Raw genomic sequence first — 68,885 nt, 5'->3', positions numbered from 1 at the left:
GAGAGGATCAAGGGCATCTCAGCCAGTTTGCAGACGACGCCAAGCTGGGTGGGAGCGTTGATCTGCTGGAGGGTAGGAAGTCTCTACAGAGAGATCTGGCCAGGCTGGATCATGGGCTGAGGTCAGTTGTATGAGGTTCAACAAGGTGAAGTGTCCCGTCCTGCACTTGGGCCACAACAACCCCACGGAAGGCTACAGGCCGGGGGCAGAGTGGCTGGAAAGCTGCCCAGCAGAAAAGGAGCTGAGGGTGCTGCTTGGCAGTGGCTGAACGTGAGCCAGCGTGTGCCCAGGTGGCCAAGAAGGCCAATGGCATCCCGTCCTGGGATATGCTTTAGTGGTGGCCTTGGCAGTGTTAGCGGCCTCAGGTTATTGGGGGGACTCTGTGATCTTAAAGGTCTTTCCCAATGGAAACAGTTCTGTGATTCTAAACCTCCTCTGTGATTCTAAACCTGTGATTCTAAATGCTCTCGAAACACTTTTATTCCTTGATCTTAAGCTGTGTGTTTGAATTGAGGAGATTTTGTACAGAAAGGTTGGACCAGAAGATAAATGCAGGCAATTTAGCTTCAATGGCACTTGTTTCATCTGCTTTTCTGCTTCCTTTCCCCATGGGGGGCAGATTTGGGAGTATTTGTCTTGTGCTTTTGAGTTCTGGCCCAGACTTGCTCATGGATGTGCTGTAAAACCTTAGCTACCCCTTTCTACTGACAAAATCTTGCAGGCTGGTGGGAATTGCTAGAGACAAGGCTTATAAAGCAGTCCCCAGTATGATTAGCCCAGTGTCCCTGCTTAAATCCAGGCCTGCTTGTATTAAAAAGGAGCAAACTCTTCTAACCACCCCGCCTTTTATTTGTAGCTCTTGGGGCAAGTCCTGTGTGCCATTCCAACTCTTTCTTATCAAATGTGTGAAGTGATGTTGCTGCTGTAGCAGCAGCCTGAGTTCCGTGGGAACAACTCCAAAGCACTGTCCTGGGTCCCACTGCAGTGGGCAAGGTCAGAGACTTGCCTCTGCTGCCATGGGCATCCTGCCATGGGGAGAGCAGCTGCTGGGGCTTCCCCCATTCTGCTGACAGCAGTCTGCCTCCAACATGTGGACTGTATGGCCATGATTTTGACAGAATGTGCAAAATGCATCATTTGAACATTTTTTATGTTGCTCTAACATGACCTGACTCGAGCAGTTTGGTAGGCAGGACGCCCTGTGGGCAGGGCCATGGCAGGGATGGGTGGCTGTCACTTGCACTGGCAGTGTTATTTTTCCATGCAGGCTCCTGATGCTGCGGGGCAACGCACCAGCAGCTGTGTGGGGCCCAGCGACCAGCAGCACACCGAGGAGACCCTCATCTGCACAGAGCCCATCGCCCCTTTGCTCCCCCCATGGCGGCACAAGACAATTCCGCCCCAGGTGAAGGGCTGCAGCAGACTGGAGACTCCTTCAGCCAGGACTCGTTGCAATCTCCTTCCTGCAGCTGTGCCCGGAGGATGTTGGCCTGCAGCGGCGGTGCCGATGGCCAGGAATGCTGCTCGGCTCAGGGAGGCGGAGTGGGTACAAAAGCTGCACTCAAAGCGCTGATCGCGAGACCCCAGAGCCGCTGGCAAGTGCAGCAGCTCTTCTTCATTCCGTGCAAGTGAGAGCCCAGCCTTAGAGCCTGTCCCGGGGGACAGGGAAACGCTCTGTGTATAGTTTTGAATGTTCAGGGACAGCCAAGATGAGAATTGTTTTGAGGCAGGTGATGTTAATGTTGGGTTTGGGTGTGTCTGCAGGAAAGAAAGCAGGAATGAACCCCTGCCACAAGGAAGGAGAACATTTGCATGGCCAATTTACACCCTACAGATACACGGATCATATCGGCCCGCTGAATACTGGGAGCATCTATTGCAGGGGGCAAAGCTTCCTTTAATAGATGGGAAAGATGAGATTTGAACAAATAATTTTGCTGATGCAGAAAAAGGGATGAGACCCACTGATCCCTTGCCTCAGGGTTAGTTCTGCCAAATCCTGGGCACGGCCCCTTTGGAATGATTCCTTAATTGCTGATATGCAGCTGGAATGCTGAATGCATCTGGGGAGAAGAATTGCTGAGTATGTAAGGTGGCATTTTTGCTGGATTAATTCTGGACTAGGAGTGTGTAGGTACAAAAATACTGTTAGCGAGGATTTTCTTGCTATTTTCTAAGTCTGTGAGAGACTTTTCTCTCTCACAGAAGAGGTAGCAGGGAATGTAAACACCCAAGACACCTGCAACCTTGAAAAGTCTTGTTTATGGTATAGTAGAAAAATATTTTGACAATGGATGTTTTAGGATTTTAGCCAATCACCCCCAAGGGGTGGCTGGTCCTTTGTCCAATTAGACTATGAAGAAAAAAGTCTATAAAAGACTTTGTAAAATAATTCAATGAATCAATCTTGCTGCACAATTCCTGCCTGCTGGATCTTCTCTCCTCCGCCTCCCTATGGCTGTGGGACACAGTGATATACCGTAGGAACCAGGCCTGCGGTAATAGGAGTGAGCTATCTCATTAAAGCTTATCTTTCTCTCTTTTACTATTGACTGTAATGTTCTACAGGGGGAAAAAAATCCTGATTTCAGAAAGTTATTCTTTTTTTTTTACCGCTTGGCTGCCACATGATTTTATCATCGGTGGAGGACTGTAGAGAATGATTAGTTCTCTGAGTTTTAGGAGCTCTGTTGGAGAGCATTTCAGAATGACCTGCCCAGTGGTTTTTCCATTAGGAAGATTTTCAATTGTTAGGATTAGCCAAGATCAGAAATATTTTGAGGCAGGTCATGTTTATGTTGGGTTTGGGTGTCTCTGCAGGAAGGAAAGCAGGGAATAAACCCCTAGAAAAATGAAGTAGAGCAAAAGTGGATTGTTTGGATAGGCCAGTTTGTTCCCTACAGATATGGGCTGCTTGAATACTGGGGATATCTAATGGAGAGTGCAAAGCTTCTTCAACTTCTAACATGGGGTACCACTGTTCATGTGCCAGCCCTTCGTTTGTTGTGAACAGAAAAAATCAAATCCAAAAAGTGCAAAACCCAGCCCAGATCTGAGTGGGAGTTACAAAAATAAATGCCTTGAGAAGTAGCTTTGGAAAGTGCCTTTCCTCCTAGACAGTGTCAAACCCACAGGCCTAGCCTGCTGGGGCTTAGGGCTGGCTGCCCTTGGGAAGGGAAGGGGATGGTGTTGGGATGGGGGTTTTGCGGCCATGGAAACGAGAGAACCACGGGCGAGCGTGTCACAAAGGGGCAGCCCCGCGCTGAGGTTGTGAAGGTCGCGGGTGTCACAGGCACAGCGGCAGGAGACGCGTCCGGCTCTGCCTCTCTGCGCCGACTGCTGGCGATTGGAGTCCCCCGACCTTGTTCTAAGGCTGGGTACCAAGCTCCCGTCGCTGTCTACGCCGAGAGCGTTCCCAAATTCAAACCCAGATACTTCTGCGAGGCAGAAGCACGGGTTCGAACATGGACTTCACTGGAAAAGGAAAGACCGCTGAAGAAAAAGGTGAGGATAGAATGGAGATGAAAGGCCTCGGCCAAATGGAAAAAAATCCCAGCAGATTTCAGGGAAGACTGGTCGATGGTGGTCAGTGCGGGCTCTGTGTCAGAGTAGGTGGCTGACAGGTACAGATGATCCTGCAAGGATGCCCAAGGCATCACAACATTCTGTCCTTGGTTTACTCTGCTTTCTCCTTTTTCTCAGTAGCCAAATCACTCATACTGCCAGTAAGGACAGGGACTGTGGCCACAGCAGACCACAAAGTGGACATGGTCATAAGATGCAAGGCCTGTTTCTATCTTAGCCATCAATGTCAGGTCTCACTAAAAATAAATTTCCCCTTCTTCGTCTGCTGGCTGATCAGCTCAAACCCTGAGGATGTTATAACGGTGCTATTAAAACACCAGCAAGGCCTGCCTGCTTGCTGAGAGGTCTTGCTGGTTTGCAGGAACAGCAGTCAGGACTGTGTGGGTCTGTACTTGGTATGCACAGAAGCCCAGTCTCAAGAAGGAATGGGTTTTTTCCCCTCTTATCATTGCAGCCTTCCACCTTGCCCTTCAGGCTTGCCAGGTCCATACTGTTAAGAACAATCACAGTGATGCTAGTTTCATGAAAGATAAAAACAAAGCAAACTTCTCAATACTTAAAAAATCCTTGGATGACTTACCCATTCAATGAGTAGATAGCAGAGGCTGGAGTTCGACTAACTCACTTCTTCCCTTGTACCTGATCTACAGCTTCTTCTGGAGACAAAACCTCAAGGAAGAAGTGGATGGAGACCATGCCTAAGGAGGGCCCTGTGTGGCCTCCCCACCCTGGTGCCCTCCCGCCTCTGCCTGGCTGCAAGGATGCTGTGCAGACCCCCAGGCTTGGCAGTGCAGGTCTCCGCTCGCAGCCTGCTCAGGGGGCCTTGGCCCAGGAGCCCCGGCAGGGGCAGCTGAGCAGCGCTGCCCCCGGGGTCACTGCCAGGGAGGACACGGTGAAGGCTGAGCATGGCTCAGCCTCACAAAGAGGTAAGGAGGGAGCTGGGCCGCTCTCTGGCGGGAGGAAGGCTCTTGTGCCAGCCTAGAGAGCCTGGGCACATTGCCAGGGAACAGTTCTGCCCTGCATGTGCCCCCTGCAATGAGCTGTGCAGCTCCCAGTGCCCCGTGTAGCTGTAGGGCTGCTCAGCTGTGGGGCCAGGAGAGGAGCAGGAGGGTGCGTGTGCAGCTGAGCCATTCCTGGAAAGCACAGGGCTCTGGGCTCCCTGCTGTCCCAGGGCAGCCCGGAGGCCAGGCTGTTCCTGTGCTGGCTCTCTGGAAGTGGGTCAGGGTGTCTCCCTGGTCTGCCTCAAGTGGCTGCTGGCAGGAGCGTGTTTCCCTGTGCAGCTCTTTAGAAGTTTCCAGGTGGTCTGTCCCATTAAATACGTAGCTTCAGATGCTTTAGGTTTGCATTGCGGCCTCTCTTATATTTTGTGTCTCCACTTTGCAGGCATGACTGGTACAGTCTTATCAAGAAGTTTTCCTTGGACATTTCCTATGTTCCCTAACCGTCAAAGCCCTTGCCTCCTGTCCAGAAGAGCTCTCTTTCCTCAAGCTCAGGAAGAGGGTTCTGCCTGTCTGAAGAATGTTTGAAGATTTGGATTTTTACATTAGGCTTTGTAGTTACAGATGTACATATGTTCTGACATGTAGATGTAGGTTTGAATAAATGTGTTGTAATTTTATATTTTAAAATTTGAAAATAGATTTTCAACTGTATATCTTTTATTTTGAGGGGTTTTTTTTCAGTTTTAAATAAAATAATTTTTAAAAAAAACAAGCCGAGAATGTGAGACCTGCTGGCCTAGAGGTTGTCAGAGTGCAGCTGACTCAACAAGCCATTGTCTCACGGTATTCTTTCCTCACAGGGCCTCTCCTCTTCCTCTTTTGCCATGTTTTCTTCATGTCATTTGTGCTGCTGTTTGTTAGTTAGCATTCCAATGGGGCCACCTATTACCATGTTTGGGGGACAATGGACCCAGAAGATCCTGTGTAGTCTACAGTTTTCTGCCTCAATGTATTCTGTGCTCACAAAAGGCCTGAGCAAAGCAACAAAGAGAATGTGCCCAAATCCCAAAGCTTTGCTCCTTTGCAATCTCAGACAGATCTGGCTCAGAGGTGTCTTCAATCACAATTCCATAGGTAAGAAGAGGACGTGTATTTCACTGGCAAAAGAGGCACTGCTTTGGAAAAGGCATCTGTATGTATATTTACCCAGGACAGCAGTCCAACAGCGTTGTTTGCGACTTGTTTGCAGAAGGATGAGCGAACTGTGAGGTTATTGAACAGGTGACAAGGGTTCCTCAAATCTGTACTGCAGCCTGGGTGCCATTCAGCCCAGAGTTATGGGATAATGGCGTAGTACGTCCCACACACATTCTGCCTCCAAGAAAAGCTTGGCTTGGCTTAATCGAGTGAAATAAATAGAAGAGCAATGAAATGGACATTTAAACTCGGCACTTTAGAGTGATTCTCCTGCTTTCCAATGTCAGCCCTGTAGCTCATGCTCCCAAGGCTTGTTATGAACGAGTGTTTGAGATTGCTTAAAAATTCACTGTCAAGGTTATCAGTAAAACCAGATTGAATATGTCCTAGGTTACAGTGTAAGATGCAACCAACAGTATGTATTCTATTGTCACCTTCACAAGCTGTTAAAAGAGATGGGGCTGTGTTTGTTATCTCCTACCATGACTCATCCTTGCTAAATCCCTCTGGAGGCTATCTCTGTTTAATGGGCAAGCAATGACCCACTGCATGACTCATAGAATTACATCAGCCCCTTGGGAGATGCTCCACCCAGGGGGAGGAGCCAAGCATTCCCACCTGGATATAATCAGGTAGGATTGAAGCACAAGCAGCTCTTCCCTCCTGGGTTCCCAGAGGATAAGAGTTACTACTGGACCTTCAGCCGAAGACCAGACCCTTCAACAGGATCACTGCTTCAATAGGACCACTTCATCTGGGCTGCTACCACCACCCTGATTAACAGGGTGTCAGGTTGTATCCTGACTCTGTCAGTGTTCTTGTACTATTGCAATTATTTTCATTTTCCTATTAAATTACAGTTCTGTCTTGTGATTTCTCACTGGTTTGCTTTCAAACTAGTGCAGAATATGAAGTAACAGCTCAACAAAATTTGTTGGCAACATTCACACTATTACTTACTAGTCCTTTAAGGCACAACAAGGGAAAAAAGCAACACACAAAATGCAGTCAATCAAACCAGACATGAACTGAGAACTCTGTGTGTGTGTGTGTTGTGTGTGTGTGTATGTTTAGACGGGTTTTGACAAAGGGAGAGAAAGGACAAGGATGAAAAGGAATGTGGCCTAAAAGCTTAACAGCACTCAAGCTTAACAGTAGTTAAACTGGAGCCGTGAGGAGTGGGGGGATTGGCCCAGGATCCATTGTTGATCAACGATCCTGTGAGTACAGGAAACTTGAGCTCGCTGGCTCTGAGAGGCCCCACTGGAGGTTGCCAGTGGCAGCTGCTGTGGTCCAGGAGAGCTTCGAGGGCTTCCTTTTGGGCCGCTGTTGATGGGCCACAAGACAGTGGGCTTCAGTCATAAAATGCTTCCTCATGGCCGCACTTTGGGTCAGCAGCCTGTCTTTGGAAGTGCGAGAAGAAGGATGTTATGGCATTCAGGCAAGAAAAGTAGTTTCCAAGACTGTTCATAGAAAACCCCAGGATCTGGTTAGACAGCACAAGTTCTGGGAGCACTCAGTGTTTTGGGCAAGCTCAAGAGGAGCTTAGTCCAGGGGCTGTTCATCAAGGCTGAGGCCTAACAAGCATTTCTGAGATCACAGTGTGGCCTGATAAGGCCAGGGAAGATTCACCACCCCAGTGTGAAGCATGAAGTTTTGATGTAAAAAGCCATGGCCCAGTGGAACCCCGGGGCAGTTTCCTCAGGCCTGCGGGAGAATCCTACTGCAGATCCTTGTGCCACTGATTCCATCTCTCCCCACTTTTCTCAGTTCTTAGTGGCAAGGTCACTTAGGTTAGACACACAGCTCACAAGAAGTGCTCCTGTGTTTCTCTATACAATGAATTAAAGTGAGACTACACATCCCAAATCTGCGTTTTCTTTCTGGCAATCTGACTGATTGCAGGAATTTCTGGAGCAGGAAGTTTGCTTCCTCAAATATTTACTGTGCATGGTAATGAGCACAGAGAAAAGATTTAATGTTAAAAGCTTTGCCCAGGCAATGCTCCTTTGACAAGTTCTCTCCTTAGCTCTCCTTGGGAAGATCTGAAAGGTTCAATGACCCCAGCAAAAGCTCCTGCAATGGTTGTCCGCCAGCAGAGCAGGGCTGTCAGCTGTGAACCAAGTGTTGCCACAGGCAGCAGCTTAGCCAGGGCAGCAAATCAGGAGCTAGGAAGGAGCTGATCTGAAGGCCAAACCTCCTTAGCTCCTTCCAAGAGCACTGCAACAATTCCTCATTCCAAGGAGGTGCAGTGCTGGACACCAGAGCTCTGTGTGAGGACTGGACACAAGTTTGCTCCCACGGAGTGCCGTGATGGTTTCTGCAGGAGCTGTGGGCTCCTGTGCCTGCCGGACACCATGAGGAGAGAAGGAGCCAAGTACACTGACACACCTTTGCCTTGAGCATAGCCCGGCCTTGACCAAACACACTGAAAGGTTCCCCCTTGGCCCATGTCTCGAAACGCCAGGTCAGCTGTTTGATGACTCCAGTTGGTTTGGTGTAAAAAAATTTCCCTCAGAAATACTAGTGTCTTGGGGTGACTTTATGATGTGTATTCCTTATCGCTGCCCTATGCCCAGAAATTAATTTTGTGCCTTTTTATGCCTTTAAACTGAGCCTGAGAAGGGGAAGGAAAAACTGAGCAAAACTTTTTCAAAGCAGTTTGCAGCTTGTTCAAGGTCACACAGAGATAGCGACTTTTTTTCCAGCTGTGGCAGGGGAGGGAGGAGGCACCCGGCTCGCGGCTGCCCGGTCAGTTTTTGGCCAGTTGTTCAGTTTCTTTTTCTCCAGAGAGAGACTGAGAGTTGAACATTTTTTCCTTCCCTGGCATTTCAGATTTTCTCTCTTTTCTACTGGACTGCTTCAATATCAGTGCACGTCGAGAGGACTTTCCATCGAGCACAGAGGGCCTGGCCCTGGGCCAAGTCCCAGCTCCGAGGAGACCAAAGGGAGAGCTCTTAACACTTTCCCAGGTTTTTTCTCCACAGCGAGAGATTTTTATTATTTAGCATTATTTTCCTTTTCCCGTGTGTTTGTTAAAGAAATAGTTTTTATCTCTTTCCCTTTCCTTTGAGGAAAATTTATTTTTTCCTGAAGCTGGTGGGGGAGGGGTGGTGACCTGCCTTCTCTCAGGGGATATATTTCAAAATTTGGCCAAACCGGTACAACTAGGTTTGTCTTCCTCCGTGCCTTCCTCTCAGCAGCCTTGGGGTTGTTCCTATGTGAAGCCATCTGTCTCAGTTTGAGAAAACTTAGGGCAGTCTGGAATAAGTTGTCTCCTCTAAACTGTTCCAACAATCCCTTTCCAGCAATAGGAAATGAATACTAATAGATGAAAGTGGAAAAAACCCAACACTTTATTAACAAACAGAATGCCCACAAGGCAAGGAAAAATAAGTAAGTAACTTGTAGATATCAAACTGTCAGACCTCACCGTCCTCCCACTGGAACAAAGACCCAAAATGCCAGAGGAAAACCCGCCCATGACACGCGTTACAAGATGGCGCCGGCTTCTCTCTCGGGAAAAACAGGAGCTATCACGGAGTAGTTCTAGCAGCAGATGAAAGCTCGGTGGCTCGCCCAGCGTCGACTTCCCCCCCACGGCAGAGCTCCGCAGAACGGTCATGGCAGGTGAAGTGGCTGGGCTGGTGCCCCTCGGTGTCTTTTCTCCCCAGCGTGGCTCAGCTCACAGACTCTTGGGCTGGGAGCGGGGCCACTCCACTTCTGCAGGCACGATGTCCCCGGTCTTGGACAAACAGTTTTCTCCTAGGAGAGCCCTGCATACTGTTCCACACATCTTTCATAAAGGCCCAAACCAACTCCAGACACTGTACCTACAGCAGGTTTCCATAAAGGACTGCAGAAGTCCAGGACAGCTGCAAGTGAGTGTTGGAAGGGTTTTATCCTGGTCCTGACAACAGAAATCTTAATAATCTGAAGGAATTTCATTCAGATGTAGTATAGGATCGGAGTTTTTTCTATGGATATGTTTCACGATGACTAACAAGCCGGTACAAGGCTGCCATGTGAAAGCATGAGCATGTCCTCCAAAGTGACCAGATTAATTGTCCATTTTATTATTCTTCTGGTTTTTTCCCCTCTAATAAGCCAAGGCAAGCTTTTCCTGGAGACAGAACATGTGTGGGATGAACTGTGGTCCCTCGCAGGGTCACAGGGCTGGCAGTGACAAAGCAGGCAATCTGCTTCATTGGGAACCACTACAGAGCTACATCCCAGTGTGGGTTTCAGTAGCAGGGTATTATTAAGAGCTCCTTTCCTGCATGAGATACAAAAAGAAGGTCCCTGATGATCATCTTGCAGCCATGCAGTAAAGAAGTGATCCTGCTGCCCTAATTAAGCTTTGGCTGTGGCAATTACACTCTTCCCACTCACCTTTTCACACAGACACTTCAGGTTTTGCCCCACACTCCTGCAATACTGGCAGTCGCTGTTTCCTATTGACTGTTCTTCCCCAGAGAGTGACAGTATAGCTGCAGCTTGGAAACAAAATGCCCTGAGATCTGGGTATCTTGAAGGAGCATGAAATGCTAATTAAATGTTAATCTTGGTACCCAGATCTGCACTTACCAGTATTCTGAGGCACCAGCAGGAGGATCATGCGTCATTCCCGTTTGTTGGTGTTCCTGTTTCTGATGTGCAAGAGCAATGACTTAGCGGAGAGACAAAAATGCCCCTATTCAAACAGTGGGTGTGCAAGTAGACATGAAGTTTCACTGTCTTTTCTAGGATATTTTAGAAAGATCTAAGAGAATATTGCAGGAGGGAGCAGGTGCCTAATTTTGTCTCCAGAGGAATCCCCAAAGGACACATCACTCTGCTGGTGATGGCAGGAAACCCCATAAGCTCACAGACTAGTTTTCCCTGACACATACCAGCCTTCCCAGGCTTTACTAGGCTGGGATTTAAACCATAGCAAAGCAAACACACGCAGCCAAGTGACACAGAGTTTTTCCTCCAGAAATTGGAAGGAAAACCTGAGGAATTGGCAGCTAGCCCCTCAGAAACATGAGGAGCAAAAGCCAGTCTTCTACCTGAGAGCTGCCTGGGCAGGGGCAATTCTTCCGATTGCATCAGCGTGGCCGTGGCTAGAAAGGGCAGCGAGGAGAGGAATTCAGCGTCTCCTGGCAGCCCCTGAAATCCCAGCTCTCACTTGCGTGCACCGGGGATTCTGCTTCAGACTCTGAACTTGCGCAGCCGCTCCTTGGGCGCTGTTTGCCCCCAGGCACAGCCGTGGGTGCTGCAGCAGCTGTCCCGCACACAGGGCTCTGGAGCCTCCCCGAGGCCGCCAAGGACTGGAGGAGGCCACGTGCCCGGGATCTGGTGCAGCACCGTGGGGCTGTGGGGGATGCTTTGGTCTCTTTGGGGCGGGGGGTGGGGAGCAGGGCAAATGGAATCAAGATGAGACAGGGATCAACCAGCGCCACGCCAGGCAGCGATTTTTCCTACCGGGGCTCCTCTGAGTTTAGCGAGCTAATGAGGCCTGTGGAGCAAACGAGACCCGGAAGCGAGGAGGGAAGGGCTGGCTGGGAAGGAGTCAGATAAAGCCCTTGCAGGCATTTCTCTTTCTCAGGGGCTCCTGGGGAGACAAAGGAGACAAGAAGGATGTCCCATCTCGTGACACTCCCTTTTTTCCTTCAGGAGCTGTACCGCAGTCACTGCATACGAGAGTTTCCATCGTGATCCCTTTGATGCCAGGGAGCACAAAGAACTTGGAACCTTGCCGGAGTCCAGCCCTGCCTGCCTATCTTGGAGCAGAGGGGAAAGATGAAGAAGTATTTGGGCGGGGCTTGAGCCGAAATGGCATTTTGCCGCTTCTGATTTCCTCCAAGCTTTTGCAGCGGGGCGACCACTGCGTCCCTGCAAACCGCTCCCCTTTCCAAAGCACACGCGGGCCTGGCTGGCAGCTCCGGCCTCTCGAAGGGGCTGCTGCCGTTGGCAACAGGAGCTGTTGTTGAAATTTTCGCGTTGCTTAACCCCCCCTGCCAAAGGCCACCGAGTGGCTGAGGAAGGACCCAAAAAGATTACCCTGGAGGAAGGGGACCAAAAGCTTGGAAAAGGATGAAAGAAAGGCTCCGATGACAACGACAAGAACAAGATTTATTTTTGACAGCAAATTAACACCCGCCGCCCTCCAGCCCTCCCAGATTCGCAGGCCGAGCGGTGCTGCTTCCGTGCCTGAGGTGCTGGCACCCTGGGGAGAGAAACCAGAAAGCCGCGGTCAGCCGGACAGGGCTCCTGTCCCCCCTGTCCCAGCACGGCCTGTGCCCGGGCCAGGCTGCTGGCGGTGCCAATTCTCCGTTTCTAGAGGAGAGCAGCATGGCAGGCCACGTTCCACCTCCTCCACTTAAACACGGCAGAGCAGTCTCCTCAGCAGCTGCAAGAGCGGGATGCTCGTGTGCCCGCTGCTGTCTGCCGGAAGCCCTTCTGCCACCCGTTGCTGTGAAGCCGGGTACCCACCTCTGGAGACCTGCTGCCAGGAGAGGAGCCGATCCCGCACGAGGTCCTCGTCCGTCTTGAAGGCGATGGCCCCGCAGACCGCGGCCCCCCGGGGTAGCGCCGGCACCGGACGCACTCCACACACAGGGGGCCAGCGCTTCCCCATGCGGTCCAGGCACCCGGTGCAATCTTCCTGGAAAAAGCAAAGAACGATTGCATGAAAGTCAATTCAAAACAAGACCTGGAAGCAAGAAAAAGCGTCAAAGGTTATCACCGTTTCACGGGCCTGGGGAGGGTCTGAGCACTCCATGCAAGCATTAAGGCTCTCCCACGGCTGGGGAAAAACCCCACCTTTCCCACGCGTAAGCCCACCCCTTCCTCAAGGGCCCGCAAAGCAGACCAGCAGGGGCACGCCTTCGGAACCCGCCCCCCTCTGCTGCCCCCCGTCCCTACGGACGGATGCTTTTGCCAGGCTGGCTCCCCCCGCCCCAGCCCGGGCCAGGCTGGGTGGCAGAAGCTGTCAGCAAGGCCGGGCGCTGGCTCCCCCTGCACAGCATCCGTGCCCTGTCCCGCCAAAAAGCAACTTGGCGGCCGGCGGAAAAATTAATATTCCCCGGTGCCGCCAAGCGGGGAAGCTCCGGCGCCTGGCCCGGCCGAGCCCTGCCACGCCTGGAACCACGAGCATCCCCCCATCCCTCCGCCGGCTGTGGACTCATCTTGATTCCGTCGGGGCGCAGAGCGTGTCCTCCAGGAAGGGGCCGCAACCAAAGCCAACCGGCTTTGCCCCGCCAGCGGCCAGCTCGAGGACGGTGTTGTCCAGCTCCAGGTCGTGCTCCAGAAGAACACCCCGGCGGTGCCTCGGCTTGCGGGGACATCACGATGCCATTGAGCTGCAGGGGGATGTTTCCCCTTTTCCGGTCCGTGGCAACTTCACCGCACTGCCACGACTTCTCCAATAGGATGGGGAGCACTGAGCCGCTTCCTCCACAAGGCGCCGAGGACCAGCGGAAGCATCTCCTCGGCTGCGCTCTCTCCTCCGTGCCACGGCCGCAGGGAAACGCTCTGCCGTTTTCTTCGAGCGCCCCGAGACGCGTGCAGCTGGTGCTTGCTGGGCTCCTGGATCCTACTGTGCAGAGGGATGGATCTCTGCTCTCTCCTGGGCCAGGTGACGGTCCTGCAGCCAAGAATGCTCAAACAGGTCTTCCAAGGACGGCCTGTGCGCGGGGTCCATGGATAAACACCACCGGATGAGGTGCTGGCACTCTGGGGAGAGAAACGGGAAAACGCTGCTCAGCGGGACAAGGCTCCTGCCCCTGCTCTCCCAGATTCCACGGTGCCCAGGCCACACTAGGAGCACTCGGAAGCTGCACCCCAACCTTCCCGTCGATCCTCCCTTTCGGACGAGAGCAGCCCAGAGGCACACGTGCCACCTCCTCCAGCTAACCCCAGCAGATCAGCCTCCTCCCTAGCTGCAAGAGCAGGACGCCTGCGTGCCACCTGCCCTCTGCCAACCACGTCCTTCCCCCCCTCCCCCCGTGCCGTGAAGGCGCATCCCCACCTTGAGACACCCGGGGCGGGAAGAAGAGCTGGCCCCGGATGATGTCCTCATCCGTGTTGAAAGGAAGGTGCCCACAGACCAGCTCATAGAGCAGGATGCCCAGGGACCAGATGGTGGCTGGCTGGCCATGGTAGCAGCCAAAGAGGATCCACTCCGGCGGGCTGTACTCCGGCGTGCCTACGGGACACGGGCGCAGCTCATCAGGCCCTGATGAGTGCTGCTCCCTCCCAGCCAGCTCCCGTTCCACAACAGGCAGCCCTCGCCCCGCCGGAAAGCAACTTGGCTGCAGCCGGCTGCAGAAGGATTTCCCCTCGCTCCCTCCCTCTTCCCCCTCTGCCAGCAAAGGGGGGAATCTCTGCTGCCCGGCTGGGCCCCGCCTTCGGGCTCACCTGACATTCGGGTGTAGAAGGTGTCCTGGAGGACCGTGCCGCACCCGAAGTCGATGAGCTTTGCCTCGCCGGTGGCCAGGTCGACGAGGACGTTCTCGGCCTTGATGTCGCGGTGCAGGACGCCGCGGCTGGTGCAGTGCCGCACGGCCTCCAGCACCTGGCGGAACAGCCCCCGCGCCACGGGCTCCGTCAGGAACCCCCGCTCCTCCAGGAAGTACCAGAGGTCCTGACAGCGCTCTGGACGCTCCATGACCAGCGCGAAGCCGTCGGGCAGCTCGAACCAGTCCAGGAGCCGCACCACGCCGCGGAAGCCAGGGCGCGACACCATCCAGAGCAGCGCCAGCTCCAGGGGCACAAGGGCGCCGTTGTGCTGCGGGGGGGACCGCGATGCCGTCAGCGGGGCCGATGCTGCGCCGAGCCTTCGGCACCCCGGCCCGGCCCCACCGCCGCTCGCCATTGCCCGGCCCGGGACGCTCCGCGGCCCCCGCTCACTGCACGCTCGCTCCCCTCGCAGCGTCCCGGCTCCCACCCTCCCGGGCCTCGCCCTAGCCCCGCCCGCCACGCCCTGCCGGCTTTCACTCACCAGCCGCGCCCACTCCGGGATGCGATCGCGGGACACTCGCTTGATGGCCACCTGCAAGTCAAGGCGAGCGGCGGGCTGAGCTCGTCGCCCGTCGCCCGTCGCCCGTCGCCCGCCGCCCGCCGCCCCCCTCCGACCCGGCCCCACTCTTACCGGGGCGCCGTCGGCGAGCCGGGTCCCGGAGTAAACGCTGCCGCAGCCGCCGCTCCCCAGCAGCGGGCCCTGCCGGTAGAGCTGCTCCAGGGGAGGCTTCTCCGCCCGTGCGGGCGGCACCGCGCTCTCGGCATTCTGCCCGGGGCCCCCGGGCGCTGCTGCTTCCCGAGCCGCCCCGGGGCCGGCGGCCGAGCTGACGAGCGGCGGAGTTCGGAGCGGGGAAGCTGCCGGCGATGCTGCGGACGACGCTGCCGGGGACGGGGCGGGAGCCGGGCGGCAGCGGGGCGGCTCCGGGCGGAAGCGCCGGAGGGGCCTCGTTCGGGGCCGGGGCCGGGCCAGGGCCCGCGCCAGGCGGAGCCAAAAGAGCGTGCTGCTCCGCCAGCACCAGAGCGAGCGGCACTTCCAGCGGCGCCGCTGCCAGTACGGAGAGAGCCCGGCGGAGGCGGCACCGCGGCGGGCCGGGCAGGGGCGGGCAGGGGGCGGCCCCGCCGAGGGGCGGCAGCGGGGCGGCTCCGGGCGGAGCCGCGGGAGGGGCCTCGGCCGGGGCCGGGCCAGGGCCCGCGCCAGGCGGAGCCAAAAGAGCGTGCTGCTCCGCCAGCACCAGAGCCGCTGCCAGGACGGAGAGAGCCCGGCGGAGGCGGCACCGCGGCGGGCACGGGGCGGCCCCGCAGAGGGGCGGCCCGCGGGACGCGGCATGAGCCGCGCTGGGAGAGGCGGAGACAGGGACGGGACGGGACGGGACGGGACGGGAGTGAGTGGAGTGTGAGAGGGAGAAGGGGACGGAGAGCGAGCGGAAATCCGAGTGGAAAACCGATCGAGAGAGGCGCTGCTGCTGCTGCTGCTGCCGCTGCTGCTGCTGCTGCTGCCGCTGCTGCTGCCGCTGCTGCTGCCGCTGAGCCGCCGGAGCGCGCGGCCGTTCCGTTCGTCCGTTCCCTGCGCGAGCCCACCGGAGGAGCCGGCGCGCGCCCCGCGGAAGGGAAGAAGCAAACAAAGAAATAAATGCCCGTGAAAGAAATAACCTAATAAATCAATACAGAAATAAAGAAAAGTGTGGGCTTGTAGCTTTCTTCTTCCTTGGGTGAGATGAAGCATTTCACCGGGAAGAGTTCCCTGTCCTGATGGTTGTGCGAGAGTGGACAGGAGTGGAGCCTTTAATTTTCAGGTAGAAAAGATAAATCGTGTCAGTAATGTCATCTCTTTTCATCCTCTGTTGAGACAGTTGCAGGCTGCCAAAAGACAGAGTCTGCAATGTGGAACTTGGTCCCAAGCTTCTTTTTCTGCCAGAGGATGAGGAGGGGAAGTATCCCAGAATCACGGAGTCACGGCATGGTTTGGCTTGGACGGGACCTGAAAGATCACGTCGTTGCAAGCCCCCCTGCTGTGGCTAGGGACCCCTGGCACTGGACCAAGGGCTTGTCTAGAGCTCCATCCAGCCTGGCCTTGAACACTGCCAGGGAGGGGGTAGCCACACCTTCTCCGGGCAACCTGTGCCACGAGAGTCATTTTTCTGAATACCTCATCTAAACCTACTCTCTTTCCGTTTGGATCCATTCTCCCTTGTCCTGTCCTTGCCTGCCCTTGTCCAAAGTCCCTCTCCAGCTTTCTTGTAGGTTGCCGTCAGGTCCTGGAAGGCCACGGTTCCGTCGAGCCTAAGCCTAAGTGTCTTTTGCCGGCTGAAGAAGCCCAGCTGTCTCAGCCTTTCCTTGCAGGAGAGGTGCTCCAGCGCTCGCTAAATCTCGGTGTCCCCCGTCCGCACGTGCTCCAGCCCGTCCGTGTCCTTGCCGTCCGTGCTGGGGAGCCCGGCAGAGCCGGATGCAGCGCTGCAGGTGCAGTGTCGCCGGCGTGGAGGAGACACGGCCCTGCCAGCGGCTCCGGGAGCCAGCAGTTGGCGACTGGCCGCCCGCTTGCCAGAGAGCCGGGGCCTTTGTGCCTCCCCTGCTCCCCGCGCCTTTCCCCGCCGCTCCCTCGCTCCCTCGCTCGGGGGAAATCCACCCTCTGCCGCCCCGCCCCGCTGCCCCGGGGGCTCCCCGGCGCCATCTTGAGGGCCCCAGGCCTCGGCCTCACCAGGCTCACCCGAAGGCCGTGGGGACACAAACACACGCACAGAAAGTGCCCTAGGGTTCCAAGGTCAAGCTTTTGCCTACGGCATCAGTTTGCTTTCAGACTGTGGACGAGATTATAAAATCACCAGGAGGAAAGAGCATGAAAAAGTTCTGCTTGGGCAGTACCTCAAGGCTTTGAGGGAGAGGGTTTGTGGTGCTTCCTCGCTCACAGGGAGCTGCAGGAAGTAAAACTAGAAATAAACTAGTAATAAACTAGTAAAAATAGTCATAACCCCGTATTAATTGGAAGGAAAACCTGAGGAATTGGCAGCTAGCCCCTCAGAAACATGAGGAGCAAAAGCCAGTCTTCTACCTGAGAGCTGCCTGGGCAGGGGCAATTCTTCCGATTGCATCAGCGTGGCCGTGGCTAGAAAGGGCAGCGAGGAGAGGAATTCAGCATCTCCTGGCAGCCCCTGAAATCCCAGCTCTCACTTGCGTGCACCGGGGATTCTGCTTCAGACTCTGAACTTGCGCAGCCGCTCCTTGGGCGCTGTTTGCCCCCAGGCACAGCGGTGGGTGCTGCAGCAGCTGTCCCGCACACAGGGCTCTGGAGCCTCCCCGAGGCCGCCAAGGACTGGAGGAGGCCACGTGCCCGGGATCTGGTGCAGCACCGTGGGGCTGTGGGGGATGCTTTGGTCTCTTTGGGGCAGGGGGTGGGGAGCGCCCACTCCGGGATGCGATCGCGGGACACTCGCTTGATGGCCACCTGCAAGTGGGGAGAGAAACCGGAAACAACGCCCATATTTAATGTGACTCCTCCTGGGAAATCATAGAATCACAGAATGATTTATATTGGAAAGATCCTGAGAGATTTTCTACTTCCAAAGCCCTGGCTGTGGGCAGGGACATCTTCCACTAGACGAGGTTGCTCAGGGCTCAATCCAACCTGGCCTTGAATGCTTCCAGGCTTGGGGCATCCACAGCTTCTCTGGGTAACTTGTTCCCTGTACCTCAGCAGCCTCCCAGTAAAGAATTTCTTCCTAGAAACTTGCAAAAGAGAGTAGAACTATTTCTGTAAATACAACAGCAACAAAAGGAGGGCTGAGGAGAATCTCTGCCTTTTACTGGATGTGGGGGGAAACATAGAACAAAGCATGAAGAAAAGCCTGAAGTACTTAATGTACTCTTCCTTCCCTGGGTGAAGACTGTCAGGATGGGCGAGCCCAGGGAGTGGTGGAATTAAATGGAATTAAATGCAGTTGGTGGCTGGTCCCAAGTGGTGTTCCCCAGGGCTCAGCACTGGGGCCAGTCGTGTTTCATATCTTTATTAATGATCTGGAGGAGAGGATCAAGGGCATCTCAGCCAGTTTGCAGACGACGCCAAGCTGGGTGGGAGCGTTGATCTGCTGGAGGGTAGGAAGTCTCTACAGAGAGATCTGGCCAGGCTGGATCATGGGCTGAGGTCAGTTGTATGAGGTTCAACAAGGTGAAGTGTCCCGTCCTGCACTTGGGCCACAACAACCCCACGGAAGGCTACAGGCCGGGGGCAGAGTGGCTGGAAAGCTGCCCAGCAGAAAAGGAGCTGAGGGTGCTGCTTGGCAGTGGCTGAACGTGAGCCAGCGTGTGCCCAGGTGGCCAAGAAGGCCAATGGCATCCCGTCCTGGGATATGCTTTAGTGGTGGCCTTGGCAGTGTTAGCGGCCTCAGGTTATTGGGGGGACTCTGTGATCTTAAAGGTCTTTCCCAATGGAAACAGTTCTGTGATTCTAAACCTCCTCTGTGATTCTAAACCTGTGATTCTAAATGCTCTCGAAACACTTTTATTCCTTGATCTTAAGCTGTGTGTTTGAATTGAGGAGATTTTGTACAGAAAGGTTGGACCAGAAGATAAATGCAGGCAATTTAGCTTCAATGGCACTTGTTTCATCTGCTTTTCTGCTTCCTTTCCCCATGGGGGGCAGATTTGGGAGTATTTGTCTTGTGCTTTTGAGTTCTGGCCCAGACTTGCTCATGGATGTGCTGTAAAACCTTAGCTACCCCTTTCTACTGACAAAATCTTGCAGGCTGGTGGGAATTGCTAGAGACAAGGCTTATAAAGCAGTCCCCAGTATGATTAGCCCAGTGTCCCTGCTTAAATCCAGGCCTGCTTGTATTAAAAAGGAGCAAACTCTTCTAACCACCCCGCCTTTTATTTGTAGCTCTTGGGGCAAGTCCTGTGTGCCATTCCAACTCTTTCTTATCAAATGTGTGAAGTGATGTTGCTGCTGTAGCAGCAGCCTGAGTTCCGTGGGAACAACTCCAAAGCACTGTCCTGGGTCCCACTGCAGTGGGCAAGGTCAGAGACTTGCCTCTGCTGCCATGGGCATCCTGCCATGGGGAGAGCAGCTGCTGGGGCTTCCCCCATTCTGCTGACAGCAGTCTGCCTCCAACATGTGGACTGTATGGCCATGATTTTGACAGAATGTGCAAAATGCATCATTTGAACATTTTTTATGTTGCTCTAACATGACCTGACTCGAGCAGTTTGGTAGGCAGGACGCCCTGTGGGCAGGGCCATGGCAGGGATGGGTGGCTGTCACTTGCACTGGCAGTGTTATTTTTCCATGCAGGCTCCTGATGCTGCGGGGCAACGCACCAGCAGCTGTGTGGGGCCCAGCGACCAGCAGCACACCGAGGAGACCCTCATCTGCACAGAGCCCATCGCCCCTTTGCTCCCCCCATGGCGGCACAAGACAATTCCGCCCCAGATGAAGGGCTGCAGCAGACTGGAGACTCCTTCAGCCAGGACTCGTTGCAATCTCCTTCCTGCAGCTGTGCCCGGAGGATGCTGGCCTGCAGCGGCGGTGCCGATGGCCAGGAATGCTGCTCGGCTCAGGGAGGCGGAGTGGGTACAAAAGCTGCGCTCAAAGCGCTGATCGCGAGACCCCAGAGCCGCTGGCAAGTGCAGCAGCTCTTCTTCATTCCGTGCAAGTGAGAGCCCAGCCTTAGAGCCTGTCCCGGGGGACAGGGAAACGCTCTGTGTATAGTTTTGAATGTTCAGGGACAGCCAAGATGAGAATTGTTTTGAGGCAGGTGATGTTAATGTTGGGTTTGGGTGTGTCTGCAGGAAAGAAAGCAGGAATGAACCCCTGCCACAAGGAAGGAGAACATTTGCATGGCCAATTTACACCCTACAGATACACGGATCATATCAGCCCGCTGAATACTGGGAGCATCTATTGCAGGGGGCAAAGCTTCCTTTAATAGATGGGAAAGATGAGATTTGAACAAATAATTTTGCTGATGCAGAAAAAGGGATGAGACCCACTGATCCCTTGCCTCAGGGTTAGTTCTGCCAAATCCTGGGCACGGCCCCTTTGGAATGATTCCTTAATTGCTGATATGCAGCTGGAATGCTGAATGCATCTGGGGAGAAGAATTGCTGAGTATGTAAGGTGGCATTTTTGCTGGATTAATTCTGGACTAGGAGTGTGTAGGTACAAAAATACTGTTAGCGAGGATTTTCTTGCTATTTTCTAAGTCTGTGAGAGACTTTTCTCTCTCACAGAAGAGGTAGCAGGGAATGTAAACACCCAAGACACCTGCAACCTTGAAAAGTCTTGTTTATGGTATAGTAGAAAAATATTTTGACAATGGATGTTTTAGGATTTTAGCCAATCACCCCCAAGGGGTGGCTGGTCCTTTGTCCAATTAGACTATGAAGAAAAAAGTCTATAAAAGACTTTGTAAAATAATTCAATGAATCAATCTTGCTGCACAATTCCTGCCTGCTGGATCTTCTCTCCTCCGCCTCCCTATGGCTGTGGGACACAGTGATATACCGTAGGAACCAGGCCTGCGGTAATAGGAGTGAGCTATCTCATTAAAGCTTATCTTTCTCTCTTTTACTATTGACTGTAATGTTCTACAGGGGGAAAAAAAATCCTGATTTCAGAAAGTTATTCTTTTTTTTTTACCGCTTGGCTGCCACATGATTTTATCATCGGTGGAGGACTGTAGAGAATGATTAGTTCTCTGAGTTTTAGGAGCTCTGTTGGAGAGCATTTCAGAATGACCTGCCCAGTGGTTTTTCCATTAGGAAGATTTTCAATTGTTAGGATTAGCCAAGATCAGAAATATTTTGAGGCAGGTCATGTTTATGTTGGGTTTGGGTGTCTCTGCAGGAAGGAAAGCAGGGAATAAACCCCTAGAAAAATGAAGTAGAGCAAAAGTGGATTGTTTGGATAGGCCAGTTTGTTCCCTACAGATATGGGCTGCTTGAATACTGGGGATATCTAATGGAGAGTGCAAAGCTTCTTCAACTTCTAACATGGGGTACCACTGTTCATGTGCCAGCCCTTCGTTTGTTGTGAACAGAAAAAATCAAATCCAAAAAGTGCAAAACCCAGCCCAGATCTGAGTGGGAGTTACAAAAATAAATGCCTTGAGAAGTAGCTTTGGAAAGTGCCTTTCCTCCTAGACAGTGTCAAACCCACAGGCCTAGCCTGCTGGGGCTTAGGGCTGGCTGCCCTTGGGAAGGGAAGGGGATGGTGTTGGGATGGGGGTTTTGCGGCCATGGAAACGAGAGAACCACGGGCGAGCGTGTCACAAAGGGGCAGCCCCGCGCTGAGGTTGTGAAGGTCGCGGGTGTCACAGGCACAGCGGCAGGAGACGCGTCCGGCTCTGCCTCTCTGCGCCGACTGCTGGCGATTGGAGTCCCCCGACCTTGTTCTAAGGCTGGGTACCAAGCTCCCGTCGCTGTCTACGCCGAGAGCGTTCCCAAATTCAAACCCAGATACTTCTGCGAGGCAGAAGCACGGGTTTGACCATGGACTTCACTGGAAAAGGAAAGACTGCTGAAGAAAATGGTGAGGATAGAATGGAGATGAAAGGCCTCGGCCAAATGGAAAAAAATCCCAGCAGATTTCAGGGAAAACTGGTCGATGGTGGTCAGTGCTGGCTCTGTGTCAGAGTAGGTGGCTGACAGGTGCAGATGATCCTGCAAGGATGCCCAAGGCATCACAACATTCTGTCCTTGGTTTACTCTGCTTTCTCCTTTTTCTCAGTAGCCAAATGACTCATACTGCCAGTCAGGACAGGGACTGTGGCCACAGCAGACCACAAAGTGGACATGGTCATAAGATGCAAGGCCTGTTTCTATCTTAGCCATCAATGTCAGGTCTCACTAAAAATAAATTTCCCCTTCTTCGTCTGCTGGCTGATCAGCTCAAACCCTGAGGATGTTATAACGGTGCTATTAAAACACCAGCAAGGCCTGCCTGCTTGCTGAGAGGTCTTGCTGGTTTGCAGGAACAGCAGTCAGGACTGTGTGGGTCTGTACTTGGTATGCACAGAAGCCCAGTCTCAAGAAGGAATGGGTTTTTTCCCCTCTTATCATTGCAGCCTTCCACCTTGCCCTTCAGGCTTGCCAGGTCCATACTGTTAAGAACAATCACAGTGATGCTAGTTTCATGAAAGATAAAAACAAAGCAAACTTCTCAATACTTAAAAAATCCTTGGATGCCTCACCCATTCAATGAGTAGATAGCAGAGGCTGGAGTTCGACTAACTCACTTCTTCCCTTGTACCTGATCTACAGCTTCTTCTGGAGACAAAACCTCAAGGAAGAAGTGGATGGAGACCATGCCTAAGGAGGGCCCTGTGTGGCCTCCCCACCCTGGTGCCCTCCCGCCCCTGCCTGGCTGCAAGGATGCTGTGCAGACCCCCAGGCTTGGCAGTGCAGGTCTCCGCTCGCAGCCTGCTCAGGGGGCCTTGGCCCAGGAGCCCCGGCAGGGGCAGCTGAGCAGCGCTGCCCCCGGGGTCACTGCCAGGGAGGACACGGTGAAGGCTGAGCATGGCTCAGCCTCACAAAGAGGTAAGGCGGGAGCTGGGCCGCTCTCTGGCGGGAGGAAGGCTCTTGTGCCAGCCTAGAGAGCCTGGGCACATTGCCAGGGAACAGTTCTGCCCTGCATGTGCCCCCTGCAATGAGCTGTGCAGCTCCCAGTGCCCCGTGTAGCTGTAGGGCTGCTCAGCTGTGGGGCCGGGAGAGGAGCAGGAGGGTGCGTGTGCAGCTGAGCCATTCCTGGAAAGCACAGGGCTCTGGGCTCCCTGCTGTCCCAGGGCAGCCCGGAGGCCAGGCTGTTCCTGTGCTGGCTCTCTGGAAGTGGGTCAGGATGTCTCCCTGGTCTGCCTCAAGTGGCTGCTGGCAGGAGCGTGTTTCCCTGTGCAGCTCTTTAGAAGTTTCCAGGTGGTCTGTCCCATTAAATACGTAGCTTCAGATGCTTTAGGTTTGCATTGTGGCCTCTGTTATATTTTGTGTCTCCATTTTGCAGGACTGACTGGCTACACTCTTGCCAAGAAGTTTACCGTGGCATCTCCCTCTATGCTCCTTCCCTCCAAGCCATTGCCTCCCATCCAGAAGAGCTCTCCTTCTTCTAACACCAACAAAATATGTAGCGGAGAGCAGGAGAATGGGAAAACTATCACTGGCAATGGTGATGACAGAAGAAAACAGCAGGAGCTGAGTTCAGAGGGAACAGGACATACGGTAAGGACCAACCTAAGTCCTGTCTGGTGGATTTCCAGTTTATGTGCTGTAGGCAGAGCTCTGAGAGCTTTTGCTGTGGTGTGAGCCCAGGGAAGCAGCTGAGCAAAGGGAGAGCTCAGCAGGACACTGCACTTCAGGCTGTCTTTGCAGTGGGTGTGTAGGGCAGGCGTCATGTCCTCAGCGTGTATCAGTAGCAGGGGAGGTCTTTGAATGGTTTTGGGGCTCTCTTGTGGCTCCTGCTCTGTCTTATGGCTGAGAAAACACCAACAGGCAGTCAGAGCAGCTGAAGTTGGCCAATCTTGTGAACCAATCCTTCTACATTTAGTGAACTACGGGTATGTGTGAACCATCTGTGTGTCTTGGTGGTGTTTTCTGTCAGCTGTGTCCTGTTTGGGCAGAGAAAGGTGTTTGCTGGAACAGGCAGACCTGCAAAGTCAGTTCCAGGTTGTGTCAGCTTTTGAGTTGTACAGCCATGCCCTTGTGCCCAGTTGTCTCTGATGCTATTTCTAGACTTCATCAGCTTCTGGGCAGCTTTGTGCAATCATGCATGGCTTTGTCCAGAGGGAAGGGATGGCAGGTGGCCATGGGGAGAGCAGTCCAGAGCCCACCCCCACGATTGCCTTTGCAGCAGGGCCAGGACCTGCAGTTGTTTTGGGTTTGCCGTGGGGTGCAGGAGGAGGCGGATGAACAACAGCTTTGGTAAACAGAATGTCCAACCCAAGGCTTGTGTACTTGATTCCAGCCTTGCTGAGAAAGGGCCCAGCGTATCCCTGACAGGAAGTGATCCTTCTGCTGAAGTTTGAACAGGGCCTGGTTTGGCTCTTTAGCTGTGCCAGGGGCAATGGGATACTAAGGAAGGGTGTGCATCTGCCCCCGCTGCCTCCACCCACCTTGCTGGACATGGCATGGGGGCCCTGGAGCAACTTGGGCCGGCAGAGGCCTTCCAGAGAGCAGCAGGGCAGGGAGCTCTGTGGATCTTCCTAAATGCCAGTGAGCCTGAGATGATGGATGTGTGGGAGCTGGAGAGCACCGAGCATCCCCAGAGCTCAGCAGCATCGGGGCTCAAAGGCTGCTGGGGAACTGTACGAGGGAAGGGAAGCAGCAGCAGAAAGGAGGGGCTTGAGAAAAGCAGGTTTGGACATCCTGCAGAATGGCTTTGTGGGGGCTTGGCTGGAGATCAGCACTGGCTGTTAGGTGCTTTAGGGACAGGGATCCAAGCCCATTCCCATACGATCCAAAAGGCCAGTGGAGGCAGTGGCACCACAGGACATCTTGGTGCCAAACATGTGGATGCCAGCTGGCAATCCAGCCATATTTCCAGAGAAGTGAGCACAGGGATAGAAGTGGCAAATGTGGGACATGGTCTCTCACTCACCACTTCCCTTTCCATTCCCTGTCCTAGACCAAGCTGCTCCATCAGTTTGACATTTCTGCCAGGTCCCAGCTAAGAGCATGGCTAAATGTCTTCAGGCATGAATGGGGGCAAGGCTGGATGCTTGATCTGAGGAGTACTGTGTTCTACTCTTTGCAGGCTTCCTTGCTGTTTTCCAGCGGTGGGGATATGAAGAAGGGGTCATTGGGACCACCTTTGATCCCCCCAATACGCAAGGCAGTGAGTCCCCCTGTGAGCAGTGCGGCAGCGTCTGTCCCAAGCTCTCTGCAGCTGGATTTCCAGGAGTCCCAGGAGACGAGGTAAGCCAAGGTGTCTGCTGCTCCAGTGTGCTGTTCCCCTCGCTCTTCTTGTTTCGTGAGGTTATTTTCCACAGTCATCTCTCCCATGTATTTAGGCAAACCTCCGTGTATTCCCCATTTTGCCCATCTGTGGTGATCCAGCGCAATGGCAAACCCAACACCATATGCCCTAAGAGCAGAGGTGGTTGTGGGGAAGAGGAGGCAGGGCTTAAGAGCTCCTCAAAACAGGTCCTCTGCTGGAGGAGAAGACTTGGCTGCTGATTCCCTCTGTGGTGTTTGTGGTGTCATTTGGGAACTGTATTGCATGGATCTGGATACTGCAGTTCTTTGAATACTGTGATCCTTGACTGTCAACTTCTGCGGCCATGAGAATATGTCAGGGCAAATATTGGCTACTGAGGAGGTGTCTGCAAATTCAGGTGCTGCTTCTGTAAATGTCAGGCGTGACTTCTCTGTGCCTGGGCCTCCACCGTGAAACCAGAGCCCAGATAAAACTTGGGGTACAGATGTATAATCTGATCGATGTCTAGTATTTCGATCTGGGCTTAAGATCAAAGAGGGCAAGGTGCTAGAGAAGAGTTATAGGACTGTACCTGATGCAAAGATATTAGCTTGGATATAGGTGTGAGAAAATGTAGCTGTCAAGCTTATCCTAGTGACAAGGATAAGGAAGGAGTCACAGAAGTATCATTCCAATTGAAAAGCATCCGTAGGGCTTTTAAAGTGCAATCTGAATATCCTTACCTAGCAGCTGAGTTGGAAAAGGCCTTTTTGTCCTTGAAAGAGCAAGCAGGTGTACTGTCATTCTCAGGAGAGAGCAGTGCTATGACCCCATGTAGCCCGAGACTGTCACCAGTGTAAGGCATGAGCAGGCAAAGTCAAGCTTTGTCAGGAGAACAAAAGTAGCTGCCCTCCATACAGACTTGTGTCTCAGCTCAGCAGCTCTTGCTGCTTCACAGAGGCTGTAGGAGCCACTTGGCTCCAAAAGGAGAGAACTGGGCAGGTCTGATGCAAGTTGAAGAATGACTGCTGTGTTTCAGCCAGAGCTTGGCAAGCTCTGTGGGACTCCAGCAACTGAAAGCTTAAGGACAATTCATCAGCTTTGCAATTGGGTTTGCAGTTGTGTTGGCTTGCAGTTTTGCAGTTGGGTTTATGTGTTGCATTTCCTCCTTCATCAGGGGGACCGTGCTAAGAAGGTTTGCCTCCTTTGATGCTACACACATTCCATGCCCTTCTCTTTCTACCTGCTCATATGTTCTTTTGTCCTCCATTTTCTCAAGGCCAAGATCCAGCAGCAGAAGCAAAGAGAAGAACTCTGAACATGCAAGTAGGTACAGGGCATGTCTGTCCTAAAATGACCATTGGAATGCTGACCCAGGGGTGGCATTGGGACAGTTTGGTTGAAAACCATCCTGGTTTAAATTTCTTCAAATTCCTTTGAATTCCTTGATGGGCTCAGTGGACTCTCCCAGAGCCTGGTCACTGGGAGTGTGCTCCGGTGGTGCAGTGAAAATTACTCCAGGAGCTGCACTGGTACCTTGGGGCTTGGGAAATGTGCCACAGGAAAAGAAAACATTCCTCTCCATCCTGCACATGCCTTTCATCTCCCTGCACCCTTTCTAAGGTCATAATTAGTAGAGAAAAAAAGACATTTAGCATGAAAGGAGAAATGTTCCCACTCCTTCCTCCTGCCTTTGAAGGGGGACACCTTCCCTTGGGGCAGTTTCTGTGCTGAAGCCTTTGCGATCTGAAGGAGATTCATGGACATTGCCTGGTTTTGCATGGGGAGAAATAGGGAAACCTCCTTAGACAGAAAGGCCTTGTTAATGTTCCAATTAAGGGGAAGGAGACTTCCAAATGGATGCAGCCTATGCAGGACCAGAGTTTGTCATCCTCTGACAGCACAGGCCTAAAGCCACCTATGGCAGGTTCACGATGGCAAATCTCTTCCCCGACTCTCTCTGCCCGTGTCAGTAGTGCAGGCTGAGGCTGGGGGAGGAGATGGCTTCTGCCCTGTCCCCCCTCCCTGCCTTGCCTGAGCCCTGACAAGAAGAGTTGTGCCAGACAAAATGCGGTGTCTGGTGCATGTGTGTCAGCCCCTGCTTTCAAGTTCAAAGCCTCAATGACAGTGGTGTTGTTCCTTTGCCATCTCTGGGCGTGGAATGATAGGAGAGGTGAGATTTGAAGGAACAATTTTGCTGATGCAGAAAAAGGGATCAGATCCACTGGTCCCTTGCCTCAGGGTTAGTTCTGCCAAATCCTTGGCAAGGCCCCTTTGGAATGACTCCGTAATTGCTGATATGCAGCTGGAATGCTGAATGCATCTGGGGAGAAGTATTGTTGAGTATGTAAGGTGGCATTTCTGGATTAATTCTGGAGTAGAAATGAGCTATCTCTTTTAATATTGACCTGACCGTTCTACAGGAGGAAAAAAATCCAGATTTAAGACAGGTCTTCTTTTTATGACCTGCCCTATGCCACTTCCATTGAGAAAATTTTGAATTGTCAGGAACCGCCATGATCAGAAACATTCTGAGGCAGGTCCTGTTTGTGTTGGGTTCCAGTTTCTTTGCAGAAAAGAAAGCAAGCAATAAATGCCTGGAACAATGAATTAGAGCAAAAGTGGGCTGTTTGGATGAGCCGTTTGTTCCCAACAGATACAGGCTACTTAAGTATTGGGGACATCTCATGGGGAGTGCAAACCTTCTGCAGCTTCTAACATGGGGTGCCATTGTTTGTGTCCCAGCACTGCCTTTGTTGTAAAGAGAAATAAAAACCACCAACAAAACCCAGCCGAGAACTGAGGGGGAGTTACAGAAACAAAGGCCTTGAAAACTTGCTTGGGAAAGCAATTACTTCCTAGGCTGAATTGTCAAATTCTAGAGACCCCTGTGGGTTGCCAACTGTTTGGAAGGAAAGGGATCCCAAAATAGTGAATGAGCTATGAGCAGCACAGAAGCAAAAGTAGTGGAATGTCTCTCTCCTGTCCTGCCAGCTCCATAGAGTTCAGAGCAATTATAGTGATGCTAGCCTCATGAAAAATAAAAGGGATCTTCTCAATATTTAAATATCCCCTTGAATGCCTCACCCATGATTGTAAAGGTGGGAGTTGAACTAACTCACTTCTTCCCTTGTACCTGATCTACAGCTTCTTCTGGAGACAAAACCTCAAGGAAGAAGTGGATGGAGACCATGCCTAAGGAGGGCCCTGTGTGGCCTCCCCACCCTGGTGCCCTCCCGCCCCTGCCTGGCTGCAAGGATGCTGTGCAGACCCCCAGGCTTGGCAGTGCAGGTCTCCGCTCGCAGCCTGCTCAGGGGGCCTTGGCCCAGGAGCCCCGGCAGGGGCAGCTGAGCAGCGCTGCCCCCGGGGTCACTGCCAGGGAGGACACGGTGAAGGCTGAGCATGGCTCAGCCTCACAAAGAGGTAAGGCGGGAGCTGGGCCGCTCTCTGGCGGGAGGAAGGCTCTTGTGCCAGCCTAGAGAGCCTGGGCACATTGCCAGGGAACAGTTCTGCCCTGCATGCGCCCCCTGCAATGAGCTGTGCAGCTCCCAGTGCCCCGTGTAGCTGTAGGGCTGCTCAGCTGTGGGGCCGGGAGAGGAGCAGGAGGGTGCGTGTGCAGCTGAGCCATTCCTGGAAAGCACAGGGCTCTGGGCTCCCTGCTGTCCCAGGGCAGCCCGGAGGCCAGGCTGTTCCTGTGCTGGCTCTCTGGAAGTGGGTCAGGGTGTCTCCCTGGTCTGCCTCAAGTGGCTGCTGGCAGGAGCGTGTTTCCCTGTGCAGCTCTTTAGAAGTTTCCAGGTGGTCTGTCCCATTAAATACGTAGCTTCAGATGCTTTATGTTGGCATTGTGGCCTCTGTTATATTTTGTGTCTCCATTTTGCAGGACTGACTGGCTACACTCTTGCCAAGAAGTTTACCGTGGCATCTCCCTCTATGCTCCTTCCCTCCAAGCCATTGCCTCCCATCCAGAAGAGCTCTCCTTCTTCTAACACCAACAAAATATGTAGCGGAGAGCAGGAGAATGGGAAAACTATCACTGGCAATGGTGACGACAGTAGAAAACAGCAGGAGCTGAGTTCAGAGGGAAAAGGACATACGGTAAGGACCAACCTAAGTCCTGTCTGGTGGATTTCCAGTTTATGTGCTGTAGGCAGAGCTCTGAGAGCTTTTGCTGTGGTGTGAGCCCAGGGAAGCAGCTGAGCAAAGGGAGAGCTCAGCAGGACACTGCACTTCAGGCTGTCTTTGCAGTGGGTGTGTAGGGCAGGCGTCATGTCCTCAGCGTGTATCAGTAGCAGGGGAGGTCTTTGAATGGTTTTGGGGCTCTCTTGTGGCTCCTGCTCTGTCTTATGGCTGAGAAAACACCAACAGGCAGTCAGAGCAGCTGAAGTTGGCCAATCTTGTGAACCAATCCTTCTACATTTAGTGAACTACGGGTATGTGTGAACCATCTCTGTGTCTTGGTGGTATTTTCTGTCAGCTGTGTCCTGTTTGGGCAGAGAAAGGTGTTTGCTGGGACAGGCAGACCTGCAAAGTCAGTTCCAGGTTGTGTCAGCTTTTGAGTTGTACAGCCATGCCCTTGTGCCCAGTTGTCTCTGATGCTATTTCTAGACTTCATCAGCTTCTGGGCAGCTTTGTGCAATCATGCATGGCTTTGTCCAGAGGGAAGGGATGGCAGGTGGCCATGGGGAGAGCAGTCCAGAGCCCACCCCCACGATTGCCTTTGCAGCAGGGCCAGGACCTGCAGTTGTTTTGGGTTTGCCGTGGGGTGCAGGAGGAGGCGGATGAACAACAGCTTTGGTAAACAGAATGTCCAACCCAAGGCTTGTGTACTTGATTCCAGCCTTGCTGAGAAAGGGCCCAGCGTATCCCTGACAGGAAGTGATCCTTCTGCTGAAGTTTGAACAGGGCCTGGTTTGGCTCTTTAGCTGTGCCAGGGGCAATGGGATACTAAGGAAGGGTGTGCATCTGCCCCCGCTGCCTCCACCCACCTTGCTGGACATGGCATGGGGGCCCTGGAGCAACTTGGGCAGGAAGAGGCCTTCCAGAGAGCAGCAGGGCAGGGAGCTCTGTGGATCTTCCTAAATGCCAGTGAGCCTGAGATGATGGATGTGTGGGAGCTGGAGAGCACCGAGCATCCCCAGAGCTCAGCAGCATCGGGGCTCAAAGGCTGCTGGGGAACTGTACGAGGGAAGGGAAGCAGCAGCAGAAAGGAGGGGCTTGAGAAAAGCAGGTTTGGACATCCTGCAGAATGGCTTTGTGGGGGCTTGGCTGGAGATCAGCACTGGCTGTTAGGTGCTTTAGGGACAGGGATCCAAGCCCATTCCCATACGATCCAAAAGGCCAGTGGAAGCAGTGGCACCACAGAACATCTTGGTGCCAAACATGTGGATGCCAGCTGGCAATCCAGCCTTATTTCCAGAGAAGTGAGCACAGGGATAGAAGTGGCAAATGTGGGACATGGTCTCTCACTCACCACTTCCATTTCCATTCCCTGTCCAAGACTGTGACGAATGAGACAACTCTTAGTAAAAATTAAAATAATTTATTAAAAATAGAAAAATTGAAAAATTACAGAAATTAGAAAAATATAAAAATTCGGCATCCTAGTGGCTCAGGAGGTATGCCCCAGGAGCGCAGGGATTAAGAGATCTTCAGGCTTTAACAGCTCTGGACCTCTGGTGGAAAGAAAACTTGCAGTGCTGGGCTGACTTTTAGCTAGTCTAAAAGTCAAAAGGAAAAAAAAAATTATTAAAGGCTCCTAGATAGGAGTCAGGCTTAAGTACCCAGCACTGGCACTCACCACAGCTGATCTGCAGTGATCTGCACTGCTCTGATGGCTGCCTCGTTGTTTTCTAGTGCCTTTGCTCCGCCCCAATCCGCCCACAGCCCGCCCACAGCCCGCCCATAGCACACCCCTTTGGTCTCAAGTGATTGGTGCTTTCTTTTTGACAGATCATCTCTGTCTACCAATGGCTTGTCGTCGTTAGGGGGGTAGCAGCAGTTGAAGTAAGGGTGGTAACATGCCCTCATTAAGATTCAGGTTGCTATGGAGCTTACTTGCAGAATAACGGCTATGGGGCTAAAAATAGCAATTGGCTGTTAGGAACTGGGGTTTTGGAGTTAGTCCCAAGACTAAAGTGCAAAGCAAAACTTTAAAAAAACCATTAGAATACATTCAATACTTCTTAAAACACTTATAAAAATAAACAATGAACATAGGAAAAACAACTCTTACTGTGTACAAGTAGTTTGGAGTTTGAAAAAGGGATTTTTAACTAGTAAACTTTTAACTGGGAATTTTAACTGGGACTAGTACAGACAAACTGCTTTGAACAAGTAAAAACACTGCTAATAAAGCTTGATTTTTGTACCTGGGCTGATGGGTTAACTTTATCATTTAATCTAAAGAACTGTTTAATTCAAAATTAACTAATTAAGGCACTTAACATGCAAAGACCAAACTTAATTAGGGACTTCATGTATGACAAAGACCAAGCTGCTCCATCAGTTTGACATTTCTGCCAGGTCCCAGCTAAGAGCATGGCTAAATGTCTTCAGGCATGAATGGGGGCAAGGCTGGATGCTTGATCTGAGGAGTACTGTGTTCTACTCTTTGCAGGCTTCCTTGCTGTTTTCCAGCGGTGGGGATATGAAGAAGGGGTCATTGGGACCACCTTTGATCCCCCCAATACGCAAGGCAGTGAGTCCCCCTGTGAGCAGTGCGGCAGCGTCTGTCCCAAGCTCTCTGCAGCTGGATTTCCAGGAGTCCCAGGAGACGAGGTAAGCCAAGGTGTCTGCTGCTCCAGTGTGCTGTTCCCCTCGCTCTTCTTGTTTCGTGAGGTTATTTTCCACAGTCATCTCTCCCATGTATTTAGGCAAACCTCCGTGTATTCCCCATTTTGCCCATCTGTGGTGATCCAGCGCAATGGCAAACCCAACACCATATGCCCTAAGAGCAGAGGTGGTTGTGGGGAAGAGGAGGCAGGGCTTAAGAGCTCCTCAAAACAGGTCCTCTGCTGGAGGAGAAGACTTGGCTGCTGATTCCCTCTGTGGTGTTTGTGGTGTCATTTGGGAACTGTATTGCATGGATCTGGATACTGCAGTTCTTTGAATACTGTGATCCTTGACTGTCAACTTCTGCGGCCATGAGAATATGTCAGGGCAAATATTGGCTACTGAGGAGGTGTCTGCAAATTCAGGTGCTGCTTCTGTAAATGTCAGGCGTGACTTCTCTGTGCCTGGGCCTCCACCGTGAAACCAGAGCCCAGATAAAACTTGGGGTACAGATGTATAATCTGATCGATGTCTAGTATTTCGATCTGGGCTTAAGATCAAAGAGGGCAAGGTGCTAGAGAAGAGTTATAGGACTGTACCTGATGCAAAGATATTAGCTTGGATATAGGTGTGAGAAAATGTAGCTGTCAAGCTTATCCTAGTGACAAGGATAAGGAAGGAGTCACAGAAGTATCATTCCAATTGAAAAGCATCCGTAGGGCTTTTAAAGTGCAATCTGAATATCCTTACCTAGCAGCTGAGTTGGAAAAGGCCTTTTTGTCCTTGAAAGAGCAAGCAGGTGTACTGTCATTCTCAGGAGAGAGCAGTGCTATGACCCCATGTAGCCCGAGACTGTCACCAGTGTAAGGCATGAGCAGGCAAAGTCAAGCTTTGTCAGGAGAACAAAAGTAGCTGCCCTCCATACAGACTTGTGTCTCAGCTCAGCAGCTCTTGCTGCTTCACAGAGGCTGTAGGAGCCACTTGGCTCCAAAAGGAGAGAACTGGGCAGGTCTGATGCAAGTTGAAGAATGACTGCTGTGTTTCAGCCGGAGCTTGGCAAGCTCTGTGGGACTCCAGCAACTGAAAGCTTAAGGACAATTCATCAGCTTTGCAATTGGGTTTGCAGTTGTGTTGGCTTGCAGTTTTGCAGTTGGGTTTATGTGTTGCATTTCCTCCTTCATCAGGGGGACCGTGCTAAGAAGGTTTGCCTCCTTTGATGCTACACACATTCCATGCCCTTCTCTTTCTACCTGCTCATATGTTCTTTTGTCCTCCATTTTCTCAAGGCCAAGATCCAGCAGCAGAAGCAAAGAGAAGAACTCTGAACATGCAAGTAGGTACAGGGCATGTCTGTCCTAAAATGACCATTGGAATGCTGACCCAGGGGTGGCATTGGGACAGTTTGGTTGAAAACCATCCTGGTTTAAATTTCTTCAAATTCCTTTGAATTCCTTGATGGGCTCAGTGGACTCTCCCAGAGCCTGGTCACTGGGAGTGTGCTCCGGTGGTGCAGTGAAAATTACTCCAGGAGCTGCACTGGTACCTTGGGGCTTGGGAAATGTGCCACAGGAAAAGAAAACATTCCTCTCCATCCTGCACATGCCTTTCATCTCCCTGCACCCTTTCTAAGGTCATAATTAGTAGAGAAAAAAAGACATTTAGCATGAAAGGAGAAATGTTCCCACTCCTTCCTCCTGCCTTTGAAGGGGGACACCTTCCCTTGGGGCAGTTTCTGTGCTGAAGCCTTTGCGATCTGAAGGAGATTCATGGACATTGCCTGGTTTTGCATGGGGAGAAATAGGGAAACCTCCTTAGACAGAAAGGCCTTGTTAATGTTCCAATTAAGGGGAAGGAGACTTCCAAATGGATGCAGCCTATGCAGGACCAGAGTTTGTCATCCTCTGACAGCACAAGCCTAAAGCCACCTATGGCAGGTTCACGATGGCAAATCTCTTCCCCGACTCTCTCTGCCCGTGTCAGTAGTGCAGGCTGAGGCTGGGGGAGGAGATGGCTTCTGCCCTGTCCCCCCTCCCTGCCTTGCCTGAGCCCTGACAAGAAGAGTTGTGCCAGACAAAATGCGGTGTCTGGTGCATGTGTGTCAGCCCCTGCTTTCAAGTTCAAAGCCTCAATGACAGTGGTGTTGTTCCTTTGCCATCTCTGGGCGTGGAATGATAGGAGAGGTGAGATTTGAAGGAACAATTTTGCTGATGCAGAAAAAGGGATCAGATCCACTGGTCCCTTGCCTCAGGGTTAGTTCTGCCAAATCCTTGGCAAGGCCCCTTTGGAATGACTCCGTAATTGCTGATATGCAGCTGGAATGCTGAATGCAGCTAGGGAGAAGTATTGCTGACTATGTAAGGTGGCATTTTAGCTGGATTAATTCTGCTCTAGAAATGAGCTATCTCATTAAAGCTTACCTGTTACGCTTTTATAATTGTGCTGACCATTCTACAGGGGAAAAAAATCCTGATTTAAGACAGTTATTCCTTTTTACTGCCCTGCTGCCACATGATTTTATCATCGGTGGAGGCCTGTACAGAATGATTAGTTCTCTGAGTTTTAAAAGCTCCGTTGGAGAGCATTTCAGATTAACCTGCCCCGTGCCATTTCCATTAAGAAAATTTTGAATTGTCAGGATTAGCGAAGATCAGAAATGTTTTGAGGCAGGTCATGTTTATGTTGGGTTTGGGTGTCTCTGCAGGAGAGAAAGCAGGGAATAAACCCCTGGAGCAACAAAGCAGAGAAAAGCTGGAACGTTTGCATGAACAATGTGCTCCCTACAGATATGGGCTGCTTGAATACTGGGAACATCTAATTTTGATTGCAAATCTTCTGCAGCTTCTAACACGGGGTGCCATTGTTTGTGTCCCAGCACTGCCTTTGTTGTAAAGAGAAATAAAAACCACCAACAAAACCCAGCTGAGAACTGAGGGGGAGTTACAGAAACAAAGGCCTTGAAAACTGGCTTTGGAAAGCAATTACTTCCTAGGTGGAATTGTCAAATTCTAGAGACCCCCCTGTGGGTTGCCAACTGTTTGGAAGGAAAGGGATCCCTTCCAAGTAGTGGATGAGCCATGAGCAGCACAGAAGCAAAGTAGTGGAATGTCTCTCTCCTGTCCTGCCAGCTCCATAGAGTTCAGAGCAATTATAGTGATGCTAGTCTCATGAAAAATAAAAACAAAGCGATCTTCTCAATATTAAAACACCCCTCGAGTGCCTCACCCATTAGTTGTGGTGATTGTAAAGGTGGGAGTTCAACTAACTCACTTCTTCCCTTGTACCTGATCTACAGCTTCTTCTGAGTCTACAACAAAAGCCCAGAGGAAGAAAAAAAATTCATGGTGTGTGATAGGACCTGGGATGCCTCTGTTCCCAAGGGACCTGGCTGAACTTTTCGGCTTGGTGCCAACTGACGTGCGGAAGCCCGGCCTTGGCAGTGCAGGTCTCCGCTCGCAGCCTGCTCAGGGGGCCTTGGCCCAGGAGCCCCGGCAGGGGCAGCTGAGCAGCGCTGCCCCCGGGGTCACTGCCAGGGAGGACACGGTGAAGGCTGAGCATGGCTCAGCCTCACAAAGAGGTAAGGCGGGAGCTGGGCCGCTCTCTGGCGGGAGGAAGGCTCTTGTGCCAGCCTAGAGAGCCTGGGCACATTGCCAGGGAACAGTTCTGCCCTGCATGTGCCCCCTGCAATGAGCTGTGCAGCTCCCAGTGCCCCGTGTAGCTGTAGGGCTGCTCAGCTGTGGGGCCGGGAGAGGAGCAGGAGGGTGCGTGTGCAGCTGAGCCATTCCTGGAAAGCACAGGGCTCTGGGCTCCCTGCTGTCCCAGGGCAGCCCGGAGGCCAGGCTGTTCCTGTGCTGGCTCTCTGGAAGTGGGTCAGGGTGTCTCCCTGGTCTGCCTCAAGTGGCTGCTGGCAGGAGCGTGTTTCCCTGTGCAGCTCTTTAGAAGTTACCTGGGAATCTCTCCAATGAAATAGTGTAGCTTCAGATACTTTATGTTGGTGGCATTGTGGCCTCTGTCATATTTTGTGTCTCCACTTTGCACTTGGGACTGACTGCACTGCTCCCAAGGAGGTTACCCTGGAGTCAGTAGTTTTTCCCTATTAACTTCCCAGATGCTCTTACCTTCCAAGGCCTTGCCCCCAATCCAGAATAGCCCTCCTTCCTCAAAGCCCATATCTAACTCTTTTTTATTATTAAGCTGACCATTTTGCAGGGAAAAAAATCCTGATTTAAGACATTGGTTTTTTGCTACTTTGCTGCCACGTGATTTTATCCTCTGTGAAGCCATGTAAAGAGTGACTCATCCTCTGAGTTTTAAGGGCTCTGTTGGGGAGTATTTCAGAACGAGTTACATTGTTCCACTTCCATTAGGAAAATCAGCCTTTAGTCAGACTGGCCTGAAAGTGGCCCAATCTCACACAGTTTAGAATGAAAATCCTCGGGGAAAGCAAATGATCCCGTTTCAAGAACACAATTCACATTTGGCTAACACTCCTGCAATCCTAAGCTTTTCTTTTCATGTCCTCTAAAATATTGCCACAAAGAGAAGAAAATACTGATCTAAATGCTTACAGGTCTTAGAACCCAGGAGTTCTTTTAGGAATCAGGAAGAAGATGTGTACTAAAATCAGCATGAATTAGGGCAGATAAGAATCTCTGTCAGGAGCAAGCTCCGTCTCTGCCCTTCTCTATCAAACACAGCGGCTCTCCAGCACCCAGGGGTGAGGCCTTCATCATGCAGGAGGTTTCACTCTGCTGGCCAACAGAGCAATGCCATGTCTGCTGCCAGTGCACTGTGGCAGTAGCCCATCCATTGGGAGAGGTTCTAGGCATATGTACCTTGCTGCTCTCAGACACAATCTCTGGGCCTTATCAGAGCTCAGCAGTCTGGAAGCTGTCTTGCCTGTTGCCCAGCGTGGCGCTGTTGGGGGCTTGAAGTGTGCCAGAGATTTACAGGAACCTTTGCTTCCATTAACAGGCCTCCCACTGAGCCAGGCCAAGGAGACGGATCACCCCACCGGTGCTGGCCTTACGAATGCCGAAGCCCTGAAGGATGGCTTTCAAAAGGTGAGGGATAAGGACAGGCACGAGCAGACTTCCTTTCCAGTGACTGTTTAGTGTTTGGCCCAAAATGTCCCTGAAAATCATAATCTTCCACTCTTGGGGGATGGGGATTCTCTTGGGAATATATTTGACAGCTCCAGAGCAATTGCTTGGCTATTTCCAGTGGTGGCAAGGTCACTGGTTTGGAGATGGTGCTAAGGTCATGCCAGAAGCATTCTTTATGTGCAAAGGCCCTTGTAGAGAAGTTCTGAATGGCAGAGCAAGCTACACCTCAGTGAATGTGGGCAAAGTGCATCCTCGGAAGCACAGAAGCAAGGATTCTAATGCTGAGTGTAAGCAAGGCTGCAAAATAAAATGGGAGACTTTGATTTTTCCTGGTTACCTTTCTTGCTGTATCTCACAGCCCTCTCATTCTCAATTTTTCCGCACATTAACATCAATGTTTCTGCAACTTGTTTTCACGTGACTCCTCTTTTTGGCCTCACGATCTCCGAGAGCAGCTGAGTCCTTCAGAAGCCAGAAGTGAGAAACGGCTGCAATTCCTGGCCACGAGTGTTAAGCAACAGCTAATTACCCCTCCTTGCTGCGTATTGCACATGGTTTTTATTCTTCCTGCCATGTAGGAAGGGAACTGCCTGCCCAGCGGTCACGTGGGCTCTTCATCTGTCTTGGAGCACTCCTGTGATTTTCTTGCTTCAAGCAGGGCCTCTTGACATAGGCTGAGAAACAGTACCTTGGAGCAGTGGAAGGTTATGGCAATAAAGCGTTCCACCTCACTGTGTGTAATTGCCAAGGTGAGGACAGGAGACATTCTTCAGAAACCATTGGAGTGTACATGGAGCTGCATCAAGGACTGTGGAACTCGATGGACTCTGTGCTCCTGATGAGATGTTGTGTCTGGTTTGTGTGTCTCTGCTTACAGTCTGTGATGCATTCCCATTGCATGTAGATCCGTGCTGCATTGTGCATTTTGGCTCAAAGGAACTTAGAGCGGAATCCAATGGGGCCTTTGGAGACAGAGATCAAGACAAAGAGAGAAAAGGAAACGTCCTTGCAGCTGCTTCCACAGACAGTTGACCCCGGGGATGCAGCTGCAGCAAGTAAGTGGTTGCTACACCTGGGGTCCTTTCTGATCACTCGCTTGCCCTCTGCACAGTGTTGCCCTGAGACCGGGGGGCTGTTACACTCGCATCCAAGTGGGAGTTTGCATAGGATGTATTTCCGGTCCCCAAAGAAAAATGGAGAGGCATGAAGTGTCTTGCCCAGGGCCTCACTGAGTCAGTAACAGAATATCAGCTTCCCACCTTCCCCTCTGAAGTCCTTCAGAGTGTAAAATTCTGTCTTGCAAAGTACACTGGGGCTTCAGACTCTCTCCTGGCTAGCAGCCTCCAGGAAAAGTGGGTCCAAAAGAATGCTTTTCAACCAAGGTGCAACCTGGAAGAAACAAAATTCAACTCCTTCTAATGAAAACCCCAGAGACCCTTCTCCCGCCACTCCCTGCTGAGGAGCTGGCGCTGTAGAGCTGTGCTGAAGCCCCGAGCCAGTGCTTCTGTTGTAGCCCCAGGAGCAAGCAGCGTTCCCGACTGAATCCCGGCTGAGGGGCTCTGACTGCAGTGCTGTGTGCGCTGCCCCAGGGCAGCAGCAGGGACCTCAGGAGGCAGCACTCAGCCCGAGGGCATCACGCAAGGTTATCTGCGCTTTCTTTTGGGAACTTCCCCAGCCAGCCTCTGAAACAGGGAAACAAAAGAAAAGGAATACTGAGGTTTCCTTGTTTCTTCAGGGAAGCATCCCTGCAATTTGGTTTGAAACCAGAAGAGGGTAGATTTCGATTAGATATTAGGAAGAATTTTTTTATAATGAAGGGGATGAAACACTGGAAGAGTTTGCCCCGAGAAGCTGTTGTTGATCGATCCTTGAAGGTGTTCAAGGCCGTGTTAGATGGGGCCCTGAGGAACCTGCTCTAGCTGAAGATGTCCCTGCTCATGGGGGCTGGACTAGATGGTGGTTAAAGGTGCCTTCAGACCCAAACTCTTCTAGGAGTCTGTGATTCTGTGATCACTTTCCCATGGTACTGTGCCACTGTTATACTTGAAGTTCGTTGGGATAACAAAGAGACGTTACCCAGCTCCAGGAAGTTTTCTGGGCCTTTCCATTGTCAGCCTCCACTCCCAAGCTCCTCTTTGGTCCCTGCAGGCTTTAGCCTACTGCCTGTCAATGGCACAGCTTCCAGTGTGCAGAGAAAACACCCTGGTAGTGCCTTGAAGGAGAAGGTCTTGAGGAAGCAGGACAATGTGCCCTTACTGCCCAATAAGCCCATCATCCATGGAGACGGCAGCTTCCCACGCAACTCCTCAGGTAAGCCTGCTCCACAGCAGCTTTTTCCTGCACCGGTTTTCCTTGCACAAGGAGCGCAAACCGCCTCCTGCCTCAGCCACCACAGCTGGGATCTTGGGTTCATAGCCTGTGCTGAGAATGGACAGCAAATCTACTCTTGAGTTACTCCAGCTCGGCAGTACTGGAGCACTTGGTTCTTAGAGATCCATTGGAAAGCTGAGCTGCATAAAGTAGTGGTAAAGACCTAAGCTCTGGCTTTTGCCCATCCTGATAGACCAAACTACAGCACTGGTGCCAGGAGGCAGCTGTAACTGCAGGGATGAGCTCGGGGCAGTCTGGCAGGGTGTGCTCACTGTGCACCTCTGAGTACCACCACGATCAACTGTCCACTGTCCATCTTGGCCCTCTGCCTGTGCTGCTGTCCGGCTCTGCAGCCAGCTTTCCTGCTCTCCCAGCAAGGGTTGTCTCTGCATGGCAGTCAGCCACTTGGTGCAGCCGTGCTGCTGCTCCCAGAAGTGCCCAATGGCTTCTCGCTGCTGCCATCCCACGGCCTGCAATGCCAAGAGGGAACAAGCAGCGCCTCCTGTGTCACCCCACCCAAATACAGCGGCCTGTGTAGCAGGTGACAGCCAGGAGGGGCTGCCTGGTGCTCCCAGGCTGTTTGCTGCCCGCCGTGAATACACAGCACATAGTCCCTAGTGGCTCTTGCCTCTCCTTTGAGGGCAGCCTGCCTGTGCTATGATCCTGAGTAGGGTGAGATAAGAAGAAGGGAGCTAGGAATGATACTTTGAGTGCTCTTTTCTAGTGATGCTACTTCCATGGTCACAATTGACCAGAACCAGCCTGACGTGGCTCCCCATTCATATTGTATATAGATGTGTACATCGACATCCTGCTGCAGTGACACCGCTGATGGCAGTGACAGGGCTACATCAGTGACAGCCAGATTAGCTCCCATCTGAATATTCTAGATTCTGTGCAATATTTAAACTCCATCATTTGAGACAGCTCAGATGTTTCCATGTACACATTAGAAAACGACCTGTTGAGTGCATGAAGTGAAATTTATGATCAACAGTCCTTCTGATGACAAATGGGTTTCATAAGAAATGCATTTATCCTCTGAATTTTCTCATACCTTGTAAACTGACTATCAAGAGATTGTGTCTGCCCACAATTTGCATCTGTATTTAGGTATTCTTATCATCAATTTGCATTTGGAAGGCTTTTTTATCAACCATCTGGGCTTGAGATTCCATTTTTCCACAAGAGAAAGCTTAGGCTTGCACAGTGTGCACACAAGTCCATTTGATGGCAAACAAATTTCACCTCAGCATCTTTGAAATACAGCCAGTGTGTACTTTACTGAAATAGTAAAGATTCCTGATGCTTAGAAAGAACAAACTCCATGAACTACTCCCTTCCCAATAGCAGGCTGAAATGTAAGTGCACTCAGCTGCCCTCTGTCTAGAGCAGTTGAAGTCAATGGGAACAGAGGCGCTGTGAGGTGTGAAGGGTCAGGTATCGCTGTTCCCTGGTAGTTGCTCTGAGGGGATTCAGCCGGGCCCAGCAGGGCTCGGTTGTTCAGGCTCGGCTTGGTGCTGTCACGAGGCAGCTGCAGGTCTTTCCTCAGGGAGTTGCAGAGTGCCTCTGTCCTCAGGGCTCGGGGAAATCAGGGCGCTGAGACAAGAGAGGCAGCTGAGGGGTCCCTCCTGGGGTAGCAAGTCCTGCTGGTGGGCACTGTCTCACAGGGAGTGGGAGCTCTGCGGCCTCAGGAAGGTGCCGCTGGCTGTGCTACCTGTGGCACTCGGGAGCTGGCGCTGTGTGGGCAATTGTCAGGTTTAGCCAAGGAGCTGTGCCCAGCTGGGGGGGGCTGGGAGAAAGCAAGGAGCCAGAGAGCAGGGAATTCTCTGAGCCAGTGCCAGTTTGTACCTCATGGAAGCCTGGCTGGGAGATGGGGCTGCAGGCCGCTCCATGGCGGGGTGCCTTGCCCGGGGCTGCAGCGCTCAGGGCTGACCCTCTCCTTACAGTGACCCCGCAGACGGCCACTGGTGCCGAGCGCCGAGAGGAGCCGCTCCGTGGGAAGGGGCAGAAGGACGGAGCCTCTTTGGAGCCACAGCAGTCCTTGCTCGAGGCACTCTCCTTGCTCAGCAGCGATGACTGGTAAGAAAGGCCCCGTTCCCTCTTTCTCCCTCTTAGCGTTAAGGTAGGTGAGGAGAGTATCTTGCTAGTGCCTCTGAGCCCCAACAGCCCAGAGGGCCGAGGGGCACCAGTGAAACCACTCCAGAGCAGAGAGAGGATAAAGATTTGAGAGCAGCCTTTTCTTGGCCTTGCTCTGCAGCAGTGCTCCAGCTGCAGCAGGTCCGTGCTGTTTCCTCGCTTTGCCTGCTGCTCTGTGGAGCTGCAAAGGAAATCTTGAGGGAAGAGAGAAAGCTGTGGGACAAGATGATTTGCTGGCTGAAGCCAGAAGCAGGATGGCAGCAGTTTGGAGTGTAGAGATTTGGGTGCCTCGAGTTGCAGTGGGACTGAGTAAGATTTGTCTCTGGCCCCACTGCTGGCAGCAGTGGCAGGAGTCGGGGTCTGCCTGTGACCTTCCGCATGTGAGTCCCAGGAGCAGCTACAGGGAGTTCTTCTTTCTGAGAAATGCACTGAGTTGTGCCATAGAGTCACAGGGAGGTGACAAGAAACAGCAGCATGGCACGGTCTCACAGCTTCCAGGAAGCACTGACATAGGGACTTCATGTGCCAGAGACTTCAGAAAGGCTGCCTTGTTAAACGGCCACAAACGAAGACTCTGAAACCCCTCTATTTGCCTCTTGGATTTGTGTATGCTTTTGACAGCCACAGCAACCTGTGGCAGCGAGTGCCACGATTTCATCAAGTACTGCCTGAAAAGCACCTCCCTTTGTTTGACTGAGCCGCCAGCCTGGTAATTTCAGAGGGTGCTGCCCAGTTCTTGGGTGGAGAGAAAGTCAATCTTTTTGGTACTTGCCTTTCAGGGAGCTGAAGGAGAAGGGACTCTTCAGCATCAAACACCTGGCTGAGTCCCACTCAGAAGTCCTTCTTTGTAGACTTCGTGAGGTTTGCTTGGCACTTACCAACGAGGTAAGAACATTGTTCTGAATCGTCCTCCGTGCCTCATACACGGTGTGTAGAGTAGATATGTGCCTGTTCATCTCCCTGTGTGCTCAGGGACTGCCTTCATTTCTGCTTCTAGACCTTATATTTCTCATGTCTGTCAGCTCTCTATAGGATCTGTGTGCACGTGTAGCTCTATTTACTGCTAGGTCGGGCACTCTCGGGCACTCTCCTCTTGGAGCGAGCTGCCATTATCATGCAACGTGCAAATGCAGAAACGGAGACACCAATTATGTTATTTGCTGCAGTCCAAATCTCTGCCCAAGCTGTGATTCAACACTGCCAATTAGTCTGTAGACTTGAGCCTGTGTTTTCTGTTTCCTGGCTGAGGGCTTCAACTGCTGCTGTTGCTTTTTCAAAGAGGAGTAAATGACTCCTTTGTCTTTATGGCTTGTGCCTTTATGGTTTGAGAGCAGCCCTTGCTTTAATTTGTTTCTTTGTTTTTTGAATAAAAGGGCCTAAAACCAAAGCAGTGGACATTACAGGAGAGTTAAGTAGAACACTTTAAGTGAAATAATATGTTTCAGGCCTGCAGTAAGCAGGCCTGAGGCCTAGCACAAGTTGGTGCCAGAGTAAGTGCCTTTCTGTGCTTGTGCTCTTCTGCTCTGCCTGTGCTTTTGTGTTCCCCTGGACACAGCTGGAAGTGTTGTCGTTTCCTGGGACTTTTGTCTAAGGCAACTGGTTTTCTTTTCAAGGTGATTCTTATGTTTCCCCTCATGACTTCCCCAGGTGACCAACCTTCGCTCAAAGGTGTCTTACTGTGCAATCGTCACTCTTGGAGAGCTCTTTGTGACCTTGCAGAAGGACATGGACTCGGAGGTGGATGAGGTTGCTCGGGTCCTTCTCCAGATGGTGTGGAACTCCCCAGAGTTTGTTCAGAAAGCAGCCAGTCAGACCCTGGGAGTCATGGTGGAGCATGTGACTCCTGCACGAGCAATGACTGCTCTCATGGACAGTGGAGTCCAGTAGGTTCTTCTTGTCTTAGTGGTATTCTTCACCTTCTATTGTGTGGGGGGGAGAAGGGCTGAGAGAGAGAATGGGAATGGTGGGAGGGAAGGGTCCTGTATCCTGCATCTTCTGTGAACTCAGTGACTTGATTCTCCGATCAACCTCACTTCTTTCCTCTTGTCACCTATTTCTGCCCTCGTGCAGCCCATTAGTTGACAGAATCACAGAGCTGAATCAGAATATGCTGAGTTGGAAGGGGCCCATCAGGATCATCGAGTCCAGCTCCTGGCCTTGCACAGAACACCCCAAGGGTCCCACCATGTGCCTGAGAGCGTTGTCCAAAGGCTTCCTGAGCTCTCTCAGGCTTGGTGCTGTGACCACTGCCCTGGGGAGCCTGTTCCAGTGCCCAGCCACCCTCTGGGTGAAAAACTTTTTCCTGATATCCAACCTCAACCTCCCCTGACTCAGCTTGCTGCTGCTTCCTGGAGTTCTCCCAGTCTGTCCGAGTTGCCTAGATGTGGTGAATGGCGGGCAAGTGAAAGTGCCTGCAAAGGCTAAGGATAGAGCCCTGTGGTTTTGTGGGAAGAGGGACAATTGCAACTGCAGCTGTGAGCACTCTTTGATATTTCACAGCCCTAACCACAGAGGCCCTGGGAAAAACCATGCATCCTCATTATGCCATTCCCTTGAGAAGTAAGGAGGGTTCTTGCTGGGGCATGGAGCACATGGGGGACAACGTGCTGGGTGTGGCACAGCCTGCACAGCAGGTGCAGCTCCTGCCAAGAGGAGTCTTGTATGACTGTCCTGGCCTTAGAGCCCCCCTTTCTATTCAAACTGATGTCTCATGTTAGCCTTGAGATGATGAATCACTGTACAGGCACCTTCACAGGCCGACTGCCATGGGACAGCTGAACCAGGTGCTGCCTTAAGTGTTGGTGCTGGGCCTGACAGTCCCCAAGAGACACTCTCTAGAACAGGACAACCTGGCTAAACTGACTGCCACCCTTTCCTCAGCTTTGGAAAAGGGGGAAACGTTCAGATGTATCTCTTGCCAAGCCTCACAGAAGAAACCGGCTGCATTGCTGGATATTCTGCAACTTCATGTCCCACAGCGTGTTTTGCCTGCATTTGTTTTTTTCCGCGGGTCTGCAGATTTGGGGGTAAATGGGTGGAAATATCCTCAATCCTGCTGCAGCTGTCTGTGTAGCGGCTGGCCCCTGATGGGTCAGCCTGGCTTGTCTTTAATTTCCCTCTTTCTCCGAGTGAATTTGGGGAAAGACATTGAGTATCAGATAGTGCAGGGAGACTGAGTTCCTCGCTCTTGCTTGCAGGCAGTCCTTCTGTACAGGGCTAACTTTGTGGTTCTCTGAGGACAGAACCTTCTACAGGTGTCCCAAGTGTCAGGGAGAATCCAGGCCTCCTTCCCCCAGCAATGACAGGGAGCATGCTCTGGCCAAGGCCTGCGCTGTGTCCCTCTGCTCCCTGTGCCCCAGTGTTTGCTCTCTTCTTCCCAGGAGCCGCCACGTCCAGGTGCGGAAGTGCGCGGCCCAACTCCTCCTGTCCTTGATGGAGAAAACTGGAGTCACGAAGCTCGCAGGAACGCCCAGGGCTGAGAGGCTGGCGCACGCGGCAGGGACGCTTGCTCAGGACTGTCACGAGGACACGAGGTAATGATCTTCATTTCCCCTCCTAAAACCGGAAAACTGTTGGGTGTCTGGCTGTAAAGGGCAAAACCACAAAAGAGTGGAAGCTAAAGGAAATATTAAGTTACCTCACTGTGTGGATGAGGTTCACAGAGTCACGGAATACGCTGAGTTGGAAGGGACCCATCAGGGTCATCGAGTCCAGCTCCTGCCCGTGCGCAGGGCCCCCCAAGGGTCACTCCATGTGCCCGAGAGCATTGTCCAAACGCTTCTTGAGCTCTGTCAGGCTTGGTGCTGTGACCACTGCCCTGGCTTGTCTGGGGAAATGACTGTGCTGGGGAACCTGAGGTTGTCCCGCAAGAGGGAGCATTGCCAGCTTCCTGGGACTGGAATGAGTCTTTCCTGAGATCAAAAGAGCCATCAGATGAGGCAGTCAAACAGTTTTGCTTGGCCTTAGGTGCACAAGACAAAGCCAAAATGTTGGCTAATGTTCATCACTGAAGGATCCCATACATCTCTTTCTCATTAACTTAAGACTTTCCTAGAAATATTCCAGGGATCTTTAGCCAATGTATTCAGTCTTTCTAAACCTCTTCTGCAGATTTCTATAATGCTGTTATCTGGGGCTGAATGACCTCCAAATTGCTTCTTGAAGAAAACTGTGGTTTCCTAGTGGCAAAATCAACCCAAACCACCAAAATCCCCTTACTTTGAGGATTAAATTCCCATTAATAGCTGCCAAGAACGCATGAGCAACTAGCTGCCCCTGTGCATACATATGGTATAGAATAATCAAAAGCAAGCATGAGGCATTTGGTCCTGGCTTCCCTGCCAGTTAAAGAAAGGCAAATGACTGTGCAATGGCAGCAAGGCACTGCTAATAAGCTCTGACTCAAAGCAGAGGTGTTTCGCTTGTTCCCTGGGATCCTTCGATGCCACAGAAGCGCACCCACAGTTTCAGAGTGAGATTGTATTTTTCTGTTGCCCCACGTTCGCCTCTTGCCTCTTGTGTTCAGCTGACAGCACTGTGCAGTGACAAGTGGAGGTAAATCTCTCTCTTTGCTGAGTAGGTAATGCCTTCTCATGCAGGTATGGCAGCTGCTGAGTTTAAGGTATCAGCTTATTCTGTTAACACTCCTCCTTTGTTTGTTCACCTTTCTTTCTTTCTTTCTTGTGTTAGGCATTATGGACAGGAGATGGTGAAAATGATGCTGAATCACCAACAATTTAACAGGCTTTTGGAACAATCTTTTTCCACCCGTGACCTGGAAGATATTCTGACAAGAATTAAGAAGAAAGTAAGTGCTTGGTAGGAGACATGTCTCCTTTGTGCAAGTATTGCCACTGCTGATATGAGATCAAACATACCTAATCTTATCTCATTCCTTTTCTGCCGAATCCTTTTGCTCCTGGGAATGAACTGTTGATCCTCAACCTGTTCATCTGCAGAGCACAAAGGAACTGATAGTATTAGGGGAAAAGTGTAGTATTGGATATTTTGAATATCGGCCACAAACAGGGAAGGGAAAGAGGAGAAAATGGGTTTACATTTAAGCATAACCCCCCACCCCACTATCCCTACTCTGCCCCCAGTGACGCAATTAAGTGAGAACAGTGCTTCTGGAGATAACAGAGTCTTTGCAAAAGACACAGGAAGCAGTAGTGCCAAGAAAATTTCCAAATATACAAAAGATGTCCCAGTCAATCCCAATTACTACAATTACTGTCTGTCTTCTGGCAATACTGCCCTGCTGTCATGCCCTGTGGAGCTGGAAGAAGCTTGGTGAATTCAGCAGCATCCAGTGGAAAATCATTTGTTTGCCTGGAGGTTTTTTTATTCTTTTTACCTCCATTATAGAAGGGAGTGTGCCTTTGTGCAGCAACAGGGAGAGTGAGTGTGGAACCAAATCAACTTCCAACACAATGGGCCAACCTCCAAAGAGTCCAAATTTTTCTGCAGCTTCCTTTAAGAACATTCGTTCCCTACCAGTTTGCATTATTCCCATTTATGCTCAAGAGTAATGCATTTGGGATTTTAGACTGCTGCTCAGTATGGTAGCAGCCATAACCTGCCTTGGGCTATTGAAAACAAAGAGTTGGCATCACTGAACCTCTGGCCTGTTTCCTTCTGTAAGTTCCGAAATGTTTGCCTAAGCCTTGGTAGCAGCGATCCTGGTTCTAAGTTGTGTTTTAAACAGGTAATTTCCTATTTTACATTCTAAAGATCCATGGGGTTTCTTTATGCCTTTGTAGGGGATGGAAACGCAGAAGGCTGAACCCCCATCTGTCCAGGAGCCTGTGAAGAAGAGGAGCGATGGCTCGAAGAAGCCCCAGGCCACATTGCCTTCTAGTAAACGGTACTGAGCACTTTAGTTAGATGTGACAAAGCACATGACAAGCTTTACATGTCTCTTCCTCAGGAAAATCTTTCCGGTGGAGATGACCTGTGCCAGAGATTGTTTCCTTTCCCTACAAATGCTCTATCAAAAAATATGTCTCCTTCTGCATTACTCTGAACACAACTTCTCTGGAAGGGTTTCCACAAAAAAATGGGCGACAAAAAGACACCCATCGGTTGCAGCTCAGAAGATCCAGTGCAGTGGCAAGGACAGTGCTGTGGAGGCTGTGAGAGGGCCATGTCTCCACTGCCTCACTTGGGACAAGTAAATTCAAGCAGGGTTTTTTTCCTCTGAGAGCAGTCTTTTTCAGATGGGGGTTTTGATGAGAAGTCCCAGTCTTGAAGCAAGATGCCGTTCCCCAAAATAGCACTTCCCATGCATGTGGTTTGGCCTTCCTGAATCATGGTTTTCTTACCCTCAGACAGTACCAAGATGAGTAGTAAGTAGCAAGCCAGTTCCTGAGCAACTTTGGTCAACAGGTGTCTCAATGTGGACGTTTTGTCTTGACATTCCTGTCCTTCATACCGTTTGCTTGATGGGCAGCATGTTTGGTTTATTTTCCCCTGTGCTGCAATCAGCATTTGAGACAGGAATTTGGTCCTTGCTGTCTCTTCCTGCCAGTGGGAGAGCTACTTGTACCTGTTGTCCTCTGATAACAGAGGGGATTTATTTAGCTCTGTCATGCTCAGCGCTGGCAGGAGAGTGACCACATGGCTCAGTAGCATAGTCAGGATCTTCCCATGCTCATGGAAGAGACCGGCTGATCCAAGAGAGTTGTTCCCAGTGGGCTTGTTAAGCTGTGGATCTAGTCTCTAGGGAAGCAATCATGTGAGCGTAGTGCTGGGATGTCTGGCTTCTGTTTTTATCCCTGTTACTGATTTTCTGGATCCTTCAGATATGCCCCTATCCATCTGTTCAGATGCATCTGAGCTACTTTTCCAGATTGTCATGCCTGCTGTAGAGACACTTCTCCAGAGGGATGAGTTTCCTTATTATAAGACACACACCTCCCTCATGACGAGGCATTTAAACTTGGAAGTAGCGTCTCTCTTTCCTCACAAAGCAGTGCGACATGTGTACCTGGGAAGCTGTCTGGAGATAAGTGAGATGCATCTCATCCTTGGTTTTCCTGAGTAAGCACTGGTGAGAATGTTGCTTGCAGATTGTCTCCTGTAATGATTGTGTAGCGGGATTGGTTTGTAACCAGGCAGAAACACCAATTTAGTGTAGTGGTTTGGTCCAAAATACTCATTACTGTTTACCTTCTGTGAGATAAGAATTAGGAGAAACGCAAAGCAGGCACCAAACTTGAAAGAATATAAAGAAGTTTATTAACAGACCTAAAAGAAGAAAAAAAAAGTCATACCACACCTTCAGAACACTTCTCCTCCCCCCACCTTTCTGTCTTCTCCCAGTGACAATGTAAAAAGACAGCCCTTGAGATGTTCAGTCTGTTTACCACTTCCATAATAACCTTGTTCAGTCCATTTAGGAAGAGGAGTCTCTCTTGCCCATGCTATGAAAACATTATCACAACGAGCCAGCCGCCCGCGTTGGTTCTCTGCTCGCATGCGAGTCCCTTCCCCCCGACTTGCATCTTTTCCCACAACTGCTTTTGAGGGTCCACTCCTGAATTACCGGGGTAAAATTTTAAGGTTGAGCCGTTCAGAAACAAAAGTTCTCTTCACCCATCTCTGGGAGCATTTCATCTCTAAGAATAGAGGCCCTTCTCCTTCCCTGGGAGCAAAGGGTCTTCCTCATCTTCCTCTTTAGGATTATCTCTGGGAGTATCTCTAGGAACTGCGGTTTTGTCCTTTTCCATTTGGAGCAAAAGTCCTCATCACTTCCATCTCTCCCTGTTCAAACTTCTCATGAAATTACAGCTGCGTCAGCATCTGCTTATCTCAGCGCAGGTGCTTTTGCTCACAAGTACAAGTTGAACGCTCCACCCCCCATGCCTGCATGAAATTACAAGGGGTACTCTGATCTACCATAGCTTCACAACAGAATTTTAGCTTTAAGCATCTCCTCTTTCTCTTCCCTCCAGTTTTCAGCTCTTCATAGCACTAAAAGGCTTAATCTCACCTAGGCCTTGCAGCTGGAATGTGGCTTATCACTGTTGGTCACATGACCTCTGCCAGAAAGCGGTGCAGCTTTAGCTGAATCTTGGCAGCACTGGAGAGGGGGAGCCCAGCCGCTCCGGCTGCCCACAGCCCTGCTGTGAAGGGGGAGGGGGGGGTTCCGCGGGTGGAACAGGGCCCACCGGCTCCAGGATGGCCGTGGCCTGGCCCGGCCTGGCCCGAGCAGGGCCTGGGCCGGGCCCGCTGTCCCCTGCACGGGGCCCGCAGCCACCTGTCCCAGCACTGGAAACAAGAGAGAGAGAGTCTGCCTCGGGGTTTCCTATTCTTAAGTGTGGACCACAGAGGTGGTCACAACTTTAAGTGGCTTAAAGAATTGTCCATATTCAAACTGGCCAGCTGATAGGTTCTGTTAGGTCACAGAGGAAGCTGTAAGCACCCCTTTGCAAGAACTTCCAGGACTATGCTTGCTAACCCATGACAGATTGTCATGAGGTCTCACATTGTTTTTTAGATCAGGATTTTCTAGCTTGAAATCACATCATTAGGAAACTTCCCCAAGATGTTCTGCTCACAATTAACTGAAGGTATGATCACCAACAGGTCCTAATTTGGTTTTATTTTCCAGGGTGAAGTCTACCTCTGATGAGCGCCTCCTATGCCGCCCAAAAGCCCAGGTCACGTTACCTCTGGCTGTGAAAGAAACGGAGCCACTCCAGAAGCTTTACAATCTCCTGGAAGCCAAGGAGTTTAAGACACGGATGGAAGGAGTGGCACTCCTCCTAGACCTGTGTAAAACCAGCCCCCAGCTCGTCTCCACTAACACTGTCCAAGTATGTAGGGTGTCTTCATTGTTCCTTTCCTTTAGCTCCTTTCCCAAGCCTGTAGCAGGAAAGTTAATTCAGTGTGTCTTGGCACTACATCCTGGCTGTGTGGGACAGGCTGGTGCCTCTTACCCTGAAATATTTAATTCAGCTCCACGCTTCAGGACAAGTTATTTCAGTCCAGATATATTTGTCTGGCAGGTGCCTATTGATGTTGTTCATCAAATGAGGACAGAGTTTTCTGCTGGTGTAACTTCTGCTGCCTCCTACTCCCACTTGGGTTAAGTGAAGGGAATGCAGCCACTGAAAGCGTGGCAATTATTCTCTAGACAAAAAAATGGGTTTGGATGGGGAAGAGAAGTATCAGGCTGGGCAGGTTTAAACCAATTTTTTTCAAAGGATACTTCTGTAAACTCCGACTTGTCTTGCACAGGCACAACTCTGGCTACTCGTTTCCATCGGCATCCCTATTCCTCTTGGTAAAGACGGTGCTCACCCTTCTTGGGGGGGTCGTTTTTTTCTCTTTGGAAAAGGAGGGAAATGGCTAGGGACAGATCTCTTCCTTCTCCTCCCAGGAGCTGCTTTTTCCCTTTGTCCAGAAAATGGTGCCTGATAATGTGGCTGTCAAGGGACTGAACCTGCTCTAATGAGAGCGGTACAGCACATTAAATTTCAGAAGTCTACCTGCTAGGTAGACAATTGGTCTGGATCCTGGAAGAGTTGATCCGAGCCCTGCACTTCTCCAGACACAGGTTCTGAGACAGACGGAACAAAACCTGGATCTCCTCCAGCCATAGTTTTGGCAAAATCATAACTGCCCTCAGAACTTGAGACAACTGTGTAGAAAAACGGGCATTGTAAATATCTGGTTCCATACTTGGAAAGCAAAGATACTGTTTTGCATCAATAAATGGGATTAATTTAATGATTTAAATGTGGAGGGAAACACCATAGGAACTATTCTGTCCCCGCCCAAACCTCTTCAAAATATATGAAAATCTTTCAACCAGCATGAGGTTGCGCAACCATTCCAGTGAGTGGCCCACAGGAAAATTGTGCAAGCAAGTGCTGACCTGACAGGAAGGATCACTTTCATCTTTTACATTGCTGAGTGCTCATTTCTACATCCCTTCCTCAAACAAGGACATTTTAATCCAGCTTTCATGTTGTTTGTTCTCTTCACAGATTTTTGATTATTTTGTCCCGAGACTTGGTGATACGCACAAGAAAGTGAAGCAGAAGGCGCTGGACGTGCTGGCTGAAATCATAGGCGTCCTGAAAGATGCCTTAAACCCGGTGATCATCTGTTTGGTTGAAGGAATAACAAACAACCTAAACTCAAAGGACCCCGGGGTTTATGCCGCAGCTGTGAAAGCGCTGGAAGCATCCATGGCTCACTTAGGTAAGGCTGAGCCCTGGCATGGACTCTCCTCAACTGTGTCTCTGCCTCTGCAAGTCAAGAGAACGCTGAGTGCCTTGACAGCTGTTGTTGTCTGTGGAAACCTCCAGCTGACATCCACCAGAAGCTGTGCAGGTGCAGTCCTTACGCACCAGTCCCCCAACAGGCCTGAATGTGCATCGGCATTTCCCAAAAGTCCCAGGAGCCCTTGGCTCTGTGCTGCTTGTCTGAAGAGGAAGTGCTGGACTACAGCTTTGCTGGAATTCAGGGCCAAAGGGATGTTTGGAGTTTTCCTGGTCCCCATTTGACTTCCCAAATGAATAGCTTTGCTGTTGGCATGAAGGGACACCGGCGCATCAGAACCTCTGCAGAGCAGCCTCCTGGGAGGCTCCACATTATAGGCATTAGCTTCATTAGGACAGCAGGATCAGTTCTTTACTGCATGCTTGCATGAAGATAATTTGGGACCTCCTTTTTGTATTTCATGCAGGAAAGGAGCTCTTAATAATACCCTGCTACTGAAACCCACACTGGGGTGTAGCTCTGTAGTGGTTCCCAATGAAGCAGATTGCCTGCTTTGTCACTGCCAGCCCTGGTGACCCTGTGAGGGACCACAGTTCATCCCACACATGTTCTGTCTCCAGGAAAAGCTTGCCTTGGCTTATTAGAGTGGTAGGACTGGAGGCTTGCAGGATAATGCAGGCAACAGCGTCTAAACTCAAACAAGACCCCCAAAACCGCAACAGATAGGCACAAGGAAAACTAAAATACATACGACGGTCAAGTATTGGGAAATCAGTTCATTTTCCAGTCTCTCTGCCAAGATCTGATTTCACAGATGTTACAGAAACCCACAGGATACTGAGGCACTGAGCAGTAATAGCTCTTGTATGAGTAACTTGGTGTCTTGTCCCTAGATCCACACAGGTAACCTGCAATTTAAAAACAGCTTATCCTTCAGGTGGGAATGGATGTGTGAATTTTGGAGCCTTCTCACCCTTTTCCATAGGGGAGGGAGAAGATCACTTCTGCAAAGCTCTGGGATGCAAAACCTTTTCACTGCTTACATGTGATTGAACTCTTGAGGTCCCTGATGTGAAATGTTTTACATAGCTCCTGGTACAGCAGACAACTTTGGATTTACAAATGTGAAAGGAGAGCTTTTCTTTTGGAATTTAAAATCCTCCCAAGTAGGCTGGAAGGAAAGAAGAAAAGGATTCAAAAATCGGCAGGAATTTCCTTTCTTTTACAAAATGTAGTTGCCCCTGCCCTTTCCCTCCCCACTGGCCTTTGTCTTATGACCTCAGAAGAGAGAGCAGAAATGTGTGTTTCCCTTGTAGATAAAGTATCACTGATGAAAGAGTTCAGCCACCGAAGGAGTGAACTGAAGGGCCAAGCTCTGCTGGATGTCACGGAGCATCTCTCAGGTATGGCCTCCCCTTCTAAGCCAAGAGGTCTTCCGAGGCAGAATTTACAGGGAATGCCAGTGAATAGACAGGTCCAAATCAGGAGGTGCTGAGCTTGTCCCTCCTGCCCAATACCCATGGAAGGTGTATTGGGCAGGTTTTCCCTGGCTGCTGCAGAGGTGTGCAGCATCTGAGATGGGGGCGGCGCTCGGCCTCGGGGCTGAGCTCTCACTGGGGCATCTCAGAAGCCGCCTCTAGGAAAGGGAGGGGCTAAAAATTCCCAAGCTGGCTCCTCTCTTGGAAGCTCCGGGACAGCTCTGATCCTTTAGGGAAAATGGTGGCAAATGCTGTTTCAGGGGATCCATTTGTTTTGTCCTCACAGAATTCTTGCTTTGCTCTTGGAAAGTTTTGAGGTGGAAGCCTGCAGTGCCTGGGGGTCACAGCTTAGGTCAAAACTCAGCCCACACGAGCCTAACGAGGCCCGGATTTTGTGCAAGGCAGCCTTTGGGGGCAGAGGGGCAGAAGCAGAGTGCTGAGGCTCCCTGCCTGTGCTGTCAAAGTGCCATTGGACTGAGCATTTCAGGGTGTGCAGTCAGGGTCTTCCTATGTCAGCGCTGCCCAAAATGCTCCAAATGCAGCTGATAATTGATTGCTCAGAGGAGCTTGCTATGTCAGCAATAGCCAAGGGATGGAAAAATGATAATCTCAATATATGCTAGAGAAGACAGTGTACAGCCTTGCTTTATTTATAGCCTTGCTTTAGCTGGGGCTAAATCCACTGCTAATTATGCCAGCATCTTTAAATGCAAGGTTTAATACACTTTGTGTCTTCATTCTGAATCTCAAAAGGGCACCTTCAGCGATTGGAGTGTCAAAGGCCCTTTACAGAGCATTTGAATAAAGTAGATCTCCAGGAATAGGGAAGTTAGTTTTGCAGCTATTTTAATCTCTTTTTCAAATAAAGGAATTCAACTGGAATTAGGACTTCTTTAGAAAGAGCAGATGCTCTCTCTGAGATTTAGTGGCAATCTCTCTGAGATTTCTCTGCGCAAGTTGCGTAGTGACCGATGTCTTTAATTGCATGTAAGCTCAAATGAACTCCCATTTTAAAATGGGTACCGTAAGCCTTTTCCTGCTTAGCAGAATTGGTTTTAGGTACTTTCAGGAGCTGTTTAAATGTTGATGACTGCTGGTGGATTAACAGCATAGAGAAAATGAAGTCTCTTCCACCACAGAATAATAAATGGCGACTACATAACATTTTGCCTGGTCAGAAAATAAGAATGGTCCCCAGACCATATCAGGTTTTGATCTCTCAGCCAGATCTGCCATGCAAGGAGCCTGTTGGTAGTAGATTTTTGTCTGTGTTTGATACAGTTCAGAAAATGAGCAGAGAGCAGGCTTTGGAGACAGCGGGAGAGAACACTTGTGTTTTGGTTACATTTCTGTCCCCTGTGTAGCATTCTTCTCTCTCTATTCCCCTATTTCAGCGCACATTGTAAGAAAAAATGCCATTAACATTGTGAGGGGAAATGCCATTAAAATTTGGAGAGGCTCCAATGCCATGGCAATGGGGTCTGGCTAATTACCTAAGACAGCCTGAGGTTTGAAACAGCTGTTTGTTAGAAGCCACAAAAGCCTTCTGCCAAAGACACCGGCTAGTCACTGATGTTTCAAATCCAGCTGTCAAACAGCACCCATCTCTGGTGGGCTGGAGTTTCCAAGTGTGGTCTAATACTGCCCTTTGCCGTGTGCCACCAAGCAAAGGGAAGAGCCAGATGAGACTTTTGGCACTTGACATCAAAGGTCACAACAATGGAATCATCCCTTTTATTAGAAATCTCTCAACTGCCTCTCTATGGTGCATTTCAAAATCTTTGGCGTGGGTTTCGACAACTTCTAAATGGAAATAAACGGCAATTTGACATTTCAGTCACTGTTCATGCAGAAATAAATTGTGGAATGATTTAGTAAAGGTGTGAAGTCTGCCACAGGTACAAGGCTCTGTTTGGAGAAATTAGTCCTGAGAGCTTGGTGGTTCTGTTTCGGGGATGTTCAGCTGCTTTGCCCATTTCTGGATCATGAGGCTCTCACTGTTATTTCACTGATCTTAGCCAGAGAGACTCCCAAAATCACAAGTAGAGGTAGATCCTTGTTTGCATTAAGGCTGGTGGTTAAGAAGTTTGTGTCTCTCTTCCGGCAGCGCTTGTGGGATGGGTTTATCCCAGGAGCCCCGAAGTCGTCCAGCGCTACGCCCTGCCCGTGCTCTGGTCCTTCCTGGGGAACAAGGCGCTGCCTGTCCGAAGCGCCAATGTCTGCACTGTGGTCACCAAGCTTGCCTGCGCCCTCTACAAGGTGATGGGCGCCAAGCTGAGGAAGCATGCTGCCAGCCAGCCTCCGCACGTGCAGGAAAACCTCTCCAACATTTTGGGCTGGTGGAGTGTCGATGACCTGTAGAAAGATGACAAAGTGCTGCGTTGGACACCTCCGGATGTGACTTCTTAGCTGTGCCAAAAATGACAGAATGCAAAGGAAGGGTGTGCACCTGCCCCCGCTCTCTCCACCGCCCTTCCTAGTCGTGGCATGGGGTGCCTGAAGCAACTTCCGATTGAGGACAAGGTGAAGGCTGAGCATGGCTCAGCCTCACAAAGAGGTAAGGCGGGAGCTGGGCCGCTCTCTGGCGGGAGGAAGGCTCTTGTGCCAGCCTAGAGAGCCTGGGCACATTGCCAGGGAACAGTTCTGCCCTGCATGTGCCCCCTGCAATGAGCTGTGCAGCTCCCAGTGCCCCGTGTAGCTGTAGGGCTGCTCAGCTGTGGGGCCGGGAGAGGAGCAGGAGGGTGCGTGTGCAGCTGAGCCATTCCTGGAAAGCACAGGGCTCTGGGCTCCCTGCTGTCCCAGGGCAGCCCGGAGGCCAGGCTGTTCCTGTGCTGGCTCTCTGGAAGTGGGTCAGGGTGTCTCCCTGGTCTGCCTCAAGTGGCTGCTGGCAGGAGCGTGTTTCCCTGTGCAGCTCTTTAGAAGTTTCCAGGTGGTCTGTCCCATTAAATACGTAGCTTCAGATGCTTTAGGTTTGCATTGCGGCCTCTCTTATATTTTGTGTCTCCACTTTGCAGGCATGACTGGTACAGTCTTATCAAGAAGTTTTCCTTGGACATTTCCTATGTTCCCTAACCGTCAAAGCCCTTGCCTCCTGTCCAGAAGAGCTCTCTTTCCTCAAGCTCAGGAAGAGGGTTCTGCCTGTCTGAAGAATGTTTGAAGATTTGGATTTTTACATTAGGCTTTGTAGTTACAGATGTACATATGTTCTGACATGTAGATGTAGGTTTGAATAAATGTGTTGTAATTTTATATTTTAAAATTTGAAAATAGATTTTCAACTGTATATCTTTTATTTTGAGGGGTTTTTTTTCAGTTTTAAATAAAATAATTTTTAAAAAAAACAAGCCGAGAATGTGAGACCTGCTGGCCTAGAGGTTGTCAGAGTGCAGCTGACTCAACAAGCCATTGTCTCACGGTATTCTTTCCTCACAGGGCCTCTCCTCTTCCTCTTTTGCCATGTTTTCTTCATGTCATTTGTGCTGCTGTTTGTTAGTTAGCATTCCAATGGGGCCACCTATTACCATGTTTGGGGGACAATGGACCCAGAAGATCCTGTGTAGTCTACAGTTTTCTGCCTCAATGTATTCTGTGCTCACAAAAGGCCTGAGCAAAGCAACAAAGAGAATGTGCCCAAATCCCAAAGCTTTGCTCCTTTGCAATCTCAGACAGATCTGGCTCAGAGGTGTCTTCAATCACAATTCCATAGGTAAGAAGAGGACGTGTATTTCACTGGCAAAAGAGGCACTGCTTTGGAAAAGGCATCTGTATGTATATTTACCCAGGACAGCAGTCCAACAGCGTTGTTTGCGACTTGTTTGCAGAAGGATGAGCGAACTGTGAGGTTATTGAACAGGTGACAAGGGTTCCTCAAATCTGTACTGCAGCCTGGGTGCCATTCAGCCCAGAGTTATGGGATAATGGCGTAGTACGTCCCACACACATTCTGCCTCCAAGAAAAGCTTGGCTTGGCTTAATCGAGTGAAATAAATAGAAGAGCAATGAAATGGACATTTAAACTCGGCACTTTAGAGTGATTCTCCTGCTTTCCAATGTCAGCCCTGTAGCTCATGCTCCCAAGGCTTGTTATGAACGAGTGTCTGAGATTGCTTAAAAATTCACTGTCAAGGTTATCAGTAAAACCAGATTGAATATGTCCTAGGTTACAGTGTAAGATGCAACCAACAGTATGTATTCTATTGTCACCTTCACAAGCTGTTAAAAGAGATGGGGCTGTGTTTGTTATCTCCTACCATGACTCATCCTTGCTAAATCCCTCTGGAGGCTATCTCTGTTTAATGGGCAAGCAATGACCCACTGCATGACTCATAGAATTACATCAGCCCCTTGGGAGATGCTCCACCCAGGGGGAGGAGCCAAGCATTCCCACCTGGATATAATCAGGTAGGATTGAAGCACAAGCAGCTCTTCCCTCCTGGGTTCCCAGAGGATAAGAGTTACTACTGGACCTTCAGCCGAAGACCAGACCCTTCAACAGGATCACTGCTTCAATAGGACCACTTCATCTGGGCTGCTACCACCACCCTGATTAACAGGGTGTCAGGTTGTATCCTGACTCTGTCAGTGTTCTTGTACTATTGCAATTATTTTCATTTTCCTAGTAAATTACAGTTCTGTCTTGTGATTTCTCACTGGTTTGTTTTCAAACTAGTGCAGAATATGAAGTAACAGCTCAACAAAATTTGTTGGCAACATTCACACTATTACTTACTAGTCCTTTAAGGCACAACAAGGGAAAAAAGCAACAAACAAAATGCAGTCAATCAAACCAGACATGAACTGAGAACTCTGTGTGTGTGTGTGTGTGTGTGTGTGTGTGTTTAGACGGGTTTTGACAAAGGGAGAGAAAGGACAAGGATGAAAAGGAATGTGGCCTAAAAGCTTAACAGCACTCAAGCTTAACAGTAGTTAAACTGGAGCCGTGAGGAGTGGGGGGATTGGCCCAGGATCCATTGTTGATCGTGAGGAGTGGGGGGATTGGCCCAGGATCCATTGTTGATCGACGATCCTGTGAGTACAGGAAACTTGAGCTCGCTGGCTCTGAGAGGCCCCACTGGAGGTTGCCAGTGGCAGCTGCTGTGGTCCAGGAGAGCTTCGAGGGCTTCCTTTTGGGCCGCTGTTGATGGGCCACAAGACAGTGGGCTTCAGTCATAAAATGCTTCCTCATGGCCGCACTTTGGGTCAGCAGCCTGTCTTTGGAAGTGCGAGAAGAAGGATGTTATGGCATTCAGGCAAGAAAAGTAGTTTCCAAGACTGTTCATAGAAAACCCCAGGATCTGGTTAGACAGCACAAGTTCCTGGGAGCACTCAGTGTTTTGGGCAAGCTCAAGAGGAGCTTAGTCCAGGGGCTGTTCATCAAGGCTGAGGCCTAACAAGCATTTCTGAGATCACAGTGTGGCCTGACAAGGCCAGGGAAGATTCACCACCCCAGCGTGAAGCATGAAGTTTTGATGTAAAAAGCCATGGCCCAGTGGAACCCCGGGGCAGTTTCCTCAGGCCTGCGGGAGAATCCTACTGCAGATCCTTGTGCCACTGATTCCATCTCTCCCCACTTTTCTCAGTTCTTGGTGGCAAGGTCACTTAGGTTAGACACACAGCTCACAAGAAGTGCTCCTGTATTTCTCTATACAATGAATTAAAGTGAGATGACACATCCCAAATCTGCATTTTCTTTCTGGCAATCTGACTGATTGCAGGAATTTCTGGAGCAGGAAGCTTGCTTCCTCAAATATTTACTGTGCATGGTAGTGAGCACAAAGAAAAGATTTAATGTTAAAAGCTTTGCCCAGGCAATGCTCCTTTGACAAGTTCCCTCCTTAGCTCTCCTTGGGAAGATCTGAAAGGTTCAATGACCCCAGCAAAAGCTCCTGCAATGGCTGCCTGCCAGCAGAGCAGGGCTGTCAGCTGTGAACCAAGTGTTGCCACAGGCAGCAGCTTAGCCAGGGCAGCAAATCAGGAGCTAGGAAGGAGCTGATCTGAAGGCCAAACCTCCTTAGCTCCTTCCAAGAGCACTGCAACAATTCCTCATTCCAAGGAGGTGCAGTGCTGGACACCAGAGCTCTGTGTGAGGACTGGACACAAGTTTGCTCCCACGGAGTGCCGTGATGGTTTCTGCAGGAGCTGTGGGCTCCTGTGCCTGCCGGACACCATGAGGAGAGAAGGAGCCGAGTACACTGACACACCTTTGCCTTGAGCATAGCCCGGCCTTGACCAAACACACTGAAAGGTTCCCCCTTGGCCCATGTCTCGAAACGCCAGGTCAGCTGTTTGATGACTCCAGTTGGTTTGGTGTAAAAAAATTTCCCTCAGAAATACTAGTGTCTTGGGGTGACTTTATGATGTGTATTCCTTATCGCTGCCCTATGCCCAGAAATTAATTTTTGTGCCTTTTTATGCCTTTAAACTGAGCCTGAGAAGGGGAAGGAAAAACTGAGCAAAACTTTTTCAAAGCAGTTTGCAGCTTGTTCAAGGTCACACAGAGATAGCGACTTTTTTTCCAGCTGCGGCAGGGGAGGGAGGAGGCACCCGGCTCGCGGCTGCCCGGTCAGACAAAAATGCCCCTATTCAAACAGTGGGTGTGCAAGTAGACATGAAGTTTCACTGTCTTTTCTAGGATATTTTAGAAAGATCTAAGAGAATATTGCAGGAGGGAGCAGATGCCTAATTTTGTCTCCAGAGGAATCCCCAAAGGACACATCACTCTGCTGGTGATGGCAGGAAACCCCATAAGCTCACAGACTAGTTTTCCCTGACACATACCAGCCTTCCCAGGCTTTACTAGGCTGGGATTTAAACCATAGCTAAGCACTTGCGTGCACCGGGGATTCTGCTTCAGACTCTGAACTTGCGCAGCCGCTCCTTGGGCGCTGTTTGCCCCCAGGCACAGCGGTGGGTGCTGCAGCAGCTGTCCCGCACACAGGGCTCTGGAGCCTCCCCGAGGCCGCCAAGGACTGGAGGAGGCCACGTGCCCGGGATCTGGTGCAGCACCGTGGGGCTGTGGGGGATGCTTTGGTCTCTTTGGGGCGGGGGGTGGGGAGCAGGGCAAATGGAATCAAGATGAGACAGGGATCAACCAGCGCCACGCCAGGCAGCGATTTTTCCTACCGGGGCTCCTCTGAGTTTAGCGAGCTAATGAGGCCTGCGGAGCAAACGAGACCCGGGAGCGAGGAGGGAAGGGCTGGCTGGGAAGGAGTCAGATAAAGCCCTTGCAGGCATTTCTCTTTCTCAGGGGCTCCTGGGGAGACAAAGGAGACAAGAAGGATGTCCCATCTCGTGACACTTCCTTTTTTCCTTCAGGAGCTGTACCGCAGTCACTGCATACGAGAGTTTCCATCGTGATCCCTTTGATGCCAGGGAGCACAAAGAACTTGGAACCTTGCCGGAGTCCAGCCCTGCCTGCCTATCTTGGAGCAGAGGGGAAAGACGAAGAAGTATTTGGGCGGGGCTTGAGCCGAAATGGCATTTTGCCGCTTCTGATTTCCTCCCAGCTTTTGCAGCGGGGCGACCACTGCGTCCCTGCAAACCGCTCCCCTTTCCAAAGCACACGCGGGCCTGGCTGGCAGCTCCGGCCTCTCGAAGGGGCTGCTGCCGTTGGCAACAGGAGCTGTTGTTGAAATTTTCGCGTTGCTTAACCCCCCCTGCCAAAGGCCACCGAGTGGCTGAGGAAGGACCCAAAAAGATTACCCTGGAGGAAGGGGACCAAAAGCTTGGAAAAGGATGAAAGAAAGGCTCCGATGACAACGACAAGAACAAGATTTATTTTTGACAGCAAATTAACACCCGCCGCCCTCCAGCCCTCCCAGATTCGCAGGCCGAGCGGTGCTGCTTCCGTGCCTGAGGTGCTGGCACCCTGGGGAGAGAAACCAGAAAGCCGCGGTCAGCCGGACAGGGCTCCTGTCCCCCCTGTCCCAGCACGGCCTGTGCCCGGGCCAGGCTGCTGGCGGTGCCAATTCTCCGTTTCTAGAGGAGAGCAGCATGGCAGGCCACGTTCCACCTCCTCCACTTAAACACGGCAGAGCAGTCTCCTCAGCAGCTGCAAGAGCGGGATGCTCGTGTGCCCGCTGCTGTCTGCCGGAAGCCCTTCTGCCACCCGTTGCTGTGAAGCCGGGTACCCACCTCTGGAGACCTGCTGCCAGGAGAGGAGCCGATCCCGCACGAGGTCCTCGTCCGTCTTGAAGGCGATGGCCCCGCAGACCGCGGCCCCCCGGGGTAGCGCCGGCACCGGACGCACTCCACACACAGGGGGCCAGCGCTTCCCCACGCAGTCCGGGCACCCGGTGCAATCTTCCTGGAAAAAGCAAAGAACGATTGCATGAAAGTCAATTCAAAACAAGACCTGGAAGCAAGAAAAAGCGTCAAAGGTTATCACCGTTTCACGGGCCTGGGGAGGGTCTGAGCACTCCATGCAAGCATTAAGGCTCTCCATGGCTGGGGAAAAACCCCACCTTTCCCACGCGTAAGCCCACCCCTTCCTCAAGGGCCCGCAAAGCAGACCAGCTGGGGCACGCCTTCGGAACCTGCCCCCCTCTGCTGCCCCCCGTCCCTACGGACGGATGCTTTTGCCAGGCTGGCTCCCCCCCCCTCTGCCCGGGCCAGGCTGGGTGGCAGAAGCTGTCAGCAAGGCCGGGCGCTGGCTCCCCCTGCACAGCATCCGTGCCCTGTCCCGCCAAAAAGCAACTTGGCGGCCGGCGGAAAAATTAATATTCCCCGGTGCCGCCAAGCGGGGAAGCTCCGGCGCCTGGCCCGGCCGAGCCCTGCCACGCCTGGAACCACGAGCATCCCCCCATCCCTCCGCCGGCTGTGGACTCATCTTGATTCCGTCGGGGCGCAGAGCGTGTCCTCCAGGAAGGGGCCGCAACCAAAGCCAACCGGCTTTGCCCCGCCAGCGGCCAGCTCGAGGACGGTGTTGTCCGGCTCCAGGTCGTGCTCCAGAAGAACACCCCGGCGGTGCCTCGGCTTGCGGGGACATCACGATGCCATTGAGCTGCAGGGGAATGTTTCCCCTTTTCCGGTCCGTGGCAACTTCACCGCACTGCCACGACTTCTCCAATAGGATGGGGAGCACTGAGCCGCTTCCTCCACAAGGCGCCGAGGACCAGCGGAAGCATCTCCTCGGCTGCGCTCTCTCCTCCGTGCCACGGCCGCAGGGAAACGCTCTGCCGTTTTCTTCGAGCGCCCCGAGACGCGTGCAGCTGGTGCTTGCTGGGCTCCTGGATCCTACTGTGCAGAGGGATGGATCTCTGCTCTCTCCTGGGCCAGGTGACGGTCCTGCAGCCAAGAATGCTCAAACAGGTCTTCCAAGGACGGCCTGTGCGCGGGGTCCATGGATAAACACCACCGGATGAGGTGCTGGCACTCTGGGGAGAGAAACGGGAAAACGCTGCTCAGCGGGACAAGGCTCCTGCCCCTGCTCTCCCAGATTCCACGGCGCCCAGGCCACACTAGGAGCGCTCGGAAGCTGCACCCCAACCTTCCCGTCGATCCTCCCTTTCGGACGAGAGCAGCCCAGAGGCACACGTGCCACCTCCTCCAGCTAACCCCAGCAGATCAGCCTCCTCCCTAGCTGCAAGAGCAGGACGCCTGCGTGCCACCTGCCCTCTGCCAACCACGTCCTTCCCCCCCTCCCCCCATGCCGTGAAGGCGCATCCCCACCTTGAGACACCCGGGGCGGGAAGAAGAGCTGGCCCCGGATGATGTCCTCATCCGTGTTGAAAGGAAGGTGCCCACAGACCAGCTCATAGAGCAGGATGCCCAGGGACCAGATGGTGGCTGGCTGGCCATGGTAGCAGCCAAAGAGGATCCACTCCGGCGGGCTGTACTCCGGCGTGCCTACGGGACACGGGCGCAGCTCATCAGGCCCTGATGAGTGCCGCTCCCTCCCAGCCAGCTCCCGTTCCACAACAGGCAGCCCTCGCCCCGCCGGAAAGCAACTTGGCTGCAGCCGGCTGCAGAAGGATTTCCCCTCGCTCCCTCCCTCTTCCCCCTCTGCCAGCAAAGGGGGGAATCTCTGCTGCCCGGCTGGGCCCCGCCTTCGGGCTCACCTGACATTCGGGTGTAGAAGGTGTCCTGGAGGACCGTGCCGCACCCGAAGTCGATGAGCTTTGCCTCGCCGGTGGCCAGGTCGACGAGGACGTTCTCGGCCTTGATGTCGCGGTGCAGGACGCCGCGGCTGGTGCAGTGCCGCACGGCCTCCAGCACCTGGCGGAACAGCCCCCGCGCCACGGGCTCCGTCAGGAACCCCCGCTCCTCCAGGAAGTACCAGAGGTCCTGACAGCGCTCTGGACGCTCCATGACCAGCGCGAAGCCGTCGGGCAGCTCGAACCAGTCCAGGAGCCGCACCACGCCGCGGAAGCCAGGGCGCGACACCATCCAGAGCAGCGCCAGCTCCAGGGGCACAAGGGCGCCGTTGTGCTGCGGGGGGGACCGCGATGCCGTCAGCGGGGCCGATGCTGCGCCGAGCCTTCGGCACCCCGGCCCGGCCCCACCGCCGCTCGCCATTGCCCGGCCCGGGACGCTCCGCGGCCCCCGCTCACTGCACGCTCGCTCCCCTCGCAGCGTCCCGGCTCCCACCCTCCCGGGCCTCGCCCTAGCCCCGCCCGCCACGCCCTGCCGGCTTTCACTCACCAGCCGCGCCCACTCCGGGATGCGATCGCGGGACACTCGCTTGATGGCCACCTGCAAGTCAAGGCGAGCGGCGGGCTGAGCTCGTCGCCCGTCGCCCGTCGCCCGTCGCCCGCCGCCCGCCGCCCCCCTCCGACCCGGCCCCACTCTTACCGGGGCGCCGTCGGCGAGCCGGGTCCCGGAGTAAACGCTGCCGCAGCCGCCGCTCCCCAGCAGCGGGCCCTGCCGGTAGAGCTGCTCCAGGGGAGGCTTCTCCGCCCGTGCGGGCGGCACCGCGCTCTCGGCATTCTGCCCGGGGCCCCCGGGCGCTGCTGCTTCCCGAGCCGCCCCGGGGCCGGCGGCCGAGCTGACGAGCGGCGGAGTTCGGAGCGGGGAAGCTGCCGGCGATGCTGCGGACGACGCTGCCGGGGACGGGGCGGGAGCCGGGCGGCAGCGGGGCGGCTCCGGGCGGAAGCGCCGGAGGGGCCTCGTTCGGGGCCGGGGCCGGGCCAGGGCCCGCGCCAGGCGGAGCCAAAAGAGCGTGCTGCTCCGCCAGCACCAGAGCGAGCGGCACTTCCAGCGGCGCCGCTGCCAGTACGGAGAGAGCCCGGCGGAGGCGGCACCGCGGCGGGCCGGGCAGGGGCGGGCAGGGGGCGGCCCCGCCGAGGGGCGGCAGCGGGGCGGCTCCGGGCGGAGCCGCGGGAGGGGCCTCGGCCGGGGCCGGGCCAGGGCCCGCGCCAGGCGGAGCCAAAAGAGCGTGCTGCTCCGCCAGCACCAGAGCCGCTGCCAGGACGGAGAGAGCCCGGCGGAGGCGGCACCGCGGCGGGCACGGGGCGGCCCCGCAGAGGGGCGGCCCGCGGGACGCGGCATGAGCCGCGCTGGGAGAGGCGGAGACAGGGACGGGACGGGACGGGACGGGACGGGACGGGAGTGAGTGGAGTGTGAGAGGGAGAAGGGGACGGAGAGCGAGCGGAAATCCGAGTGGAAAACCGATCGAGAGAGGCGCTGCTGCTGCTGCCGCTGCTGCTGCCGCTGCTGCTGCCGCTGCTGCTGCCGCTGCTGCTGCCGCTGAGCCGCCGGAGCGCGCGGCCGTTCCGTTCGTCCGTTCCCTGCGCGAGCCCACCGGAGGAGCCGGCGCGCGCCCCGCGGAAGGGAAGAAGCAAACAAAGAAATAAATGCCCGTGAAAGAAATAACCTAATAAATCAATACAGAAATAAAGAAAAGTGTGGGCTTGTAGCTTTCTTCTTCCTTGGGTGAGATGAAGCATTTCACCGGGAAGAGTTCCCTGTCCTGATGGTTGTGCGAGAGTGGACAGGAGTGGAGCCTTTAATTTTCAGGTAGAAAAGATAAATCGTGTCAGTAATGTCATCTCTTTTCATCCTCTGTTGAGACAGTTGCAGGCTGCCAAAAGACAGAGTCTGCAATGTGGAACTTGGTCCCAAGCTTCTTTTTCTGCCAGAGGATGAGGAGGGGAAGTATCCCAGAATCACGGAGTCACGGCATGGTTTGGCTTGGACGGGACCTGAAAGATCACGTCGTTGCAAGCCCCCCTGCTGTGGCTAGGGACCCCTGGCACTGGACCAAGGGCTTGTCTAGAGCTCCATCCAGCCTGGCCTTGAACACTGCCAGGGAGGGGGTAGCCACACCTTCTCCGGGCAACCTGTGCCACGAGAGTCATTTTTCTGAATACCTCATCTAAACCTACTCTCTTTCCGTTTGGATCCATTCTCCCTTGTCCTGTCCTTGCCTGCCCTTGTCCAAAGTCCCTCTCCAGCTTTCTTGTAGGTTGCCGTCAGGTCCTGGAAGGCCACGGTTCCGTCGAGCCTAAGCCTAAGTGTCTTTTGCCGGCTGAAGAAGCCCAGCTGTCTCAGCCTTTCCTTGCAGGAGAGGTGCTCCAGCGCTCGCTAAATCTCGGTGTCCCCCGTCCGCACGTGCTCCAGCCCGTCCGTGTCCTTGCCGTCCGTGCTGGGGAGCCCGGCAGAGCCGGATGCAGCGCTGCAGGTGCAGTGTCGCCGGCGTGGAGGAGACACGGCCCTGCCAGCGGCTCCGGGAGCCAGCAGTTGGCGACTGGCCGCCCGCTTGCCAGAGAGCCGGGGCCTTTGTGCCTCCCCTGCTCCCCGCGCCTTTCCCCGCCGCTCCCTCGCTCGCTCGCTCGGGGGAAATCCACCCTCTGCCGCCCCGCCCCGCTGCCCCGGGGGCTCCCCGGCGCCATCTTGAGGGCCCCAGGCCTCGGCCTCACCAGGCTCACCCGAAGGCCGTGGGGACACAAACACACGCACAGAAAGTGCCCTAGGGTTCCAAGGTCAAGCTTTTGCCTACGGCATCAGTTTGCTTTCAGACTGTGGACGAGATTATAAAATCACCAGGAGGAAAGAGCATGAAAAAGTTCTGCTTGGGCAGTACCTCAAGGCTTTGAGGGAGAGGGTTTGTGGTGCTTCCTCGCTCACAGGGAGCTGCAGGAAGTAAAACTAGAAATAAACTAGTAATAAACTAGTAAAAATAGTCATAACCCCGTATTAATTGGAAGGAAAACCTGAGGAATTGGCAGCTAGCCCCTCAGAAACATGAGGAGCAAAAGCCAGTCTTCTACCTGAGAGCTGCCTGGGCAGGGGCAATTCTTCCGATTGCATCAGCGTGGCCGTGGCTAGAAAGGGCAGCGAGGAGAGGAATTCAGCGTCTCCTGGCAGCCCCTGAAATCCCAGCTCTCACTTGCGTGCACCGGGGATTCTGCTTCAGACTCTGAACTTGCGCAGCCGCTCCTTGGGCGCTGTTTGCCCCCAGGCACAGCGGTGGGTGCTGCAGCAGCTGTCCCGCACACAGGGCTCTGGAGCCTCCCCGAGGCCGCCAAGGACTGGAGGAGGCCACGTGCCCGGGATCTGGTGCAGCACCGTGGGGCTGTGGGGGATGCTTTGGTCTCTTTGGGGCAGGGGGTGGGGAGCGCCCACTCCGGGATGCGATCGCGGGACACTCGCTTGATGGCCACCTGCAAGTGGGGAGAGAAACCGGAAACAACGCCCATATTTAATGTGACTCCTCCTGGGAAATCATAGAATCACAGAATGATTTATATTGGAAAGATCCTGAGAGATTTTCTACTTCCAAAGCCCTGGCTGTGGGCAGGGACATCTTCCACTAGACGAGGTTGCTCAGGGCTCAATCCAACCTGGCCTTGAATGCTTCCAGGCTTGGGGCATCCACAGCTTCTCTGGGTAACTTGTTCCCTGTACCTCAGCAGCCTCCCAGTAAAGAATTTCTTCCTAGAAACTTGCAAAAGAGAGTAGAACTATTTCTGTAAATACAACAGCAACAAAAGGAGGGCTGAGGAGAATCTCTGCCTTTTACTGGATGTGGGGGGAAACATAGAACAAAGCATGAAGAAAAGCCTGAAGTACTTAATGTACTCTTCCTTCCCTGGGTGAAGACTGTCAGGATGGGCGAGCCCAGGGAGTGGTGGAATTAAATGCAGTTGGTGGCTGGTCCCAAGTGGTGTTCCCCAGGGCTCAGCACTGGGGCCAGTCGTGTTTCATATCTTTATTAATGATCTGGAGGAGAGGATCAAGGGCATCTCAGCCAGTTTGCAGACGACGCCAAGCTGGGTGGGAGCGTTGATCTGCTGGAGGGTAGGAAGTCTCTACAGAGAGATCTGGCCAGGCTGGATCATGGGCTGAGGTCAGTTGTATGAGGTTCAACAAGGTGAAGTGTCCCGTCCTGCACTTGGGCCACAACAACCCCACGGAAGGCTACAGGCCGGGGGCAGAGTGGCTGGAAAGCTGCCCAGCAGAAAAGGAGCTGAGGGTGCTGCTTGGCAGTGGCTGAACGTGAGCCAGCGTGTGCCCAGGTGGCCAAGAAGGCCAATGGCATCCCGTCCTGGGATATGCTTTAGTGGTGGCCTTGGCAGTGTTAGCGGCCTCAGGTTATTGGGGGGACTCTGTGATCTTAAAGGTCTTTCCCAATGGAAACAGTTCTGTGATTCTAAACCTCCATTCCTTGTTTTGAAGGATGCAGTCCCAAACAGACCCACATTTGTGTTCTTAAGGAATTTAGCATCTACCTTTCCGTGCAAGTAAGAGGAATCAGGCTTTAAATGCTCTCGAAACACTTTTATTCCTTGATCTTAAGCTGTGTGTTTGAATTGAGGAGATTTTGTACAGAAAGGTTGGACCAGAAGATAAATGCAGGCAATTTAGCTTCAATGGCACTTGTTTCATCTGCTTTTCTGCTTCCTTTCCCCATGGGGGGCAGATTTGGGAGTATTTGTCTTGTGCTTTTGAGTTCTGGCCCAGACTTGCTCATGGATGTGCTGTAAAACCTTAGCTACCCCTTTCTACTGACAAAATCTTGCAGGCTGGTGGGAATTGCTAGAGACAAGGCTTATAAAGCAGTCCCCAGTATGATTAGCCCAGTGTCCCTGCTTAAATCCAGGCCTGCTTGTATTAAAAAGGAGCAAACTCTTCTAACCACCCCGCCTTTTATTTGTAGCTCTTGGGGCAAGTCCTGTGTGCCATTCCAACTCTTTCTTATCAAATGTGTGAAGTGATGTTGCTGCTGTAGCAGCAGCCTGAGTTCCGTGGGAACAACTCCAAAGCACTGTCCTGGGTCCCACTGCAGTGGGCAAGGTCAGAGACTTGCCTCTGCTGCCATGGGCATCCTGCCATGGGGAGAGCAGCTGCTGGGGCTTCCCCCATTCTGCTGACAGCAGTCTGCCTCCAACATGTGGACTGTATGGCCATGATTTTGACAGAATGTGCAAAATGCATCATTTGAACATTTTTTATGTTGCTCTAACATGACCTGACTCGAGCAGTTTGGTAGGCAGGACGCCCTGTGGGCAGGGCCATGGCAGGGATGGGTGGCTGTCACTTGCACTGGCAGTGTTATTTTTCCATGCAGGCTCCTGATGCTGCGGGGCAACGCACCAGCAGCTGTGTGGGGCCCAGCGACCAGCAGCACACCGAGGAGACCCTCATCTGCACAGAGCCCATCGCCCCTTTGCTCCCCCCATGGCGGCACAAGACAATTCCGCCCCAGGTGAAGGGCTGCAGCAGACTGGAGACT

The 68,885-nt window shown here is 52.3% G+C and overlaps 4 protein-coding genes across 4 annotated transcripts in view; 1 reads left to right on the top strand and 3 right to left on the bottom strand.

Annotated features, from left to right (window-relative positions):
- Positions 1 to 13,193, bottom strand: part of LOC138107001 (serine/threonine-protein kinase pim-2-like) — a 19,113-nt gene extending 5,920 nt beyond the window's left edge. The window contains exons 1-2 of the mRNA XM_069008332.1: positions 13,119 to 13,193; positions 12,201 to 12,372 (exon numbers count right to left, since the gene is read on the bottom strand). Of these exons, the coding sequence (XP_068864433.1) occupies positions 12,201 to 12,372; positions 13,119 to 13,193 (247 nt within the window). The remainder of the gene's footprint in view (positions 1 to 12,200; positions 12,373 to 13,118) is intronic.
- On the bottom strand, positions 12,365 to 15,354 carry LOC138107000 (serine/threonine-protein kinase pim-1-like; the record flags this gene model as incomplete). Its single annotated transcript, XM_069008331.1, has 5 exons — positions 12,365 to 13,442; positions 13,738 to 13,914; positions 14,127 to 14,496; positions 14,710 to 14,760; positions 14,860 to 15,354. Coding segments are annotated over 5 exons (1,233 nt in total), but the record flags the coding sequence as incomplete, so codon positions are not given.
- A 16,411-nt stretch (positions 15,355 to 31,765) lies between these two features.
- On the top strand, positions 31,766 to 55,587 carry LOC138107144 (TOG array regulator of axonemal microtubules protein 2-like). Its single transcript, XM_069008455.1, has 16 exons — positions 31,766 to 31,896; positions 33,177 to 33,223; positions 35,183 to 35,464; positions 36,862 to 36,950; positions 37,897 to 38,047; positions 39,141 to 39,302; positions 41,312 to 41,444; positions 42,281 to 42,386; positions 43,149 to 43,384; positions 44,882 to 45,034; positions 46,191 to 46,308; positions 47,264 to 47,367; positions 50,116 to 50,320; positions 51,497 to 51,713; positions 53,051 to 53,137; positions 55,320 to 55,587. The coding sequence occupies exons 1-16, from the start codon at positions 31,766 to 31,768 to the stop codon at positions 55,571 to 55,573; spliced, it is 2,475 nt and encodes an 824-aa protein (XP_068864556.1). The 3' UTR covers positions 55,574 to 55,587.
- Positions 55,588 to 61,822: 6,235 nt separating this feature from the next.
- Positions 61,823 to 64,498, bottom strand: LOC138106999 (serine/threonine-protein kinase pim-1-like; the record flags this gene model as incomplete). Its single annotated transcript, XM_069008330.1, has 5 exons — positions 61,823 to 62,586; positions 62,882 to 63,058; positions 63,271 to 63,640; positions 63,854 to 63,904; positions 64,004 to 64,498. Coding segments are annotated over 5 exons (1,233 nt in total), but the record flags the coding sequence as incomplete, so codon positions are not given.
- Between the last annotated feature and the right edge of the window lie 4,387 nt (positions 64,499 to 68,885).

The sequence above is a fragment of the Aphelocoma coerulescens genome, chromosome 3 (genome assembly GCF_041296385.1).
Source record: "Aphelocoma coerulescens isolate FSJ_1873_10779 chromosome 3, UR_Acoe_1.0, whole genome shotgun sequence".
Classification (NCBI taxonomy): Eukaryota; Metazoa; Chordata; class Aves; order Passeriformes; family Corvidae; genus Aphelocoma; species Aphelocoma coerulescens.
The sequence above is the reverse complement of the archived record's forward strand: the minus strand, read 5'-3'. Positions and strand labels throughout refer to the sequence as shown.

Coding starts and splice junctions, on each gene's coding strand:
- LOC138107144 (XM_069008455.1), top strand. CDS start 31,766: ATGAAGAAGGGGTCATTGGGACCACCTTTGATCCCCCCAATACGCAAG. Junction 43,385..44,881: donor CTCATGGACAGTGGAGTCCA/GTAGGTTCTTCT, acceptor TCTTCTTCCCAG/GAGCCGCCACGTCCAGGTGC. Junction 45,035..46,190: donor GACTGTCACGAGGACACGAG/GTAATGATCTTC, acceptor TTCTTGTGTTAG/GCATTATGGACAGGAGATGG.